At 42.5% G+C, this 72,089-nt stretch overlaps 1 protein-coding gene and 1 long non-coding RNA gene across 2 annotated transcripts; one reads left to right on the forward strand and one right to left on the reverse strand.

Annotated features, from left to right (window-relative positions):
* Window positions 1-35,071: 35,071 nt before the first annotated feature.
* On the reverse strand, window positions 35,072-40,068 carry TOPORS (TOP1 binding arginine/serine rich protein, E3 ubiquitin ligase). Its single transcript, XM_061357743.1, has 2 exons — window positions 39,908-40,068; window positions 35,072-38,265 (listed from the first exon to the last, which is right to left on the reverse strand). Exons 1-2 carry the CDS (start codon window positions 40,061-40,063, stop codon window positions 35,299-35,301), a joined length of 3,123 nt encoding a protein of 1,040 aa, XP_061213727.1. The 5' UTR covers window positions 40,064-40,068; the 3' UTR covers window positions 35,072-35,298.
* Window positions 40,069-40,239: 171 nt separating this feature from the next.
* LOC133214652 (uncharacterized) lies at window positions 40,240-40,770 on the forward strand. The gene is made up of 2 exons (XR_009726184.1): window positions 40,240-40,299; window positions 40,493-40,770. It is a non-coding gene; the product is annotated as an uncharacterized LOC133214652 (long non-coding RNA).
* The last annotated feature ends 31,319 nt before the right edge of the window (window positions 40,771-72,089 follow it).

Raw genomic sequence — 72,089 nt, forward strand, 5'->3', positions numbered from 1 at the left:
GAAAGAAACAGTTTTAAATCTTCCATTGTTGAATAGATAGGAAAACGATCTGCAAGCCACTCCAATTCCTACTCTAGAATAAAACAAAAAAGTCTCTCTCACAATTTCATGACCTAGAGATTAATAATTTTTTATGTAGCTGCTTCCATTTCAGATGCCTCTGATTTTTTTCCCTGAAATGAACCCCATAAGTTTTGTTCTATTTTACATTAACCTTTAGATATGACTCTTCCCACTGTGTCTACCTCATCCATTTACTTCTTGTTCTCTTTGTAAACAAATCTTATCTCTTTTGATAGCTGTACTGGTGTTCTTTGAGACAAAGCTTTGGTTTATTATTTATGAAGGGGAGTTGTTCAATAAAGGGGTTCTCAGACCACTGTCCTTAGAGAAAAACCGCTGTTGGATAAGCAGAGCTGGAGCTGCCACCTGCAGAATGGAAGGCAGGTTGCATAAAGAACTAGTCCATTTCAAAAACGTTAGTTTCTTCCCCGCTGGATGACTGGGCATGACAGTTTTTCTGTTGTGTGTTTTATCTAGAGTACAGACTGCACAGCACAGCTATTGCCATTTTTGCTATAAAACCAAACACTTCCACCCACTCCAGATCAGGTTCAGTGTGAAATTTTATGTGTCCTCCTTTTCTGAATATTTTCCAAGGGTTTCATTTTTGAACAAACACGTTTTTACCCTGGTGAGCTCAGAATTTGTTCTTGAGTAAAAGTGCTTTTTATGATTTATATATCCCCTGCTGATTTAAAACCCTAGAGAAAATAGAAAGTTAATAAATCAGAGCAAATCCAGGAGAACTTAAGTAACTCAGATAACACATGCCTGTTCAGGTAAATATGGCAAGACTAGATTGAAATGAAGTGACATTATAATGTATAGTTTCAAATCTATAAAAGACAGAAACAAAGATAAGTCTATCTATAGCCTTTTCCTTCTTGATTCGCTATCCTTACAACCATATTTAGTAGCAGAGTGCAAACAAAACAGTACAGAAATATCTGTTGAGGAAAAACTGGTTGAACCCAAAGGTCCTGAAATTCTCTGCTGTCAATTACAAAATCCACCATGTTTAAACCCCGAGGTCAGTTATATTCTTGAACTGATGCATAGATTGTTTCATTAGCAATTAGCAATGGTGCAGATGCTGCCAATTAGTGATTTTTTAATACAGAGATTTAACCTGCAGTTAATTTTAAATATTTGAACTGTCACTGAGAGCTACATGCAATGTATACTTTCAACACACTATATTTGCTCTAAAATGCAGCCAGAATTTTGGTTCTTCAGTGTCACAAGGTACAGGGTGGAAACTCTTCTATCGCCTCTTCATCTCCCATATGGATTTATAAATGTTTCAGGCACAGCGCCATTAACACTGAAAGCACAAATGATTTTTAAATGCATCTATTGTGTGAGCCAAAAGAGCAACTGCCCAGACTGTTGCCAGTCACAGGAGTTCAACCCCAAGGGCAAAACGTAGCCTGCAGGTCATAACCTCTCTCCCATGCTTCTCTTTTCCATAGCAATATAATAAATCACATGCTATAGAAGCACTATTAATAATTTCTTGACACATTTCTTCCTTAAGCTGGTAAAACCAGGAATAAACAGTTGCCTGCTGCTGTCTTTATTTTATATTCCAGTGTAATTTACTACCTATTCTGCTAACTCTTTTTGTATACGTGGGGAAACTACTGAACTCAGATCAAAGAGTATTTTTGCACACAGACTTAAAAGTCAAGTCTTATAAAAAATCATTTCTTTGAACATGATGTTCTTTGCTTATTTTGAATTAGTATAAAGGCTTGGAACTGAGTTCTGTTGATTTGAGATAGCTACTTTTGATCACTATTGCTTAAACTGAAATGACATTTTCTCTAGTTCCAGCTCCAAGGGCACAAACCTGCTTCTTGCTTGGAATGACAAGTTCTGTGTAAAAAATCAGTAACATAAGGTGTCAATACAAGGTTTGCTTAATGCAGTGCGTTAATGAGCTAGCTTTGTGCCTTGGTGGAGGATGAACTTGTAGCTAGTTTTGATCACAAATGGAATAAGAACTGGTAATTCCAAAGTGATCCCCCATGTTCATCTGTGCAGTGCAACACCCACACTGTATTTCAGTAGGGACAGCTTCAAATTATGATTGTGATTTTTTCATTATTCATCAGTACCAGATCTCAGTCAGCACATCAGCAAAGCTCTTGCTGTATGAACCAGAGTTATAAAACAAAACCTTGCAGCCTGAAAGGGAGCAAAAGGCTCTCACCCAGGATGGAACAGGTGCAGAAATTAGCCAGGACATTATGCAGCATAGCAGACTGCTTTACAGAGGCGCAGACTGGCTTTTAGCCCTTTACTTTTGTAATCACCCAGCTAAACACACACAGTATGTAGCTTGTAGGTCCCCTGGGCCCTGCTCCATCCCTGGGCAGAGTGTGGTCCAGGAGAAGGGTCCTGCTGGCATGAGGGTCCTGGCAAAGGCAGATCCTTTCTCCTGGCAGGCAGGAATTGCAGACATGCTCTGTACATTCAGCTCAGCAGCATCTATTCCCTCCTCTCCTGTGCCATAAGATGTTTCGTGTGGTGTCAGGAAGGTGAGCCAACCTTCAGGCAGGGCACTGAATGCACCAGGAGCAGGCAGAAGGTGGCCAGCTGGTGAGATGCTGACAGTCCAAGAGCAGCTATGTGTTTAAAGCATCTCCTTTTTTATCTTCCTGGTGAAGTTACATACCACAGCTGGACCTAGCAGAACTGCCCTATTTGGACCTGCTGAGAAAACTTCACTTCTTAGCTTAACTCCTAACAAAGCTTACCTAAGCTGGAAATGAGCTTAAAATATATCTTTCCTTGAAAAAAATGTTAGTTAAGCACTATACAACAATTAAAAGAAACCAGGATTACTGGAGATCCTGGAAATATATAGATACCTCTTTGATACCAACACACTAGAGTTATTTGAAACATCACTGACTGCTAAATGCCTGAGAACTACTTTCATAGATCATGTCCCGATTTTGATAGCTGTAGTACAAGCATAAACCTAAAAAGGATATTGACTCATCACAAATTTTATAATATTTGGCAGCATAAGAGCCAAAATGCTGCCTTTCTGGGTGAGATTATATGAGGCAAGTGTAAGAAATGGTGTATATACATAGAGTGATCTTTGTCCTAAACACTTTTACACATTATAGTAACACAGGCAGAAAGAGGGAAATAACCTGGACAGCAAGACAGGCAGTGATTTCAGATACCAAGTGATTATATGTCTGCTGTAAACCTAAAAAGAAAGCATGTTTTTAAAATAATTGAATATGTCATTCTGGAGACCAGCCCTCTTTCTTATTCTGGGAGTGAAAGAACAACACATAACACAAAATGTCCAGCAGAGTGCCCCCACTAGGACTGGTGTAGGACTTCACTCCTAGAGATGCTGGGTGTATGCAGAATGCACAAGCCTCTAGTTCTTTTGCTTCTCTTGCTTTCACTGTCTACAGATCCTAGATGCTGTAAGGCAGCTCACAACTTAATTCTACTGCAGAAGTCAAGCCATGCTCCTTAAACTTGTAGCAAAGCATAATGGGATGTGCAGAGGTCTTTTGTTTCGGAGAGTTCTCATTCTCCATTTAATATTATCTCTGTCTATCTGGTATATATACAAGCTGTGCCTCAGAAGGTACTGTTGCATATGAGGAATAAAAATGCTCAGTAAAGTCCTCTACAAAAGAGTAATTAAGGTATGGATAGTAAAAACCAGGCCAAAACCACCTTTAATAGAACCATAGCATTGGATTAATACACTGTTCTTTTGGAGGCCAGTATAGATAGCAGTGTTCAGAGAAATTTTCTTGGGTTTATAGAAAGAAAGAAGATTTATCTCAACAAGGTACTTCCATTTCATTTATTTCCCAAAGTGAAAGGAAATATAATTCCTGAGTTTTAGCATAATCAATAAATGCAAGTACAACAAATGTTGCTTTTCATTATACTATAATGACCTAATTTGGCATAAAAGATTTGGCAGGAAAAATCAAGAAAGAAAGGTCCTGTAAGGCACTAGATATTTAATAAGAGTCATCTTCAAGCTTACTGCTGTAAATATGCAAGAAGAAGAAAGTTCCCACTTGTGGTATGTTGCAAAGCACAAGCCAATTGAATAAAATTATCCCAATTTCATGATATTGAAACTAGTACTGGAATATAACTACCTACAGCCTAATAAGGTCTTGGAGGTGTCTGACAAGGAACTGACAAAAGAAACCTTATGCTTTTAATAATACTGAACACTATGTGAAAATTAAAGCAAACACTTGCAACTTCTAATTCAGCACCATAAAGTAAGACATTCCTCTCTTTTTCTGTCTTTCCCCTCACAATTATTTCAAGCAGGTTTTTCACTGCAAGCAACATTTCCCATTCACAGTTACTATCCTTTCTTTTGAAGATGTATTTATGTCAGTGACAAAAGCATGCTAATGTATATTTCATCCTCTTTTTTAGGGGGGATGTTGTGGGGAGGTTTTCCACATGAAAGTTAATTCTCTATGTCATACCATTTTCTAATCATGTTTACCTGAGTGCATATGCAAGACAAGTTCGAAGTTCAGGTTGATTTGGACTCTTTGCTCTAGAAGATTAATTTCCTGGAATGTGTTTGGAGAGCTGCTGGTAAACTGCTTCACTTACTGGAATTGCAGGTATGAAACATTTCTTAAGGTAAGAGCTTTAAATGATAAGGCAACTGTAGTTAATATGCTGTTAGTGTGCAGTTAATACTTTCAATAACATTGAAAAATGCCCTTCACAGATTTTATACAAGCGTAGTAAGGTTAATTGCACCTTTTTTCTTTTCTTTTTTTTTTTTTTTTGTTCTCCTTCCCTCATCAATACAGCAATATGGATTTGGGTACTGATGCCTCTTTAAAACCTCTGCTTCCTTCTTTTTGTCAAGACTTCTCTGTGCTAGGATAACTGTGGTCATGAAAAAAAATATAAAAATAGTTTAACCTCAACAATGTTGGAGTTTTGTACCCAGCTGGTGCTTCCAGACAAGACCCAGATCTGGCTCTTGGAAGCTTTTTGGAAGAGTGATGTTTGAATCAGTTTTCAAGTGATTCAAGTATTTTAGCTTTTCCTTTCAGAAACACTATGGCAAGACTGAAACTAGATTCACCCAGTATGGTGTTTCTGAAGATGTTACAGCATTGCAGATAAGCCTGGATACTGATTTCTTAGGCTGCAGGGAAAGTACAAGTGGAGGATTCATGCTTAATTTTAGTAGAGTATGTACTTAAAGACTTTGTTATATTCATTGTTTTGGGATCAGAGACAGTAGTGTATTTGTACTATATATTGCATATAAAATGCAGCAGGACATTGAATGTGATCAGTGGACATTTGAAACCCTCTATGCATAGTAAGTAACGGGGAAATTGAGGCAAGCGACCACACATGAACAAAGCAAATTCCAGAAAGCCTAGGTGACTACACTGAAAATTAACTCCAAAGCATGGAAGCAATAGCTAAAATCCATTTCAAATTTGTCAGTAAGCTGGATGAGAACCTGGCCATAGTTATGGGTCACAGTATAAAGGAAACATATTTCTTTAGCAATAATAAAATAGCAGTATATGAGTACTACATAATGTAAACTAAAATACGAGTAAAACAATAATTAACTAGCAAACAGAAAATATTTTCACCAATAAAATCAAGTACATTGTGTCTCCCTTGCTGCTTGACTGCCCTTCAGGTAGTAATCAGCCACTTCAGGGAGTTTTCTGGTTGTTACCAATGCATTCCTCTTAAATTCCTTCAAGACACTTGCAAGGATCTGCAAAACACAAAGTCTGTAAAGTTCCCTTGAAATCTGCTTTGAGTGCGTACCACAGTCACTTGAAGGTTTGCATGGGCTCCCCCCCTCTGTCTGTACACAGAGGCAGGGCAGTGCTGGCCACCCACAGCCAGACAGCAACTGTGCCTTGGGACTGGGACCCTGCAGGGTACCTGTGTCCATCTAGCAGGACAGGAGAGAAGGGCAGGCAACAAGGAGTATCCTAATTTAGGTATAGCAACCCCCATGAGGAGGACTATTGAAAACAGGGGTAACATACGATTTAAACATGCGTTTTCATGCATTTTTTGAGTGCCAGTGAGCTGCCGTGATGCAACCCGTCAGTCATCTGCAGATAGTTCCTTTAGGGTGCAGAATAACCATCCCATGCATGCTTTGAACACCAGGTGGTTTGTTCTACCAATTACCCAGGTTATTTTGATTGTAGCCATGGCTACACCACATGTAAAGTGGTTGTAGTGTTTCAGTATCCACTCCTTTACATGCTTACATTAAAGAAATCCAATGTCATTTTACAGTGCAGGTAAAATTCACAAAATTCAGTATTGATATCAGAAAGTCTCTGAAAACAAAGAGTTCTCTCTCTCTATCCACCCAGTTATCCTGAGAACACCAGAGAATTCATCAGCTACTGCCAAATAGAATGGAGTATTTCAATATAAAAGGAAAAGCATAGTAAAAAAAAAAAACCAAAACCCACACAGCTTATCAAGCTGGTAAATTCAGCATTCAAACCAGGAAACAAAGCCACTGATCAAAAACCTCTAGGTCCATCTGCAGATCAGAGTTCTCTCAGGGGTCTCTCAACACTCCATGAAAGCAATTCTCTCACAAATCAGCTGAATTTCAAAGACAGAAGAGAAAAAGTGAATCTAAAATCAGCCAGTAGGAAACAGACTTTGTTTCACAGTAAGAGCTCCACCAGTAGTGTTGTGCAGTCAGAGAGAAGTCCAAGTTTTTTGTGTGGACTGTTATATGCTACCAAATCTAGTGCAAAATGGGGAGTTGGCGGACCTTCTGTACATAGGGCAATGCCTGACACTGTGATCAATGGCACATGAAAATGTCAGTATATATTTATACTGTAAAGCATGGGAAATATTGAAAACTACATCAAACTACACAATTTTTCCTTGTGTTCTTCAGAAGAATGTATGAAACATCTGTCGCTGAATCTATGCACTGAAGGAAAGAAGGAAATACAATATAATTCAGGGTTGTATATTGCTACTACAGTAAAATGAAATTAGATGTCCTAGGGTTGGTTTGTTTGTTTGTATGTCAAATATTTTCTTCCCTAATGTTTTTCATTCAGTCTCCAGATTTGTATAGAAATTGTGTGGAGACTGCCAGTCACTGTCAAAATCTATCTAGGTATTAGTCTTCAGATGTCATTTATATTATCAGGGCAAATCTATACGTATTGAATTGAAGTGCTTCTATTTAGATGCATATGTCATTACTAGTCTAAGGTTGGTAGCTACCCTGGGGACAGAGTTTGGTCTTTTAGGTCTCCTAGATGATACTGCTGGTGTGAAAACAATTGTGTGTCAAGGACCATTAGATTAATGTAATTTCCTGTGTGATGACGGGGAGTCTCATTCTGCAGTGTATCGTGTACCTGGCTAAGTCTTCTTGCCTGTAAAGTTTTGCTGCTGCTGATAGACACTAATGACAATTACCTCTGAAAGACAGTGAATGTGTCCAGAGATTTTTAAGTACATTGATAAGTGTGAATTTCTTTGTTATACAGTTACAGAAACTGAGGCCCAGGTAAAGTAAATAATTTATCCAGCAATAAGACCACTGAAACAAAGGGAATTAAGTAAGGAAACCAGCCTGCAATAAAAAATTCCTGGTACGTTCACATAAGTCATGCTGCTCACTGAACCACATATCTAACTCTATTTCAGGTATTTTATTACAGGTATTATATATTACATGTACTTCAGGAGACTTAACACATCCCCATAAAATTTCCCTGAAAATTTATCACTTATTCTATTCACTACTACATATATAACAAGACCATGATTAGTGACACAGCCTTTTGATGTTAAGTGTCTTGAGCACAAGACACTGTAAAAGTTTATTTTTGGCTTTTATCATGTAACCCAGTGACATTCAAAGACTATGTAAAGAAGTTACCACCCTCTGATGGCTGCAGGAGCTGATCCCCACTTGGCTGAAGGAGGAGCAGTACTTTCATGCAGCTGCTGGAGCGCTATCTCTGGCAAATGAAAACTCAAGAGTAGGAATATCAGTGTCTCAGGGCACAGTGGAACAATGGCCAGGATGGTCAGTCAGTTTGGTGGCCTGAATGCAGTTGTAAGGGTCTACTGACCATGGTGCACCAGGAAAGGATGTGATGGGACCTAGACCAAGGTTCACCTCTAGCTTTAGTTTATACAAATCCTTGTGGCAGTCATTTTTGGTCTAAAGCCAATGTGAAATCGCCATCTATACAAACATTTCAGGCAGCAGGGAAAGCTGGATGTAGGCAACCTCAAGCAAAATCAGGCTTCAAACCTCTCCACTCCTTCACCTGCTCCCATGGAGAGACTGCTGTTTCTCTGGCAGCCCCGTATCAGTGTTTCAACATTTAACAAACATCATTCAGTGCTTGCAGAGCACTTTGAAGATGAAAAGTGCTTTCTGGAGTGCTTAAGTGTCATGATTAGTAAGTAAAGTACTGAGTTGCTCTGTCAAGCAGACAAAAAAAGGACAGTTTTCAAAAAAATTAATTGTATGTTGATAATACCGTGGTAAAGTGCCTTGTCTAAAGTGAAGGAAAGCCCATAATACTGCACTGGTACTGTGATTAAATTTTGAGGGATTCCATGGCCAGGTGGTCAGTTAGAAATTTAAGGCTTTTGGCTAAAATATTTTATTCTATAAAAGACCAAAGAGATGAAAAAAATTCTAGAAAACATGTTAAAAGAAAACTTTATGGAGAGAGTCTTGGTAGAGTATACACACATAAGCTTTTGCTTATTTTTTCTAAAATATTCATCTGTTCCTGAAGACCAGTACAGTAAGAAATATGTGGTTTCACCTCATTTTGATGTTAAACTAGGCAAAAATTTGCAGATACAAAAACACAGGTTTGTAACACTTATATGCAAGTGATGTGGTGTGTTTCAATGGCTCCTTAAGACTGGCCTATTCTGATAGCAAAACTCTTCAAAAAAAAGGAAACACTTCTTACAAAATAACCAGGGGAAAAGGTGAAATTGCCCTTGAATTTTAGCTACATATTTTATTTAAATTAAAATGAAGTAATTTGTAAAAATAACTACTCTCTGCAGCATTTCTCAGAGCAATAATCTCTTTGGGAGGCAGCATTGTCTTTTTGCTCTGTGCTTCTACAGAACCTTGTGAAGTTTTTACATATTCTGGCAAATCTCTTCAACTTGCAAGCAGTAATTAAAAATGCAAAGCCTTTCAATCAGAGGAAGGTAGAGCCTGGAAAAATCTTAGTCAAATGTAGGCTGAAATTGTGAAAATGCGTGAGAGACAGATAAACCATTTTACTTCAGCTGTATGCTGAAAGTCACACAGGACTGTCAAATCCACCAAATTATACCAAATTCATTCTTTTCCCCTCCTTCTTTAGTCTGCGCTACTTAGAAATCTTCTAATCTAGAAAGTGATAAAAGTCCTGGTAGCTCGACTCCTTGATTGTGTTCAGACAATGTGGTTATAAGAGCTTAAGTTATCACAAGGGAAGTAAAACTTCTGAACTCTTCCAGACACTGTAGTGTAGACATGGAAAAGGTGAGAAAATTACTCATTTATCGTATGGCACTAGTGGATTCTATCTGGAAGCCTGCAACTGGATGAAATGAATCCTGTACCAAAGAGATGATACCAAGGCAGAAGCAAAGTGAAAATACATTTTAGGCAACTTGCTTTTAACTTTAGCTTCTGTGTTTTTTCTTACAGGCACTTCATTTCAGCAGCAGGATTAATTTTTCCTCCCATAAGCTGATGTGTACAAACTATGATCTGCTTGGTTTGCTTTTAACTCCATTGCACAGCTAAATTGCATTATATCTTCTAGCTTTGTCTGCCTTTAACAACATCTGAAGGTCCAAAATCAGCCTAAAAAGCTCAGAAAGGGAGATAATACATACACATACTCATGATTCATGTTGATTTACTTTAAAAAAAACCCAAATTATCTTAATGAAAAAAGATCAAACCAGCTTACTCCAATGCAATAAAACGGTATTTATGGAAGTCAGACTCTTCCCGTTTTTGTGAGTCATCCAAATGCCAGTGTCAACTTGACACTGCAATGAGTCAAAAAGCACATCTAACATCTATAAAATAGCTTTCACATTGGCAAACAAAATCCTTTTAATCTTTCTATGTTGCAATAAAGTATTTTTGAAAACACAAAGGTATCTTGACAGTCAGCTTTGTTCAGTAGGAGATTAAAACTAAAGCATCCCAAGAAAATGCCAGGATACTGCCTGTACTTTATTTGCATTTACCAGTGTATACTTAAATGATGCATCAATTAACCTTTAGGCATTCAGAACTTAGTTTAACGTTCACTGACAAATAGTACAACTCTTGATTTCAGCAGAGGTAGCATCTAAGTCTTAGCAAATGGTGATAACAAAAATTTGCATAAAGCAGGGAAGCCATAAAAGAGAATGAATCAAAAATAGGTTATTGTAGTCAAGATCAAGAAATAAATCTACAGGAAATCAGCCTTCAAAGCCTTCAGTGGTTGTAGTTACACAGCAAGTGAGAATGAGATCATTAGCAAATAGTTGGGGAGGTAAATATAAAAAAAATAAAAAATAAATTAAAAAAAAAATCCTAAATTCAAAGAAATGCTATTTAAGCAAACCCAATACTGGGACCTCCTTCTTCTGTGAAGTCAGAAACACTAAGTCCAGGAGTATTGCATCTGGTTTCAGGCACTATATTTGAAAAAAAAAAAAAAAAGAAAAAATATAGTGATAAGCTGGAAAGAGTTTGAATAGGCTTACAAAAAGAAAAGGTGGCAAAGGGTTGAAAGACCATGAGATTTCATTTTATGTAAATAAAAAAAGGTTTGTATGGTAGAAAAATAAGGCCATTTTCCTCATGCGGTTTTTAATAAAAGGAATCATGACCATTTGTTCTTCCTATGTGTCATTGGCAGCACAACAAATTTCAAATACAGATCATAGATTATAAGGAAAGCTATACCAAACATTAGCAAACGTGCTCAAACTCTCAGGGCAGGAACATTTTGGGTGACTTGTGGAACATCCTTCGCACTGAAATTTCTTTCTGAACAGATTAGGCAAGCACTTCAAGCCATGGGCTACATCCATATTAGCTCAGCAATAGGGAGATGACTTCCACAGTGTTTTTGACCTCTAAGCATACATTTCTGTAAATCATAGAACTCTCAAAGCCCAAAGTAATAGTGATGGAGAGACAGTCGTGGCAATCTAGGGTTATACAAATACTCAGCTTAAGCATTTCTGGTCCCACACTTCTCATTGTCCACTCTACTGCAGCTGAGAAAGCCAGTGATTCCCTTCCAAGTTTGCTGCACTGACAGCTTTGAACCTCTCTGTTTGAATATCTCCCTTGCTTCTGAAGGGCAAGATGAAGTCACTTTGTTTGAATCCCATTCTGAAGCTGCAAAGTGGAAACTTCAGTTTACAATGTCAGAAGGAAGTACCAAGAATCTGTTTGCTGTCTCAGGTACACTTTCTTGCTATGCTGGAAAGTGGACATCCTCACCCACACCACTCGTGTTTTGGAAAGATGCAGGTATGTGAATGTGAACATGGCCCTTTATCAACAAGGGTACATGCTGGATGGGGCCAAACCATAATTTCTAAGTGGCCATTCTTAACTTTAGTTGGGATCTATTGGGATGAACCATTTCCTTTTACAAATCTCACAGAAAGGCTTTGTATTACCTCTAGTAATATTCTTCACAGATATGTGTGATTTAGGTAGGACTTAAATCATGTAGACAGCTCCTGAGCCATTGTAGACTGGCATTGTTCCCAGTGTCTGCAGACTGCTGCTTTTCACCATATGGAGTCTTACTCGCTACCGACATCTTCAGAAAATGTTTATTCTTTGCTTTGTCACAGTAAAATAGCATTCATACGTAAGAATACAGGTGCACATTCTGCTGGGAAATAGGGCTGGAAAACCAGTAAATATTCAGAGTGTATGTATGTGTGTCTGTACACGTGTATATGTATCGAGACAGACACATAGCCCAAGCTGCCCAACTTCATATGAAAAAGGGGGAAAAACCAGCTTTTGTTATTTTGGCTTCCCTATTCCCATCTGGTTTCTTGCCAAGCTTAGATTAATCAGAAATTAAAAGAACTGCAGGATTTTTATGATGATGGTGGGAAAATGTGTTTGTATTTCTCAGTTAGGGATAAAGATAATTGTGTTCATTCTGATGATGGTTTCCATCCTGGTTGAACAGGCTCTTTATTGTATGTTTATGGCAACTCACTACTAAGCAGTATTTCATGTCTTATGAGTTGATTTAAATGAGATTCAAGGGCAGGGTTTGGTATAATAAAAATTAATACTATGAATAAAATTGCAACTAGGTTATCTTTAAGGTATTTTCTAATCCAAACCATTCTATACCATTCCCCTAGTATGAATCTGTCACTACATTTGTAGTGACCTTCTCCTTTTTTGTCCTTGAGATATCTTTTCTATACAATTCTTCTTCAGGCAAAATCATTTGTGGGTTCTTACTATTTAGTTAACAGCAGACTTCATATTTGAACACTTTGCAGCATATAAATATAAAAATATGTATGTGAGAGAGAATTCTGCACAGCAGACAGACACACACACTTCAGTAAAATGTATCTTACGTGATTTTAAATAGCTCTTACAACAAATTGTGACTTATCACCATCATATATGGTCTTATGATAAAATACATGCTGCTTTGTCTGGACACAAAAGCGTGGACTAAACCTGGAGCTTTCCCTGTGACTCTGTAATATCCTCATTCTCGTCAGTTTGTCTAACCATTTTCTTCTATTTTCACAGAGATTTTGTGTCTACATACAGCCTTTCCCAACTCGGGGTGAATTTCCAACTCATCAGTGCCATCTTGTGGGAAAAATGGTGCGTAATTAGTTCTCCACAAAAGTGAAGAAAAATTAGTCAATACAATTCGTGTTCTGAAGACATTGCTGAAAAATATTACTTCATATAGAAACCAAGTATCACATGATTCATATGTTTACTATGAACCTCAAAACCAAAAATAACAATTTCATAAACTTCTAAGCATTTGCCAACACCATTAAAACATTTTGTTCTCAAGGACAATCCTCTATTATAAAACTTTATAGATGGAATATTAAGCAAATATTAATAAAACTTATGTACACATACAGAATATTCATATGCTCTACAAATCTAAGAAAAATCTGTTTTGACATTTATGAAATACTTTGGCATAAGAAAACTGAAAATATAATATGATAAAATGCTTCCAGTTCTTGTCTCTTTTTTTTTTGTTTTGTTTTTGTTTTTGCTAAAATGGAGAAAATTCTCACAAAGCATTTAATTTTTTCAAAAACTGCATTTTATCATGACTTTCCTTTTCCCCAGAAAGCTACAGCATGTACTAAAAATTGATGTCTATTAACACTAAGAGAACAAACTTTATCAGGTCGTGGTTTCAGAATATACAATGTTTCACATCACTGTATGACATTTTTAAAAACTGGTAAAATTAAAAAAATACATAATGATCTAATACAAATCTTCCTTGTTGTCACCTCCTCCAAAACATGCGTGATCACAAGTATATTCTAGACCATGCAGATAGGGGAAATAGAATATCCTTGTGTTTGTTTCAAGGTCAAAAGTTGTAGTATAAAAGGTGGTTGTCACCTCATGCAATGAAAGAGTTGTATCCAGGCTATGGGGATAGTATCATTCTGGTTGTGTTGCGTGATGTACTGCAGTGTTTCATGAATATTCCAGATGTACCGATACATTCCATAACCTTGGAGAGTCTGTGTTACAAAGGGTGCTTAGAGTGATTGTCTTTCACAATAAAAATTTGAGGTTTTGGCATTTTACCAGGGATGTCCTCAGGCTGACTGTCAATGAGCAATGTTAAGGGAATTTAAAAAAATCTAAAAAATTCTCTTTGGAATTTGCTGGATTATGGTGTTTAGACACATCAGCCTTTTCATGCATAACATTTTTTTCCTTTTTATAGTATTACTTTTCTTATCAGGATGTCTCTAAATGCAAAAACGCTGCTCCTTCTGAGGCCTGAAATGGGACATGCAAGTCCCTTAAGGGGACTTCAATGCCCCACCCTCAGGCAACAAAGGTTGCGCACAAGCTATGTGTAACTTCAAATTGGTTTGGAAACTATTCATAGAATCATAGAATCGTAGAATGGTCTTGGTTGGACAGGACCTTAAAGATCCAGTTCCATAATCCATTTCCAATCCTCTGCCATGGGTAGTAACAGCTTCAACTAGACCAGGTTGCTCCGAGTCCCATTCAACCTGGCCTTGAACCCTGCCACAGATGGGGCATCCACAGCTTCTCTGGGCAACCTGTGCCAGTGCCTCACCATCCTCAAATAAAAGAACTTCTTCCTAACATCTAATCTAAATCTCCCTCTTGCAGTTTAAGTTTCCCCTTGTCCTATTACTATATGGCCTGTAGTGAAATCAAGAAATTTTCAGATTCCTTGTACCCCCCCCTTTAGGTCTCCCCTGAGCCTTCTCTTCTTCAGGCTGAACAAGCCGAGCTCTCACAGCCTGTCTTCACAGAGAAGGTGCTCCAGACCTCTGACCATCTTTGCGGCCCTCCTCCGAACTGCCTCGAGCAGGTCCACATCCAGAGAGAGTGAATGTCAGCCTGGGCTGGATCCACAGTAAAATGTTACCTGCTGGCTGTAGGGCCTTTTTTCATGTGCCTGTGCTGATGGCTAAGAGAAGCCAACCAAGAAGCTCAGGATGGCTTTACCACTAAGCAAGATACCATGGCAACATACTATAGCGAGCAAGCAGAGAGGTATGTATCCTGAGATAAAAGCTGCTGTCTCACCTATTGGGACTGTTTCCAGGGAAAAATCTACGCAGGCTCTGAGCTGAACATTTTCTGCTGCATGGACTTTAATGTAAATACAGAAGGGTCACAGACTTTCTGCCTCACGATCTGCATCCTGGTGTCTATTCCATGATGTAGATCATGGGACTGTTGGGCTTTGGAAAAATTCCTTTGTGAATCCAGAGTACTGAAGAGCACTTTTGGTCATTGTTGCGTGACTAGTAGACAGAGAAGAATGTAAGGAGAGTAGCAGTGAAACAGCATGCCACATACACTGTCCTATTGAGAAAATGAGAGAAAGCCACGCTGTGAGGGTACTGAAGGGCACAAATGCTCCAAAGAAGTGAGCAGATGTCCCCACTGGACACAAAGCTTACTGAAAGGTCTCAAAGGAGCTGAAAAAGAAGATGCAGATCGTACAGCAGGGGATAGGCCAGCAGAAGTGTCATTTGGACCTTCTCTCTGTTAACAGAGGTTTGATCAGCTCAGCCATCTTACATGATTTTACTCTTTCTATCCAGCTGCCAGTTGGTCTGGAGTTTGGGAGAACAGGGAGATAATTGCAAGGTTGCATGCTGTGCCCTGAAAGGAGGAGATTTTTTGAGTTCCATTCATCTTCTTAATTGCATTCTCCCATTTAGGCATGCATCAAAAACCAAACTTAACAAGCAAAGCCTGGAAAACTGCCCAACTTTTCTGACTGTGTCAGGAATACAGACAATGAAAGGCAGAATAGGAACAGATAATGCCTTTGCTTTGTTCCCTTCAAACTTCTGTCAGCTTGAATGAAAATGTAATATTCACCACCAGAATAGGAGAGATCATTAACTTCTACTTATGCACAAGACAGATGTAGAAGTTAATTTTTGCAAGTCTCCACAGCTTTGTCTTTCGCTCACCGCGAAGCATTGTGGTAATGGCACATATCGAGCGTAGCTGCCTAAAACCCAATCGTGTCAAAGAATTAGAAAATAAAAGAACCAGCTTACAAAGAGCTACCCAAGGACAAAGAACAATTCAGAAATACTGTTGACAGGCATTATGTTGCTCTGCTGAATGCATGTCCACCAGCTACTCACAACTAGAGGTAGGTCGGGCTATATGGTGTCAGACACTTGGAGTATTGATTCACCAGTAAACCACCATCACCAGTCTGGCAACATGGATGCAACTGCCTGGTGTACTCCTGCATGCATGTGTTCTTTGACATGTCCCACAACTAAGTCCGCATGTCAAGAGTTACACATTTGGAAAAAAAGGTGGAGAACAGTGTTAAAGATTAGATTTGCAGATCTCAGAGTACAAGGTGTCAGTCTAGTCATGTTAAAACATCCGCTTAGAATAACTCATACAGTAACTGTAGCAAATTATAGAGAGGAATCATGAATATGCAATCAGAAATCAGTTTCGCAGTCTGATCACCACCTCTGTCAATTACAGTAGTCACTTTCTTTGATGTTGCCTTGTCATTTTGACAGTGATCATACCTTTACAGGATGTATTGAAGATATTATGCTTCAGTTGTTTACAAACAGAACGGTATCTCACATTCTCACTGTAAGAGTAGGATGCTTTAAGTAAGGAAAACACTCATAAAAATTTTCCCACCTAAGTTAGTCATGCACAACTGCAAGAATTGCAGCTGAGAATACTGTCCTCTGCGTGACATGATCTGCCCTAAAAAACCCAAGCCATTCTGGAGGCTTGCAATCAGCATTTAGAATTACTGTGGGGAATCAGTTGATAATGTTCATAGCAGAACATTTTTCTCCAAGTAAGCTAGTAGTTTTTAAATAAATCATTAATATTGTAAGCTTGTAAAAGCAATGTTTTTTAAATAAAGCAATCTATAAAAATCAATTGTCTGACTGAACATTTTACAGAGGTCCTGTGTTTAATGTTTTTATTTAGAAACAGGTTTGTTCATGATGCTATACATTAGCTGTTCAGTATTTAACAATGATCTAAGACAATGCAAGACTTCTCCTTTACAGAGAGCTTAAGAAAATTAGAGAATCGTCATAACAAATGAGGTTTTAGAAATCTTTGTTCAACAACTACTTACAGGAGTATTACAAATTTCAATAGTAAATGTATATCCTCATATGTATATACATATATATCATTCAGTTTGGGGTAGAGATTAGAGAATACGAAGGATACATATCTCAGTCTGCAATAATTACACAGTGAAAATATCCTCCCAAATTCTAGTTATAATTGGCTTTTAGAGATCAGATTGTAGCCCATACCATCTAATTTAAATAAGATTGAGATAGATTTCCATGCTTTTGTTAGAAACTTCCTTATTATTCTTTCTGCAGTTGTTGTCTTTCTGATATCAGATCAGGAATCTCATATTGGTGTCGACTTTAGACAGAGCTACACATAGATATAGTATCATATCTATTCCAGGTACTACATTTCAAGTTAGGGCCTTTAGAAGTTGCTCTAGTAATGATGTATTGAAGATGTATGAATGACTATATGATAAACATTGTTGTGAGAAATTTACATAACTCTGGATCTATTATCTTTTCAATGATAAATATTAGTCTCCAAATTTGACACCAGAACTGCTGAGCAAGCAATTAGAGCTTCCATATAAACATTCTGAATGAAATATTTATTAACTAGCTGGTAAAAGACATTTCTGACCATATTGCCTTGAATGTTTACACACTTTTCATTGTTTTCCACCAGCACAGCTGAAAAGCAACAGTGGAACCAGGCAGGGAGGAAAATAAACCCTGAGAGAAATATGAATTTATTAAACCTACTGTGAATCTACATGGACGGTGAAAGAAATCTGTCCATACAGGATCAACACAGAACAAATCCTTTCCGTATCTGTCATCTCTGCTGGGTCTTCCCATGTGGTATTATTTTCGTGACACCATTTAACAGCAGTCAGAATAAAGCATAAAATGATACGTTTTTTTTCTGAACCACAGAACACTAATAGTTCACTCAGTTTCTCTATACTCATTATGAGTAAAATATTTGCCCCTAAAGAAAGCTTCTGGTTTAATGCTGATGGTCTTGCCAGTATTCAGGCTTAGTTGTCATGGCACTTTTCTGCACATGGCAAAGACAATGACTGTAAAACCTGGCATCAGCACTGTTACTATTGCTAGCCAAATAGCTGTGACAAACAGATGGAGTGAAAGGGCTTAATAACATATTACTGTCCTTCTTCCTGGTCAACTTAATCATTCAGAGATACTTTTCAAGCAGATTATTGTAAACCAACTTCAAGGGACAAACAGTTATTTGTTGGCTATTGTACACCAAAGGCACACAGAAGGAAATGCATGCTGTTCCTTCTAGCCCCACTAACCCTAAAAATAAAATGAAGTGCAGAATTGTGGAATGACATTGAAGAGATTCAGAGTAAGTACAGCAACAGTAGTATGGTTGTCATGGATGCACAGGTTTACCAGGAGATATCACCGAGAGCTTGCTTACCATGGCACTTCTCTATCTGCTTGAATACTCTTTGCACAATGAGTATTGCATGTTCTTTCCACAGAGAACAACTCTTAAGATTATTTCAGGTTTTTAAGTGTTTGTTTGCCAAATGTCATTTCAGGTACCTTTTCATTTTATTTCAATAGATATAGAAGCCACAAATTGTGTCAGATAAATCTTTTCCTCCAGTATTTGGGATTATTACCATCTTCTTTTGAGCCAGTTTGTCTAGCTGCTTTTAGCTCTGCACACTGGGACTCTGCATGTAAAATACAAAGAACTTTAAAGTATAAAGCAATTATATTATGACTCAACATACATAAAAAGACAGCTAGGATTCAACAAGCTAATAGATCCCATTTCCTCACCAGCTTTGTAAGACCCCTAAAGGGTATTTGGTGGGCTGGGCAGGCATCAGTCAGGTTGAACCACCACCATTTCCCCCAGCAACAGCAAAAAGCAAAAAGGAAAGGAAATAGCCTGTGCAACTGGTAAACAACACATTTCAGACTAATGGAAGGAAATGCATTTTGTTAATATATAATTAGCTTGTGAAACTCATTGCCAAGAAACATTACTGAGGTCAGAAGCTTTGTAGCACTCAAAGGCATTAATCTCTTTGGGCTGTAAGAGCACTCATGGTGATTGTGCACACGACAAAGGGAGCAAGCTGTTATTCTTTTGTCCATAATCAAACCAGATTTGATGAAACAGAGTATTTTTTATGCCATCTCACATTTGCCCAGTGAGATGGGGTTTTGCACTCTTCTGGTGCAGCTGATAGTAGCCAGGTTTGGAAATATGTTACTTGAGGTGGATGGACCACTGCCATTATGTTCTGTGCCTCAGGTTCTGTCACAGATAAAATGTTTGGCTCAGAAAACCAGGATCTATTTTAAGATGTATTCTAGAGCAAGTTTGAACTGATTTTCAAGGCATATGCAAGCACTTTTTCTTCCACAGCCTTAAATTTTTAATCTTAGAATATACTAACCTGTTAGATAGTACAAGCAAGTAAAGTAGGAGTTCTAGTGATGCATACTTTTTTTGAAGAGGGACTATAGGGATGCTGGGGATAGACTCTTCATTAGGGACTGTAGTGATAGGACAAGGGGTAACGGGTTCAAACTTAAAAAAGGGAAGTTTAGATTGGATATAAGGAAGAAATTCTCTGCTGTAAGGGTGGTGAGGCACTGGAATGGGTTGCCCAGGGAGGCTGTGAATGCTCCATCCCTGGCAGTGTTCAAGGCCAGGTTGAACAGAGCCTTGGTTGACATGGTTTAGTGCGAGGTGTCCTTGCCCATGGCAGGGGGGTTGGAACTAAATAATCTTAAGGTCCTTTCCAACCCTAACTATTCTATGATTCTATGACAACCTGCCTCTCTTTTTTTCACTGCAATTGAAATCTGATATATAGATCAGGTGAAGAAGTGGTTATGGTTCTGACATATTGGTATTTGACAGGTGAAATAGTTTTCCTGCTATTTTATTTATCCTGTTAAAATTTTACATTTAAATTCATAAAATCACAGAATCAACTAGGTTGGAAAAGACCTTCAAGATCATCAAGTCCAACCGTTACCTCAGGATTCCAAATCCACTGCTAAACCATGTCACTGGAGGGCCTCATCTACATGGTTTTTAACACTTCCAGAGACAGTGATTCCACCACTTCACTGGGCAGCCTGTTCCAATGCCTGAGCACCCTCTCTGTGAATAAATTTTTCCTAATATCTAATCTAAACTTCCCGTAGTGCAGCTTGAGGCCATTTCCTCTTGTCCTGTCACTTGTTTCCTGAGAGAAGAGACCACCCACTTCCTCATTCCATCCTCCTTTCAGGTAGTTGTAGAAAGCAATAAGGTCTCCCCTGAGTCTTGTCTACTCCAGACTAAACAACCCCACTTCCCTCAGCTGTTCCTCACAGGACTTGTGCTCCAGGCCCTCCACCAGCTGCACTGACCTTCTCCAGACCCACTCCAGCAATTCAGTCTCTCTCTTGTATTAAGGGGCCCAGAACCACGTTCTCCTTTTGCAGTTCTGTGACACTGAGCACATTATTGCCAGTGGAGATAATTTTACTAAGTATAATAGTTTAGCTAAGCTGAATCCCAGTGTTTCTGCTGGCCCACATTTCCAAGGTGGCTGAAGTTTCTCTTTGAGACAAACCAGAAGGAAACTTTCTGGTTCAGATCCTAGCCAAGGAACAGGAAGGACGTGGCTCAGTGCTATGTGACTTTGGCTAACCAGCACTTTTTTCACCCTTCAGTTTCATAACAGCAAAGGAGTGGTGATAATATGTCTTTTCTGGCTACCTTGATTCTTCCCTATCAAGAGGATAAGACCTCTGTGATAGGGACCACACCTCTTTTGGGGTGGTTTGTGCCACAATATGACCCATAATGTCTTAAACAAAGTGACTGAGAAGTCATCCTGCAGCTGTTTGACTTAGGATGGAGACGGCCTGTGTCTAACCAAGACAAAGAAGGACCCTAAAAGCATTTGTCCAAATTTCTGAAGCTGAAACTGTGAAGATTGACTTGATTAATTGAGAAGAGATTTTCACAAACTTTACCTAATGCTCTACTTCTGCAAGACTTATTTGTAGCTGCAACCTCTCTGGCATAAGTAGGTTCATTAACAGTGCTGCGTGTATTCAGGTTGCCTGACCAAGTCCTCATTTTGGGGTTTTTTGCTAAAACACAAACTATCCAAGGGACTCTGTATATTTCTTTGTGATGCAGTTATGTTTCTAGAAAATTAATCTCTGTGTATGTACACATAAACAATGATAATATTCATTCACTATAAGTCAAACCAAATTGCATTAATTTTTAAAGTTAACTCCATTATAGAGTGCAATTACCACTTCCTGTCCTTACACAAAAATAATATTTTTTTTTTAATTTTGAAAAACACTATTTTAATTTTTAATTTTGAAAACAACTGAATTTTGAAAAACAATTATTTTTGCTTGCTTCTGTAATATACTGCAATGCAATCATATATGAAAGCCAAGGATAAATGATAACATTTTCCATACAAAATGTTATGTCATCACTTCTGGTAACTTCCTCAATATGCCAGGTTCTAGAAGGCAAAAACTTTCCACGCTCAAATTGCATGCAGTCTGGCTGGCATGTGTGAAACATAAATGCTTCAGCAGAAGAGTTAGGATGACCAAATTCTCCAGTTCTATCAGGTGCAGACAGCTCTTTTCCCTGTCTGGCCTGTAGACTTGATACTAGTTACAGTGGCATGGACATTGTGGTTCACAGGAATGGCTCTTCTAAGCACATGCTTAGAAGCTGACATTTAGGAATGGACTTAAAGACTGGGGTGGGCATTTCGTGACTCTTTTTACCCTGACAGAGCCTAATGATATTCTGATATTCTGTATTTTAGCCACTCTCTGATATGGAAATCTTGCCCACATCTTTGAAAATTCAAAATTTCAGATAAATTTAATCAAAGCACTTGTACTCCCGGGGCTTGTGTACTGGCATGGAATACTGAGTAAGGACAACAGCAGAGAGAGAGAGGTGTACTGAGATTGGCACCATACCATGTTAGTGGAGCATCAGACAGGTAGAGGATGACAAGCAGGTCAGTGGGAAGTACCAATGACATTAGTCATGAATAAATCAAAGGAAAAAATCAGATGGGAGATAATGAAATTATTCAAACTGCTGATGATGGCACAGTCATTGGATGCTTTTGGATGGGAAAACAGCATCCATCTTGTGTGAAAAAACAAATATTTACATGTGAAGGAAGCCAAAACAAAAAAATACAAGGACATGGGTGTGGACCTCTCTGTGTATGGTGAGGGGAAGGATAGTCCCTCTGAAATCATTTGACTGGAACAAGGTAATTTAGCTATGATTCAAGATGAGGAGAATTCAAGGATGTCTGAGGTCATAGGTCTGAATGGTAAGTGGCACATGCTGCTTGATGGTGGTGGTTTGGGAGATGTAAGCAGGCTTGAGAAATATGGTTTCAGAAGGGTTTGGTTTTGACCATGCTGAATGATGTCAAAATGCACAAGGGATGGCTGTAGAAGTGGTTGACAGATAGGATTGGATAGATGGTGACAGAACTTACAAAGGGCTGTAGGCCCATTGGTGTTTGTAAGTGGAATGAGAATTGAAAACAAATTTACATCTCTGCAGAGACAATTCCAGGCTGTAAAAAAAAAAGAAGGAAGAAAAAAATACAGACCTCTATGAAAAATCAGGCAGAAGAGTTATATAAGAGAATATTCTAATGGTTAGGCATTGACATTTCCTGGAACAAACACCAGGTTTTCTTCCTTTAATGGGGTAAATGTTTGGCAGGCTGCATTAGCTTAACTTGCATGAGAGTAGTAATTATCAATTAAGTAATTTGAATAAGCAAATGAATCTTCATATACCCAGTTTGCTGGTGTTCAGGCAATAATTTCCTAATCTATAGCTATTTGCTCAGTATTCCCAACTGGATCCAACTCTGGCAATTTACAGTCACTTCAAGTAACCAAAAAAAACCAAATAGAAAATCCTATTCTAGTAATTTTAAACTACTGTGTAACTTATTCCGCTCTTTGGGAATTCATTTGCTGTACTTTAATTATACTCCATTGATAAAATGTGCTTAAAAATATTTCCTATGAAGGCTAAACAAAACAACATCCCAAACTTGGGCCTTTTATTGTGACAGTCTGTCAACTTGTTGTGACAAGCATAACAGATTGGGTAGCAAAAGCTGAGCAGCAAAGGCTGTCTGACTGACTTTTGTTTCAGCAGACTATAGTGCTGCTTGCTTACATTTTCAAGAGTGATCAAAATTAGTGAGACCAATTTCAAAGTAATTAAAATGTTATAAAAGCTGAAATGCAAGTAGTGCTGCATTCTTGGGGGAGAAGGAAAAGCCATAAGACCCATAATATCACTAGAATCCAAGGAAAGCCATGGAGAAGACATGAATTTCATTCCTCGCATACAAGAGATTTGGTATGGGGATTTTTTCCTGACTCAGTCCAGGTAGACAGGTAGCTTGAGCAGGGGCCAGGCTGGAGATGGTGACACTGGATCTCTGCGAAAATCACAGTTACCAAGACAGGTTGTCAGGACTTAGCTAAGAAATCATCTTGCCTTTCTCCTTCCCTGTGCTGTGAGGCATGGGTGTAGAAGTCATTATCTGTCTTTGCCACTCCTTCACATACTTATAAATGGAATAGCCTTCTTGTTTCCTGATTTCTTGCCCTAGGTCAGGAACCATTCAGAAGGCAGCACAGCAACATCCTTTTCTTGTATGCCAGGCCAAGCCCTTACTACTACCAGTGGAGGCTTAGACTGAGGGAAAACAGTTTTAGCACTAGATGCATAGTCCTTTGTTAAAAGAAGAGGCGCTGTCTGCACTGCTGCACAGCTGAGGTGCTTGGATAGCTGAAGGCCCTGCAAAAAAAATAAAATAAAAAATCACTGTTTTGCTCAAATGTACAGAAAATCCAAGTTTGAAAGCTACTCACTAGGAAACAGTATTCCTGGACTCTGGTCAGCTCTGACTTCATGACTTCAACACCATCAAAAGCCAAATCATCCAGCAGTCATTAGTCCATGATCATGAAGATCAGAGTCAAAACACAAAATATTCCTAAAAAGGCTTGCAAGTCTGTACACCAAATACAGTCAGAGACGCACAGAAAACCATCTACAGTTTCCCAGATGGCCAGTTTGACAAAATTCAGTAACTACATACCCAGACTGCACACATAATATCAAGATGGACTCAGACTGCAAACCTGTGGAACAAGTAGCTCAAAACTATCCTGGAGAGAAAACCCTCAGGTCTGTTTCTAGTTTACCTGAAAGAAAAAACACAGTCAAACAGGGTAAAGATTAATACAGACAGTTATATAAGGAAGGTATTTAAATCAAAAGTGTGCAATACCTCTTAAAATGCTAATGTTCCATAAGCACTATATTTGTACATCATAACAATCATTTAGTCAGATGGAAACCTGTTGAAGATGGATGTTAGTCATCCAGAGGGTGTACTGGGACCAGGAAATGTGAGCAGTCTTAAGAGAAGGAGGTGGAAATGAAAACTAGATATAAAGGTAGGTGTGCAGCAGAAGGAGGTGTGAAGATAGAGGTGTCTTACCTTAATCTTCCATTGTGCAAACATCACACAAGATACTGAAGTAGAAGAAAAAGTCCTACTAAAAATACTGTGAAATTCCACACAATTAAAAAAAAAAAAAAAAAGGCCTTTCAATTTTCCTATTCAAGGCATATGTAAATTTTAAATAAATATGACAGCAAGAAGTCATGAAATGCTAAGAAAAGATGCAGTAGAAAGATTTAGGGCTCTCTGTACATTCTTTCTGTCTGCATCCAGAAGCCAGGCAGAAGCCCAGCCCAGGGAGGCAAAGATAAAGGGAAAATTATGTCTCTTAATGTACTTTCAAGACTCAATAAGCACTATCAAAAGTTCTTGGATGACCTTCCATTGCTGATAACAAGGGTTGGTGCTGCTAATGGTGCACAGGGCATCACAGGCTCTTAATCCATGCCCCAGGAAGGCTGAGGGCACTCTCAGTACTTCCACCTTGATCAAGCCCCTCTTAAGCCCCTTCACAACAGTAGCTGTGATAAATTTATGAAGCTTTCTCACTAACATGTCAGGGGAAGAGGGTGTCTGGAGTCAAGAGGCTGGAAGAACTTTGATGAAGGAAAATGCATAAGAGGGAATTTATGAGGTCTTCAGAAGCTGCTAAAATGAAACAAATATTCCTAACATTCCCATAAGAAGCTGTAATTCAGAAGGAGAGTCTTATCTAGAATCACCTCCAGGTCTTAGGAGAGCTCTAGTCTTAATTGGACTTTAAAAGAAATACCCTAAAGACTTTTGGAATTTTTACATTTTTATTCCCTTGTATTGAGCTATTGAAAACTTCTGTACTGACAAAAACAGGTTTGTTCACAAAATCTGTAGAAATAAAATAATTCACTAATAAAACCTACAGACTTTCTCTAAAAAGAAAGCTTTATAAGTCTAATATTGTACACGTAAATTTTCTCATATGGGACACTCAGTGAAAATTCACAGAAGCAGTATCTTCACAAAAAAAGTGATAAGGCTTAAAAATCACACTGCTGCCCAAGCACTCTGTTGTCATAGAATTATGAAGTTTTCTTATTCTTTTCTGTATCCCATATTTTCCATGGAATTATTCTGAAGCCAGGAAAGCTGCAAAGCCATGACAAACCCCCAAAAGACAGCCATCCTTGTAGCTTTCTCACAGTCTCTGCCATAAGCAAACACAGCTGTACCTTCTGCTTTTGAAAAATGACGGCTACCACAGATAGCATTAATCAGCAGCAGATACGAAATGTCATCCATGTAATGAGGGACACTATAAGGCAGTGATGTAGTGTGAGAGACTGATCTGAAATCAGATGCCACTGTCCATTGTCTCAAAGATTGGTATAAGAAGCTGAGATAGAATTCCACCAGTCCATTGTCTCAGAGATGGGTTGGAGGAGTTAAGACTCCAATATCCATTGCCTGGGAGAAGGGTGTGAGGAGCTGAACTGGGACTGTCCTATCATGGCTGTCTTATTTCTTCAGGCTGGAAATTACAGGTTCAGAACCATCAATCAGAACCATCAACTTCCGTGGTTAGGAAGTGACCTGCATGTTTGTGATGATAGTTGAGGATATGAACATTGTTGTCTCTGTCAAGTACTGTCATCCACTGTATGAATTGCACAAATAGTCTGAAAGGTTAGCAATCAGTTTCTTAGGAAAAGTAGAAGCAAAAGGTTTTTACCAGCATTTCAGCTAGTTTGGGTCCGGTGTTCTGTCTCTGCTCCCTCCCAGCTTCCTGTGCCCCTCCTCACTGGAAGAGCATGAGAGACTGAAAAGTCCTTGATCAGGGTAATTGCTACTGAGCAACAACTAAAACACTCGTGTGCTATCAGCATTGCTCTCAGATTAAATCCAAGACACAGCACTGAACCAGCTACTAGGAAGAAAAATAACTCTTGCAGCTGAACGCAGGACACAAACATAAACTGCATCTGGCAGTTACTCAATGTTTTATAGTTAATTGCCAAAGCTGGTACGAAACTTTTGCTGACACACCCCCACTCTTCCAGGGCTCTCAAGGACACTGGAATTTCACTGCAACCACATGTGTAATGTGTCCTTTAAACTGGAGTGATGGAGTTGCCCTCATGGTGATGTCTCATGGAGGGTGTCCCTCAGGGTCTGTAGTAGTCATCCGTGGAGAGTGTCCTCATGGAGGTGGGCTTCTGGAGTCATCCTCATGGCAATGGCTATTTTTTATGATTACCTTTTTTCCCTTTTACAGTGTTTTGGGGGCAGTTTTCTAGTCTTCATGTACTGTATTACATCTTCTTGGTGGACCAGTTTCCCTGGTCTTGCAGCTAGCTCTTCAACTGCAGGTATCTGCAGCAATACTTGAGATAATGGATAGCAATTGCTCACACCAAAGGAGGCAATGGACTGAAGAGTCTTATCTCAGCTCTTTCCCACTCATCCCTCAGGCAATGGATGGTGGAGTCCCAGTTCAGCTCCTCACACCCTTCTCCCAAGGAAAGGATATTGGAGTCTTATCACCACCAATCTCTGAGAAAATGGATTGGTGGAATTACATCTCAACGTCTCATACCAGTCTTTAAGACAATGGACAGTGGAATCTGATATCGGATCACTCTCTCACAGTTGTCTTCTGGAAAAAGACTGAAAATTAGATTCTTTAAATCTGTAAAAAAACAGTTTGTGCAAAGCATATGCTTACAGATATTAGTAAGGTTTAATCTTGACAGATGTCACTGAATTCTATTACAACAGAGAAAATATAATCAGGTTACTTTTATTATGCATATTCTCAATTTCACTCTGCATCTTTAGTTTTACTGCTATAAAATATACACAGAAAGGAACTGAATTTAACAGTAGTAGAGCAATTAAGATCTATTTCTGAAATATCTTAACTCAATATAGAAAAGAAAAGGTAAATAAATTGCCTGAGAAAATTGATGGAGAGAAAGTACCTTCATAAGTGAATGAGAAATGCATGGAGAAACTTGAGTTGAAGTGGGAAAGGAAGTGGGAAAGCAGGGAACAGAAACTTGCAGCAGCTGTGCAGAACAGTTCACCATTACAGAGGCATTTGTTTCTCTGGCCATTTTAGCCAAAGGCTGGACAGGCAATGAGCAATTTGAAAGCAATTTGAGAGTATGCCAAAGCAATTTGAAAGCATGGGTCTCCCCATTGCTCACAAGCAATGGGTAGGCCCCCAGCACAGCCCCTGGCACTTCTGCTTGTGGCAGTCTGAGGACAAACTACATCTATATCGTGCCAGAGCCAGGCACCAGCACAAACAGCCAATCCCTGGGTAGAGGGCTGGAATGGGGTGTCTTCAGGGCCCCAACATTAACTTCACGTTTCATGCTGTAGAAACAGGACAAAAGGTAATGGGTTTAAACTTAAATAGGCGAGGTCCAGATCAAATATAAGGAAGAAGCTCTTTACTGTGAGGGTGGTGAGGCACTGGAACAGGTTGCCCAAAGAAGTGGTGAATGTTTCCTCCCTGGCAGTGTTCAAGGCCAGGTTGGACAGAGCCTTGGGTGACGTGGGCTAGAGTGAGACATCCTTGCCCATGGCAGCAGGTTGGTAAGGGTGTTGGAACTAGATGATTTTTAAGGTCCCTTCCAACCCAAACCATTCTGTGATTGTATGATAATGTCCTTTGAGTTTAGAAATCCAGAAGCCTGAGGACACAGGGTGAGGAGGAAGCATGACCAAAAAGTATGATAAAGATGGCAGGGATCTGGTTAAGCATGATTACTCAGAACAACTGAGTTGCTGTCACAGAGCATTTATGTATGGGCAAAGGCTGACCACTTTCTAAATTACATTAATATCAATAGAAGACTATTTATCGAAGTGGTACCAATAATGATAATCTCCAGCTGGTGAAAATGAGGCATTGTTATAAGAAACTATCTCACTGGTAGTAATGGTTACAACACAGATAATCTGCTGCATACTATTTCAGCATGTCTGTTCAGTGAGAGATGGTATCATTACTTCACTTTCACTGTTTCACTCATATGACATGGTATGGGTATTTTGTAACATCAATTTGTTCTTCGTCAGTCTTCATTGTGGTGCCAGATGTTAGCATCTGAATAAGGCTGTTTTCTCATGTATTGTACACCAGTATTGTTCTCCACTACTGTTCTGTAGCAATCAGTAATCCTGTGCAAAAAGAGACCAACAGTGTAATTCTGATAATACTATAGGTTTTGGCTTTTTAAAAATAGGGGTGTTAATATTCCCAGGGATAATCATCCTAGCAAAGTTTAGCCAACCATAAAATATAGTAAGATACAGCCAATTAAATCTGATAGCAAGTATTAAAGCTCACATAAAGAAATATAAATTTTGAATGCAAATATAATAAACTGATCATCTTTGATCATACTTCAGAGTGCTGGAATTCTTGCATTTGTTTTAAAGACAGCAACAGTACCCAGTGTGTAATGATGACAGTAATCTCTCATGCTGAAACTGAGATACCAGCACAAAAGACATTGTCATGAAACAAGTTGTTCTTTTTTTGTGGCTGAGCTCTGTATGTTCACAGCTTTATTTTCCCCTTGTTTTTAGGCTGGAAAGGACCATTTAACCTAATTTTTTTTATGATGACTCACTTCATAGCAAAATCCAAAGAGCCTTACCAAGTTATTTCTGCATCAAGCCTACAACTTACCATGAAAAAAGAACCGCAAGGATTTCTTTTTTTCTTATAAAAATAAACAATACAAAGAGATTGATAAAGTCTATTTCCACTCATTAAAGCCTCAGTCCTAAATTATTGGTTTCTTCTTTAATGATGCTGGTGGTGTGGTTTGAAGCAAGCTGACCCCCATGAAAAAACACCTGTGACTACAGGTAAAGCAGTAGATTCTGCCTGTATAGTATCAGAACACAGCCTGATCCCTAGCTGTGACGATCCATTGTAATTTAATTATCTGTGCAATTCCTACAGAGTTTTAACTTGTGTCAAATCAAGCAGTAGTGCTGGAAATTACCACTCATAAAGGAACATTCCTAAGAAAAAGAAAGAGGAAAAAGACAAACAATTCAGTACAAGTTTCATAATGACCACATATTTTGAAATCCAGCAGGGTGCTGCCTAGTCCATGCAGGAAAATGAGAAATAAATGCTGTTTAACATTTTGCTTGAAGAGTTTTTCCTTGCAGAAAACTATTTGCAATACAATAATGAGAAAATCAGAGCTGTGAAGAGAAGCATTTTATAAGACTGATTACCTTTCTAGGCATATCAACTGGTATACACTTTGCTTATCCGGAGTGAATTTAGTGGTTAAAAAGATTAACTGGGTCTATTTTATGTTACTTGTACATGCTCCCACAGGGGAAGTAACTTGTGGTTTTTCTTGTTGACTCAAGCACAACAGCCTGGAATACACCAGCAAGAGCAAAATTACTTTTCTAAATTTAGAAGTTCATAAATCTTATCAGATGCGGCCCATCCAGTGATTTGTTTGGTTTTCTTTTTCTTCCCCTCAGTTCTTTCACATATGTCTAAAAATCCCTAAACGTGCATACAGGAGGTGCACAATATCTGCCTCTGCTTTTCTTCTCTGCTCTTCCAGGGTAGGGATCTGACAGCTCACTTGTGCTCATGCCTCCCACCCTTTCCCGCTCTCTCTCCTCATAAACACATATCGTGTCCGGGTGTGTAAGCACATACATATGTGCATATGTACATACATTTTTTCTACCTCACCTAATGAAGAAGAAGAAATTATGATGATTCCAAGGCACAAAGTTGTGTGGTTTGAAGAAGTTGGGTGATCTGGTTCATGTAGCTGTTCCTACCCCCACAGCCACCATGGGGGAACGTTTCTCTGCACAGCACAGCTCCGCTGCTGCAAGGGCACACAGTGCCATGCTGCCTGAACCAGGCAGGGTCGGGAAGACACTTGATGGCTCATGGATGGGCCCTGAGAGCTGCCAAGGGCAGCCTGCAAAGCACCACCCAGTACCGGGAGAAGCCTTGCTCAATGTTCCCAATCTCACAGGCACACGGTAACTCTCTGAGCCCAACCTATCAGCTAATTGCTCATCCAAAGTGTTATGGACTTGTTCGGCTATGTGCTGGGTGTTTTGTCCAGAAGGATACTGTGAGAGCCAGTGTCAAAAGCTTTGCTAAGATCTTCGAAAAACACATCTATTGGCTTCTGTTGATCAACTAGGTGGGCAACCTTGTCATGAAAAGAAATTAAGTTAGTCAAGCAGGACTTGCATAGTATCATAGAATCGTAGAATGGTTTGGCTCAGAAGGGACCTTAAAAATCATCCAGTTCCAGCACGCTTACCATGGGCAGGGACACCTTCCATTAAACCAGGCTACTCAAGTCCCTGTCCAGCCTGGCCTTGAACACTTCCAGGAATGAGGCATCCACAGCTTCTCTGGGCAGCCTGTTCCAGTGCCTCACAACCCTCACAGTGAAGAATTTTTTCCTAATATCGAATCTAAATCTACCTTCTTTCAGTTTAAAGCCCTTCCCCTTGTCTCATTACTATGTGTCCACGTAAGAAGTCCCTCTCCAGTTTTCCTGTAGGCCCTTTCAGGTACTGGAAGTTGCTTTCAGGTCTCCTCTGAGGCTTCTCTTCTCCAGGTGGAACAAGCCCAGATCTCTCAGCCTGTCTCCATGGGAGAGGTTAACCGTTGTGAACCTGTGCTGCCTCTGGCCAGTGACTGCGTTGTCTCTCAAGTGTTTTTTCAATACCTTCCAGAATAACCTTTTCCATAATTTTTACCAGGCACTGGAGTGAGAGTGACAGGCCTGTAATTACCACGGTCTTCCTTCTTGCCCTTTTTGAAAACTGGGACAACTTTTGGCAGCTTCCCAAACTCCCAAGACCATTGAAAAATAATGGAGAGAGGTCCAGCAATGATATCAACCAGCTCTTTCAGTACCCTGGGATGAATCCTACCAGGCACTATAGATTTATTATCCTGGTTTCCACCAGGACAGAGTTAATTTTCCTCCTAGTAGCTGGTGCAGTGCTGTGTTTCAGCCTCAGTCTGAGAACAATGCTGATAGCACACGGATGTTTTAGTTGTTACTCAGTAGCACTTACGCCAATCAAGGACTCTTCAGTCTCATGCTCTGCCAGTGAGGAGGAGCACAGGAAGCTGGGAGGGAGCAGAGGCAGGACACCTGACCCAAACTAGACAAAAGGGTATTCCACACCACAGTACATCATGCCCAGGATATAAACTGGGGGAAGTTAAACAGGAGGCAGTTGATCATTGCTCAGGGATGGGATGGGTGTTGGTTGGTGGGTGGTGAGCAATTGCATTGTGTATCACTGCTGTTTATTGTTTGTTTTCCCTTTCCCCTTTTAGTTTTAGATTTTCTCCCCCTGATATTTCCCTGATCATTAGTAGTTTTTCCAAATTATTAGTAGTATTATATTGTACTTTAGTTATTAAACTGTTCTTATCTCAACCTGTGGGGTTTACATTCTTTCAGTTCTCTTCCCCATTCTGTCCCGGAAGGGGAGGAAGGGGGGTGAGCAAGTGACTGCATGGTACTGTGCTACTGGCTGAGTTTAAACCATGACGCTTACGTGCACCCAGGTGGAGAAGAAAGTCTTGAACATGTTCAGAGTTGGCTGGGAGTTTACCAACCCCACAGTCATGGTCTTCTGAGTTCGAATGCTAATGTGCCAATGACTTTACTGGGGCACACCCTAGCCCTTCAGTGATGGCGTCTCATCCCATTTATACATTTTGCATCTCACTGCAATTCAGAGTGGAGCACAGACCCCCTAGGATCAGCAGGAGGCCATGCATACATTCAAGATCCAGAGGGGAAGGCAGTACAGACAGGTAACATCAAAATATCCAGCTCTTTCCCAAGCCCCGGGGGACCTAACTTCCACAGTCACCTTGGCCATGTCCCAGTGCTGGGTCTGCTGTCCAAAGACATCTTTCGCTGCTCTCTCATATGCTTGCTCTCAAAACCAGGCATAGTCTCCCGGACAAAAACTTCCATTTTTTTCAGTCTTTCACAGGGCAAAAAAGTTAGTCTTGAGGCATGGATCTGAAACATCTTACTGCAGCTGTCACCCAGCAGGATAACTAGTGACAAAAACCACGGAACTTCTGTCTTACTAACAGCAACTGATGGAGGCAGAGGCACATCCTGGCTAGAGCACAGGGGAAACCAGAGGGAACACCTGTATTTGCATTCCCTTGCGTGCAATCCCACTCACACTCGTCCTGGTGTGTGGGTCCCCAGCCAGCAGGACAGAGGCCCTGGAGGGATGGGTTTCCTGAAGCAGGAGCTTCAGGTCCCAGGAGCCCTGGAGCTCCTGGAGCCAGGAGCCAAGGAAACATTCCTTGCCCTCTGACAGCTCATGGGCCACCCAGACTGCCTTCCTTCTGGATGCTGTTGGGCCACCAGGACAGTAGTCCTATCTACCTAAACAGATGAGGTGAAAATGAAATGTCTGGAGGTAAAAAGGTGAGAAGTGGTGAAAGAAGTTTTTTAAAGATCATTCATCTGGCAAGCACAGTTGCAAGAATAAGTTTTATCCATGTCCATGTACACAAACATGCTGCACTTCCTGATGGTGGATACTTGGGCCTGGGTATCAGGAACAGTCTCCTCTCCCTTGGGTATGGTGCTTGCAGTTCTGTGATCAGTGGTCGGTAACACTGGACAGACAGACCTTGGCAATATAGAGCTCTGTGCACATCAGTTGCAGCCTCCTCCTGTACCAGTCCCAAAGGCTAATCTGCACCAGCCTGAACTTCATGAGAACACTTTCTCATGTGAATCCTTCCATCTCTCTGCCATTGCACGGAATGGCTCAACAGCTTCTTCAAAATCCCACATGTTGCAAGGAGAATAGCACCCTTGGAAGTGAGGAAAACCTTAGGAAGTGTGGTGTCACTTCATCAATCTGAAATGGTTATGAAATTGCCATCCCTCGCAGGTAATGAAGGAAACTGCAACACATGTTCAGGTGCTTGTTACAATGACTCGCTTTGGGATTTAGCACTGAGTGGTCAGTGTTGTCAGATGTGCTCATCACTATTCTTCTACACACAATCAACTAACAGCTGAGATCCTAACTATTCTATAATTCTATGTGGTACCCACATCTGTCAAGCCAGGGTGTGTTGACTTTATGTAGCAAGGTTTTGGTAGCAGGGGATGCTGCATGGTGGCCTCTAAGAATTGTTCAGGGGCTGCCCAGTGCAGACACAATCTCTTACAGCCGCCTCTAAAAAGAGACCCACTGCAGGACATAGCTGAGCCCATCACCCATGCTGGTGGTGCCTCTGTGAAAACACATTTAAGAAAGGGTCAAAAAGCAGGGCAGCTGTGAGAGGAATGAGAAAGACATGACAAAAACAGCCATGCAGGTCAGAGTGGAAGGGGAGAAGGAGGTGCTTAGACTCCAGAGCATTATTTCCAGCAGCCCATGGAGGACCACAGTGAAAGAGATACCCACCATGCAGTCTGCGGAAGCCCCATTCTGGAGCAGGTGAAAATTCCCCAAAGGAACCCACAACATAGGGAGACTCGTAGTAGGACATACAACCTGTGTTTAGGAGTCCATAAAGGAGCAGCTTTTCTGGCAGGACCTGTGACCCTGCAAGGACCCCACGCTAGAGCAGTCTGTTCCTGAAGACTATACACTGTAAAAAGGACCTATACTAAAGCAAACAGTGGAACGAGGATGGAGCAGCACACACAAGTGTTACAGCCTGGCCACCACCCCCATTCCTCATCTTCCTGCCCTGCTGGGGAGCAGGGGGTGGAAGAGAAAGGAATGGAGTGCAGGTGATCCCAAGAAGGCAGAGGAAGGTGGCATTAGTTTTTGTCTTTGTTTCTCATAATCCTACTAAATTTTTAATTGGCAATAAAATGATCATCCCTGTGTCTATTTGGTTTATGACAGAAAATGTTCAGTAATCTGTTTTTATGTCGCCCATAAGCATTCTCCAACCTGTGGAGAAGCGGCAGAACAGTTTGGTGGGTATCTGGTAGGCAACTAGCCAAAGTCAAACCCATCAAACGCATGGAGGCAGCAATACAGGAGAGACAAATGGAACATCCTTGGTCAGCCCTGAGAGCTACTGCTGTGTACTCAGAGAAGGCCCAAACCTGGACAGCAACACCTCGCATGAGCCCTGTGCCTTGCACATACATTTAGCAGGACACCTAGGGTGGGCCAAGATGGGCGAACACTGCCTAAAGCAAGGTCAGGAGGAGCTGCTTTATTGCCAAGGTTACAGAGAAGACACGTCTCCAGGTACGTAGTGGTAAGGCATACAGAAGAGTAGAACAGGGTCCTTGTGAGCAGCAAAGCAATAGGACACAAGGTAAGGACACAGACTACAACAAGGGAAATGCAAAGATTTAAAAAAAAAAAGAAAAAAGTTTCCCATGGGTATATTCCAACATTATAAGAGTAGCACAGAGAGGCTGGGCTCCTTCTCTTGCTGTGCGTTTTAAACAAAACTTTGAAATACTCCATACATATATTTTAATGCTACAAGAATACAGGATGGCTTTATGAAATCATAACTTCCAGTATTTTGAGAAACCATAAAAATTACATACTAACAATATTCTATCTTTATTGACTCAACAGTACATAGACATTTAAAAGTTTTATTCATTTCCCAGACATCTTTTAACAAACAGAAATCACATAAGGGTGGGGGTTTTTGTTCTCAAGAGGAAAAATGCAGTTTTAACAAATGCAGAACTTTAAGAACTGTTCTGTGGAAAGTGCGCTACAGTTTTTCTTCTGGGAAATTAAACCAAGATGATCTGTTGACAAATCCTTTTAGCACTCTTAGCATCAATGGCTGTCTCTCAGGACTCTCTAGGAAGGAAATCCTGGGTGAAGGCAGTTGACTCGAAGGCGCTGCTGGTGCTTCTTGAATGTAGCTGGTTAGAGTCTCTGTGTGAGGGGTGCTACTGCTGGTGTCTGGCATGGTAAGATTCTGATCAGCTGTTGTCTCTTGAAGTTCAACTTCAGCATTTCTAATGTCACCATCCAAGTTTCCCCTTCTGGTAGGAATACTCAACTTTTTGGCTACTTCTTCAGTTTCCTCAGCAACTCTGTAAACATCTTCAGATTCTCTCCTTCCCAGAACAGAAGATGGAAACTCATTTCCCTTCTCACTTATCTGAGTGGTGCCTGTCCAAGTAATACTGCTGCAACTTCCATCAATCTGTAGCTCCCTGCTATCACTATCAATTGTAATCACTGGTGGAGAAGAGTGTGTCAAGTTACTTGTATGACATTTCCGGTGTTTCTTTTTATCCTTTTTCTTTTTCTTTTTAAGTTGCCTTGTGGCTTCTGTTGCTTTTCCTTCATAGACAATCTCCACGCTTGGACTTCTCCTCTTTTTTTTCTTTTTCTTATGTTTTATGTCGCTGCCTGCTTGACTGTCCGAAAGGCTGTCTTCATTTTTGTAGTAGTCACTGAATTTTGAGAAAGTCTTCTTGGGGTCACTTTCTCTTTCCAGATTTGTGCTCTCAGTGAATGTATTCTCCAGGTGGCGAGTTTTGTACTTCCTTTTTCCACCAGGTTTTTCACTTTTCATTCTCTCAGTTCCCCTCGGAGGAGTCCTTGACCTGTTGCTTGATCGACTCCTTGACCTGCACCTTTCATAACAGTAATAGTGTCTCTCACGAAATCCCCTCTGGCTGTGTTGATCTGCTTTTTCAATAAATGATCGTATCCTACATTCTGGACTAGGAGACTGCCTTGAGTAGGTATCACTAGACTGAGTCCTCCTCCTGCTGGAGGATTCATAGCCATCTCCAAACACCTTTCGACTACAGAAAGCATATCCCCACTGGTGTCTACTTTGATAACTGTCTTTTACATAATATCGATCACTGTCTCTACTTCTTGATCTCCTTTTGCCATGGCCTTTGCTACGTGATCGTGATCTGCTTACTTCTCTGGATGGAGTGCTCTCATGACTGAAAGAGCCTCTCTGGCTTTCTAGAGAGACTTTGCTTTCATGAGCCCTTGACCTCCTGCTGCTTCTTTTGCTTCTGCGTTTGTTACTATCTCTGCTTCTTGATCGTCTCCTTTTAGTTTGGCTTTTGCTATGATGCTCCCTCCTAGACCGATGCCCACGACTGTCACGACTGTTCCATGAACAGGACCGTGGGCTCCTGGACTTTCCCTTTCTAGACAATCTGTGATTCCAAGGGGAGCACACTGTGTCACTCCCTGGAGGGGGGCTCCAGCTTAAGACCTGTGAAGTCAGATCTTTTACCTTACGTTTGTACTTCTCATCATCTTTTGTCTCTGTCTTCTCAACTTCAGGAGACAAGCAGCTTCTACAGCTACCAAGGTTCTCCTTGTATGTGGTGGAATGTGGTGATAAACTCCTGCTTGGTTCACTATCACTCCAGCTGCGACAGCTGACTGGCTGCTGTTTCTTTACATCTTCGTTTTTCTCTTCCCTGATGGGCTCCTCAGAATCTGAGGACAGCTCAACAACTTCTGGTGTCCTCTCAGCTAGTGGCTTAACATACCGAACAAAAACACAATTGTCTGAGGAAGAATCGCTGTCATTGGAGTCAGCATTAGCCTGTAACTGAGTCTGCAGATTGGTTCTTTGACTCTTTGTAGCAGAGCCTTCATCAGAACTTTCTGACATCTCCAGAGTCACAGGAACCTCTTCTGAAATGGAATAGGAAGGCCCTGGAGTTTCATCATCCCAAGGAGCCTGGCTGAGACCAGTCACAGACAAACTGTTATCTGGGCCTTGAGAATATGTTGTATCTGGAGATATTGTAATAACTGACAAGTCTGAGCGGCTTCCTTCATCATACGATGGTGCAGGACAATCATAATTGGCGTGTTGATCATATGCTTCTAAGTTAAAAGGACAACGGGCAAAACTGATGAATTCGTGTAAGAAATGTTCAGTCCGATCCAACAAAAATGGCTTTAGTTCATCAGCAAAGGCCTGACTTTCCAGATCATACTTAGTCAAATTGTTCATGATAAGGCGCTGTACAGTATTAATAAAAGATGCATAGGTACCAAACAGGACTGTAAGTTCTCTCTTCAACCAAGGGACCAACCTGTGAAGGCAGGCAGGGTTACAGCGGAAAAACTCTGCTGAAATGTCTCTGTAGCGGCCACCATCCTGAATGCTACGAATGCGCACACCAGTACTGTACAGAGCTCTGCGGAAGCTGATCAAGTCCTCCACCTGAATCCGCCGCAGAGCTCTGCCATCTGCGCCAGCCTGCCTCCTTGGGGCTGGCCTCCTTATCACCTGCTGCGTCTCTCCATCCCTGTGCCGCGTTGGTTCAGAATACACTGGAAGAGACAGTGTCCTTCGGGAAAGGGAACGGTCAGTGCGATGATCCCCCGTTACGGTGGTACGGTAATGAATTATCCGGCCATCAGGGTCGGTAAAAGGGCCGTTTCCTAGAGGGCTAAGTATGTACTCCTTGAAGTCATCTTCTGCACGAATTGTATGGAAAATAGAAAAGAAGGGTTGCTTGCAGAGGGGGCACTCTGCTTTGTTTTTTGACCACTCCTGGACACAGCGGAAACAGAACCTATGCAAACAGCGATCCAGATATGCAACATTGTCAAATCTGTCCAAGCAGATAGGGCATTTAGAGTCAGGAGAAGCATCTGTTGGCAGCTTGCTTGTGCTGGCTTTTGGTGACAAGTTGCTATCTCCTGAAAACTCCTTATTTGCTGAAGTCATGTTCTGCAAAGAGAGAAAATATCATTCTTATATCAGAGATACAAAAAATGAAAAGCCTAGACATAGAAACTCACAATAGCCACCCATAAGGTGGCAAAACCGAGCTCTAGCACTGAGGGAATACCGAACAAAGAGGCAGGACAACCTAACTGTGTTGCCTGGTTTCTCTTCACAGTGAGATCCGGCTCTTCAGTGTTGCAAGTTTTAAACTGAGCTTGAAGTATGACAGAGGTAACAGGCAGGAATATCTTCTTCCCCTCATATAAATACTGCTTTGATATGGTCAGTAAATTTGTAATTAACATTGTATCCTCCAAAACACACTTCCAAAAGATACCAAAACACACTTCCAAAAGATACATGGGGTGTTGGTTGATGAGAAACTTAACATCAGCCAGCAGTGTGCACTCGCAGCCCAGAAAGCCAACCGTATCCTGGGCTGCATCAAAGGGAGTGTGACCAGCAGGTCGAAGGAGGTGATCCTGCCCCTCTACTCTGCTCTCGTGAGACCTCACTTGGAGTATTGTGTGCAGTTCTGGTGTCCTCAACATTAAAAGGACATGGAACTGTTAGAAGTCCAGAGGAGGGCCACAAAGATGATCAGGGGACTGGAGCATCTCCTGTATGAAGAGAAGCTGAGAAAGCTGGGATTGTTCAGCCTGGAGAAGAGATGGCTGCAGGGAGACCTCATAGCAGCCTTCCATTACCTGAAGGGGGCCAACAAGGATGCTGAGGAGGGACCCTTCATTAGGGACTGTAGTGACAGAACAAGGGGTAACGGGCTCAAACTTAAACAAGGGAAGTTCAGGTTAGATATAAAGAAGAAGTTCTTTTCTGTGTGGGTGGTGAGGCACTGCAATGGGTTGCCCAGGAAAGCTGTGAATGCTCCATTGCTGTCGGTGCTCAAGGCCAGGCTGGGCAGAGCCTTGGGTGATATGGTTTAGTGCGAGGTGTCCCTGACCATGGCGGGGGGGTGGAACTTGATGATCTTAAGGTCGTTTCCAACCATAACTATTCTATGATTCTGCATCTGAAAAATACGAGAACAGTTAGTTCTGTCCTTTAAAAAGAAAAATACAAGAATCGCTCTCAAACTAAGCTGCCAATTTACCAGATCGGCTTGACCTGTACTGTTTCTGCACCCTTTGCCCATATGTTGCTGGGTACTCATGCTGGAGCACATACAGCCTATTGCACTAGACAGCTTCCCGGGATGTGTTCCAGCCTAAATCAGCCTTTTTTTTTTTTTTACAGTTGAATTGTCATTGCTACACCCATAACCAGCTACACACTGTCTCTGTAGTGCAGTAGCTTTGTAGGCAGCCAAGCATGGTCAGCTGTGAACTTATTTTTAAGTTATTTCATGTATCAGCATTATCCTACAGTTATAACTTGCCACACTACATCAACACCCACTAGCTCACCTCTTGCAGCAGGCCCTGGAGCAGGTCGCAACCGCTGCAGGAAATGGGGCACGAAGGGAACTATGCAGGCATACGAGACACACAAACATGGCCACTCATGGGGCACCCACGGGAGTGAAGAGGATCGAGCCTTCCGGTGCGCCACCGCCCTCCCGCCCGCCCGCCCGCTGCGCGACGCCAACCGCCGCCCGCCGGCAGAACCCGGCGCCGCCCGTACTCACCGCTGCCGTGCCCTCGCTCCCCGTGCGGGCTGCGGCCGTCTTCAGCCTGTGTCGTATCCGGTATCGTCCGGCGCTGGCAGCCTCCCGCCGCTCCTCTCCCGGCGGGGAGCCACGGTGGCGGCCGCCCTCAGCCAAAGGCCGTAACGGCTCTGCCATGGGCGGCGCCGCGAGCGCTGTGTTGCCGGAAAACGTTCGTCCCTCACAACCACCGCAAAGCCGAGCCTCCGGCACGCCGCCGGCATAGACGCGGGCGCTGCTTTGAGACGTCACTTCCGTACCACGTGACGACGTCCTGCTGGCAGGTGTGCGTCACATCCTCCGCGGGGCGGGGCTGGGCTGGGCTGATGATGACTGTGGTGAGGCCGCGGGATCCGCGCCCGCTCTGTCGCCTGGTGCGTGCCGCGGTCGGGGACAGGCCCGGGGGAGGGGAAGGAAGGAAGGAGGGAAGGCTGGCGGGTTTCCCGCCCTTGGGTGAGCAGGGCTGGGTGTGCCTCGTGGCGGAGGCAGCGGACACCGGGGCTCGGGTGTCCAGGACAGGGGTCCTGGTGCTGCCGCCGCCAACGCGCAGTGCGCTCTGTCCCGCAGGTGCTGGCCGCTGTGGTGGTGCTTACCTGGGGCTTCGTTCTGTATGGGGCACGAGTGGCCGCCCAGCGGCAGCTGCAGGGTATGCTTATGGCCCAGAGGAAGCCCTAGGCGATGACGGAGCTCGCGGAACGCCACCGGGAGCCATGCGCTGTCTCCGAGGAAACGGAGGAATCCAGGTGGAGGCTGGAGGAGCCCTGTGGTCAGCTGGGCAAATAAAGCGTAAATATTTCTTCAAAAGGAGAACGTAAATAAAGCATAAATAGTTGTTGGGAAAAAAACTTTTTGTACTAGCGCCTATCTGTGAGGGACAGACGTACCCATTCAGACAAAGACAAGACACACAACCAGCTCTAGAGACCACTGCAGAGAAGGTGCTGTCTTCTACAGCACTGCATGTAATACTCCGAGGACTCACATAAAACATGAACAGAGCAAGCCACACCCCTTTTCTACAGCCTTTAGGGATTTGAATTCACTAGTGAAAGCACATGTGGCTACGGAGATGCTGTGGGTACTGGCATAGTCTCTGTTCATCTGGTAACGCTGCCCTTTTGCTCATTCACACCAGCTGGTCCAGCTCCCTGCTCATAAACAAACATGCACTAACACACTAACACACCCGACAGATGCTCCACATCCTCAGATCTCCCCAGGTTCCAGCACAGGCCTATGCCTGATAGCATGCCTGGCCCAGGGCCTCCTCCACACCAGCTAGGCCACCCTGTTAAGGAGCTACATGCCTACCCCAACACTTTTCCCTGTTGTTTCAGGGAGATGCAATCACTTGGCTCCCCAGCAGGCACGACCAGGCACTTGGGCTGTGACCTGCAGTCCTCCTTCATGTGCTGGTGCCAAGACTTGCCCACTTTACACACCCTGGTTGCCCCAGTAGCTGCACTTGGGGCATGCATAATTCCAATTGTGTCCTAGAAGCTGAGCCTCTCTCCCATAGCCTGCACAACCCAGCAGCATCTCATTCTACCCACAGACCTTGTGAAGCCAGAGAAAGCTTTCCCCTAAGGACGTCTGGCCCTGCTTCCTGGGGTCCCTTGGTCAGTGGCAGTGGTTTTCCCACTGGCAGCTTTGTGGGAGAGTGTGGAGGGGCCTTGGTCTCGTGTCCTGCACAGCAGCCACAGCACCAGCAGTGCCCAGGCTTTGACAGTGAGAACCACAGTCCTTTTGCAGAGCACAACCCATAGCCCTGTTTCTGGCTCCCTCTGGCTCCAGGGATGATGCCCTTCTTGGCACATGAAGGAGGTCAGCAGGACGCTCACGCTATTTGATTACTGCCTTTTAGCATCTCCCATGGTAGCTACATCACCCTGTAAATACATGAAAATCATCACAGAACCCAGCAGTGCCCCTACAAAGGTTTCTGTGCTGACAGACTCTCAGCCTCTCCACTAACTTCTATTCTGAGCCAAAGCTGAACAGCTGGATCATCCTTTGCTGTCCATGCAATAAGAGCTCAGGATTGGTGCGTTGTTGTCCCCACTGTGGTGTTCAAGTGGTCACCAGGCACAGTTATCTTTTTCTCCCCCTGGCTAGATGGACACATCGAGCAGCATGGCACCACCAGTAGGAATGACCGGCACAGGCCTGGACAGCCTGTAAGAAAGGGTCTCTGACCACCAGCCTGCCTCTCTGGTTTTCCACCTTTGTTTCAGGCATACCACTGGCATGCTCCTGGAGCTGCAGGGGGGCAGGTATCAGTCACTACAGGGTGTAGGGTTGCTCCACTCTGCTGCAAACCTACCAAGGGTCATTTTGCAGACACTAAGATGGAAATCACAAAACGTTCTTGCTTTGCTCCTCATGGGTAGCCAGTGCTCATGAGCAAGCAGTGCTAATTTACCTGCAAGCTGCCACCAGCTGGCAAAATACTCCCCAGCATTGCTCCCAAGCCTGCTTGCCAGTGCTGCAGGCTGAAGTGGAGCAGGCTTCTGGGAAGCAGCAGCACCAGCTGAATTTCTGTCCCCTGAGGTTAGCTGCTGCTGGGTGTGTTCAGGGGTGCCTCTCCAGCAGCCTCTGGGGTATCAAGAGCTGCCTGCCTGTTGTCTCTGGTCCCTGGAAGTCCAAGACACAGCCTACAACTGCACACAACAGAGATGAAAATCCTGAAAATGTCCCTAGTGTTGACTAGGACCTTGCACAGTGACATCAAGGAGGCACAAAGAGAACTTGCTATTTTTATGGCATGGTCTGTAGCTAACCAAGCAAACCATGTGGTGTTTCAGTGGATATTAAGAAAACTGAGAGTCTCAAGAGCTTTTTCTTTGCCATGCCCTGCCTATTCTCCTTCTTCTCTCTCCTGTGCTGCTAATCCAGCACCATGCCAAGAGTTATTGTCAAGGGTCTAAGAAATATCCCCAGCTCCACATCCTGATGTTTGCCCAAAGCAACATCAGGATGGTGTTAGCAGCAAGAAGTAACTTTTTTTCTCCTGGGTGACATGGGCCTGGGGTCAAAGCCCCCACAGAGGTTGGGAAATACCTCCTTCAAGGATAGTGGGGTGGACATTTTGAAGCTTCTGTCTCTGCCTCTCACCCTTCTGCTTGCCTCTGCTACCTACCCAATAACAGTAGCTCCTTCTGGAAAGCAAGAATTAAAATCATGTGGATTCTAATGATTTGAAACTGCCATCTCAACAAGAAAAGTTTCTGCATAGTGCCACTAAAATCATCATAAAACATGCACTGAAGAGCTCCAGGTAACCAGAGAAATCCCAGAAACTTGAGGTTTAGATTCATCTCAGTTTTCCACATTGGAGTAAGTCTTCACGCTGATTCTTCTTCACAGAATATATACTTTACCTTGAAGACAAGGCCGTAAGGATCATTGTCCAGAATCAAGATCCTGAGACATGGTTTGAAAATAATTAAAGATCTCTAGTAAATACCTAGTCATTAGAAGCAAAAGAATATAACTCAGTGTATTGTCAATAGCAGTATTAAAAAAATTTACTTCCTATGCAGTTTTTATGCTATTTGTCTCATTTCTCAATATGCTAAGCTACCACTCTCTGAAGCTGTCTCTGAAGTCGGGTCCCCTTCCCTTTCAAACTCTCTGCTCACCTTGTGCTCATGTGCTTGCTTATGGAAGTCAAGAAGCACAATCAAATCCTCTTAGCTTGGTTCTGAGATGCTGCAAGAAGGGCTTGGACCCAGTGCTCAGCATCCGTTATCCTCTTCTCACCCACAAGGATGCAGTGCAGAGCAGAAAGTATGTGTTTCACATCTGAAGTAGTACAGCAAATAATTATGTTTAGGCAGCATTAACCATTCAGATGTGATCATCAGAGATGGCTAAAGGAATATATTCATAGTGCTGATTAAATCCCCCTCAGATCCTTTTACCCTTTTTAATCCTTTTTAACAAAGCATAGCTTGTTTATCAGAGCAAGAGTGGTTTATTAGCCTTGAAGTGGTTTGTTTGTTTGTGTAGGTTTCAGGGGGTTGTTTGGAAAAATTGTGATCAGCATGCTTTTGATTAGCACAGCTAAGAGGGTTTTTGTTTAATGAAATGATTACTTGATTCAGCCAGGTACGCAGCCACAGTAATAGCTGCTTCAACAGATACAAAAGATTCTCCTTCAAATACATCTTTGCCTCACTAACATGAGGCAGTACCCATGGTTACATGTTAATTATAAGGTTGATAAGAATATGTATGGACAGTGAATGTTGTAGGTGAGTTATCTGGTGAAGGCGATTGAAAAGAGTCAAAAAAGGACACAAAATTGTTAACAAGCATGTTAGTGTGGGCTAAATTTGGGTTTAAATCTCTTTAATGTACTGACAATAATCAATATTATTTATAGCCTATGATAATAAGTTTCTCCTAGATAACACCAGCAAGGAAGCTGTAACATAATTGCTTCATTCCTGTAGGAATTATGCAAGCTCAAGCTAGAGTTTAATAGAGCCCGCTACTTGCTTAATAATAATGATATGCTTTCATTATCATCTCTATCATTCACGCAATACCACCATTAGACTAATAGCTTTATAAATACAGATTCTGGTAAATACACACAAGATCATGGTGAACGGAAAACTAAGAATCTTTTAAAATCCAGTAGTGACCAGGCATAAAATGCATATAAACCTAAAGACAGTACTTAAGACAAGTAGCTTCCAGGTTGTTACACACTGTCCTGGGTTTAGCAGCAGCAGTCATTTTTCGCTTTCTTGGTAGCTGGTGCAGTGCTGTGTTTTGACTTTCAGGCTGGGAACAGAGCTGATAACAGTGATGTTGTGGTCTGGCCAAGGACTTTGTGAGCCTCATGCTCTGGCAGGGAGGAGGGGAAGCTGGGAGGAAGCACAGACAGGACACCCGACCCAAACTAGCCAAAGGGGTATTCCATACCACAGCATGTCATGCCCAGGATGTAACTGAGAGTTACCCAGAAGGGCTAGGTGGACTCCAGGGTTGGACGAGGTATCGGTGGGTGCTTGGTCAGGTGAGGTGGGGCGAGTTAGACGTCAGCTGGTGGTGAGGTGTTGTATTCTCTTCCCTTGTTATTTCCTCTATTATTATTATTATTGGTGGTATCAGCAGTGGCTTGTGTTATACCTTAGTTACTGGAGTGTTCTTATCTCAACCCATGGGAGTTACATTCTTTCGATTCTCCTACCCATCCCTCCGGGAGACAGGGGAGAAAGGGGGGGAGTGAGTGACTGGCTGCATGGTTCTGGGTTGCCAGCTGGGCTTAAAACATGACACCTTCCATGATTCAGTACTATATGCATACTGAGATGGGACGACCCATTCCTTGCGTCATGCACATTCCTTACATCTGTTTTCTTCTAGGTATGTCAGGAACAGGAGTCACTATGCAGGTTAATGTTTTCTGAAAAGCAGAGGGTGAAAGCAGACTTAGGACCATTTTGTCTGAGTTGTGGTGCTGCCAAAAATACCGTAAGAATTTCAACAGGCATGTTTCAGTTTCTTATCTGCAAACACAGGCTGTCAGTTTTCTTGCTGAGTTGCCAGTTCAGGTCTCCTCTCCTGTTTACTGCAGTCATCTGCCATTACTTGTCACATGACGCAACCACTTCAACTTTTCTGTGGAAAGGAATGCATGTATCAGAACAGAGTTCCATGCTACAGCTCCTTGACTTTTCATGGGAAGCTTGGCAAAGCTTCCCATGTACCCATGAACGTAACTCATTTACCTATGACAGTAACCCATGAACGCAAGCGACTAAACTGAAGCAAAAGCGTACAAAACGTTTGCAGAAGCCAGATGGCAGTGTTGGCACATGCTTTACAGCACAGGCAAGCTGTTCGTATTTTGCACAGCGGGCTCTAATGTTTACAGAAATATTTTTTGGGCCTCCTTTTTTTGTCATCTGAAGAAAAAAATGGTTCAGCATCTCTAAAACTTCAGCCTCAATACCAACAACCACAAAAGAGGTACTCAGAGTTAATGAGGGAAAGCAATAGACAAAAAAACTCAAGCAGCGTTCTTAAAGCAGAAAGAACATATCCTTTTCTTTAATAGCAAAAAGGCATTCCCTCCCAGCCTTCATGTTTCTGCATGTCGGTAGGTCATCCAATTTAACGGTGACACACCACCAAATAAGCTTGTCACTAAAAGGAAGATGCAGTTTTTGAAATGGCTATTTACATTCAGATGAGATTAAAAAAGAGGCGGAATGCTCTGCCACAGATACTGAACGAGACGAATGGTTAAAAAGATAAAGACCTTCAAAGACTGTATGCTGCCCCAGGCAGCCTTTAGTGAATTTTATTGCTGTTCAGTGAGTCTGGTTTGTTTTTAATAGTTCATTTGGTAATTGTGGCTGTAGCAATTTCTAATAATAATAATATGTTAACTGGGTATAGCTTTGTGACTATGCAGCATTGCTTTGCAAGTGATTTCTGGACTTGGTAAGATGGAAAAACATATGCAGCAAGTTTCTTTAGCTCCTTCCTCCATGGTAGGCATCCCTATGAAGAACAGGAGGACTACAGTCACCCTGAGGAAAAGCAAAAAGGAATTCTCTTCCACTCAGATGAGGCTTATTTTGAAATTATAACAGCAGCTGAGAGCACAACGCTGCTGGCAGATAGGGACAGCATTTATTTCCTTTACACTTCGTGTGTTACTAATTATAGTGAATAGGACCATATATTTTTATCAGACATGCTAATTTTCTTTCCTAGTCTGCTCTTCTAAGTAATATTTTGACTCTATCTTTGTGCTGATTCAAGTAGCAGTTTTAGCAAACATTAGTAAAATAATGAAGTGATGAACTGTAATTAAGACCATATATATATATATAGTTTTTCATGATGAACTAAAAGCTCAATGCCAGCAATATAGCCCAAAAGAAAAAAAAGATTTAAACACAAACTATTGCAATAATTTTCTATTTGTGCTGCTTAATGGCCATACTTTATCTTCTTTCATCAGCTGCAATCTTCCTGCTGTTACTCCACATTTCTACAGAGGCTTTCAGACACAGGATAATGCACTTCATCTTCTCCATTGTAATTTTTCAGCCTTAATTGTAAATGGACAATACATTTCACAACAGGTAGCAATGCCAAAAGTAGGAAGGAAAATATTTCTAGTGCAAGAAAGGGGTAAGGAATTGAGGAGACTTCTCCTAGGCAAATAATTATATCAATGTCAAAGAAAGCATGCAATTAAAAAAAAATAATTCTCTATGTAAATATCTGCATTAGACTTCAGATCAGTGGCAGACATGAAGCTTGCTATGACCTCCATAGTTATTCCTATTGATTTCAATGGGACTATTTACATACAAAGCACATGCTGAACTTCCAGAATTGGGACTTGAGGCCAGTTAGTTCAATCCAGCTACAAACCAGCTCCAGACTAAAATCCTTGCACGGCTGCTATTTATTCAGTACTTATGTATCACTTTGTGGTACCTTCTAATTGGGTATCTTAAATTCATATAACATACCCTGTTTGCAGGATTGGACCCCAAGGATGCATTTTACCCAAGTACGGTACACTTCAAGAAGAGCTCATACTCTAACTACTGTACTACACATAGCACTGGGCCCCACGATCCTTACAACATGTGGAATTTAGTTGGTCTCTGCTTGCAGCCAACCTGCTTCAGACTGGATTTTTACAGTATTCTAAAGGTTTGTGGATCACATATTCTGTGAAATTTGCAGCTGAATGCATTTGTTCATTATCATCTCCATCACTGATTAAAGGAAGAAAATCCATTACTTCAGATCAACAACCCCTGCCCTGGTAATGATGAGTTCTCTTCTCCTCAGAAAGGAGCTGTTTGAGTATTCACCTCAGTAGAACTAAACTAAACAATGTTAACTTTTCAGTCGTGTTTCTATTTTCTGTGCCATTAAATGGCACCAACTCAGAGTTCTGTATCAATTCAAAAGATAATCAGTTATGCTGTCATGTTTTGCTTCAGACATGCAGCACCCAGCCACAGCCTACCAGGACGTTTTTGCCTCATTAAAGAATTGAGGGATTTGGTCTGACGATATAAAAACTTAAATAATAAACAGCTTAATCATAAACCCATCTCAAATAATTACTGTTTATTAGGCCTTGAGGCAAAGAATGGCACAGGTAATGACTTCAAAGAGGTCTGTCAGCACTGTTGTGTTGGGAGCATGTGTAATTGTAATGCTGAGATAGCCAAACTTTTGTGGGCATGTAAAAGATAGCATACATCCCCTGGAATTTACAGTCTTATGTAGAACTGCTGCAAAAGGAACAAGTGAAAGTAATTACAGTTGTACCTGTTTCCCTGGGTAGGATTTGGGGAGGCAAGAGCTGCTAAGAAAATCAGCTGTGCTCACAAGCAAGCTGAGAGCCAGCAACTGATCGCATCTTGCCAGGCCAGACATGGTATTAAAGAGTCTTAAAAAAAAACAGATAACATATAATTTTTACTAAAGCCTTCTGAAACTCTACTAGTACAGCCACAGCTGTGATGGGAATGGTGGGCTACAGATCAATGAGAGTGGGGCAATGTAGAGGTTAACAGAAAAAGCCCTGTAGTGTCACAGTGAACAGCCCCAGGTTGAAAGGTGATGAGTCGGACATTTAAAAAACTGAGGCAATGGCTATTTGATGGCCATGACTGCAATGAACTGGAAGAGGAAAGAAATAAATTTTTTTCCATTGAAATCTGCAGTCATCTGCCTCTTTCTGCAAACGAGCTCTTTGTATTACGTGTCCAGGTGACAAATATTCATGACCATGTCATCCAGCTCTCAGAGGAGTGAGCCCAGCCAAAGTGGAGCAAGAACAGTTTATCATGGCTTATATAGCTTTAGCTGTCAAACCAGCAGTCTGTAACAGGAGAGGTGTCCTGCTGTCCCAAACCAGTCTGACCGTATTTTCAAACCCACTGACAATTTTTCTCATTTTCTTCAAGGACTTCTGTAGGTTTATTTTGTTTTAACAAGTGCCAGCTCACCTCTCTTCACAGCAAAAGCAAATTTAATCTCTTGAAAATACTCATTCCACATTCCTTTTAAGCAGGCTGTGAATCTTCGGTGATTATTGCACCACTGACATTTCTGTCAGCCCTTGGTCTCTTCAGGTGCTCTCTCTGCCCTGGGTAAGTCTTTTCCTTTAACATTTTCTTTGCCTTTCTTTTTGAGCCTGGAGTATGCTGGAGAGCAATGCAGACAGAGGGATAACTGTGGTCTGAAGGGTAGGGTAGGAGAGGAGAAAGTCCATCCAGCAGGCAACGGCAAACTGCCTTCCCCAGGATGAAGAGGATTGATAGAGAGGGGTATTCTTCAATCCCCTGTAGGCTGCCCAGCACAAGTGACTGCATGGGGACATCAGCCACTCACACATGATTGATTTGCATCTTTTCTCCCAGAGATTGTTTCTTTCTGAATGGTGCATTAATTCTTCCTTCCAGCAAAAAAAAAAAAAAAAAAGTACTGCACAGGGAATTTTATTTCTGGATAAAAGGAGGGTTTTACCACAAATATTATCACACAGGACATTCAGAAACAACTATTTCATTATTTTTCCAGGTACAATGGGGTATATTAATATGTATTAGAACAGAGGTTATGTATATATATGTAATTTAATATGTTTTATAAAGTGGTTGTATCTCAGATCACTAGGTCTTCATTTGAATGAATAATAAATATATTTTAAAATTTTCTCAAATTTTAAATTTTAAATTTTCTCAAAAGCTCAGAAACACAGTTTCTTAATAGAGGTCTCAGTGGACTTTGGTACAAACTTCTGGTTATGTTTTCTGTGCAAGGCTCACCCACAGTTACTCTGTAAATAAATATATTTAATGCTCTGTTAAGATACACAGCTACACCTCAAAACTACTTTGCTTATACTGCAATCTGTCATCGGCCAACATATCTCTCTCAGCCACATTAATTATCAATTAATATTAATTAACTGGCTTCTTCTGGGAAAAGACTGCCAAATACTCATTTGAAGAATGCATACTTCTAGATTGGGAAACAATGTTAGAAATAGCTTAGTAGGATTCCTCCATTATTGCTTAATGAGCATATGTTCCTTTATTGCTTCCTTTGAGTTAAATAAAGCCCACCTGTGTTGTTTCACTGTTGAAGTCAGATAATGAAACTGTGTAAGTGATGCATTAGAAACCTGTATAAAACTCCAGGGCCAAATTAAATGAACAATGCCAAGTGCTAAGTAAAAGTGAGTTACAATTAGCTTTAGAAGACTGCAAGCTATGCCTGCAGCCTGCTGATAGTTTACATTTTCAAAATCACATTTTTCACTAAAAGAAGTTCTTCTTTCCGTGCTAGTGTTGTGTGAAGGGCCCAAATGAAGAAAGAGTAAGACCGATGGTATGCATATGAATGTAGAAAACTGTCAGCATTAAATCAGGCATGTGTCCCCATTGCTGCCAGGGGACAAAATGCACTAGTAGAGATTTCTGAAGCCACTTGCTCCTGAGAAAATGAGGCCACCTCCACCAACTAAAGTTTGACTCTCTTTCCTGACATGATCAGCTCAGCACACATACAGTCACGCCTTTGAAAAGAATTAGGAAAAAAAATGTTCCTTACTTTGCTGCATTTATAATAAGCTTAAGCACATCTTGACACAAATTTGAATTTAAAAACTCAAACTGAAGTCAGGTTTTTGCTAAGTTCACACACTGTTCTTTTGAAAATAGTAAAGGAAAAGCTTTAAAGTGCAAGTAAGAAGGACAGAGGCCACAAACTCTTTACATTGCAGTAGTCATCATATTTAACCTCACTCTTAACAGAGCTGATGATGCCTTTTACTGCTATTAAAACCCAAGCAGCACGCAGAACAAACACAGAAATTGAAAGCCACAACATCACACCTACTTTATACTTTGTGTTTGCAAATCTTTACCTGTCTAAAGGCTTGATTCTCCTCTCATACCTGCATGGATAAGCTGAATTAATGTGGTATGAAACTAATTAGGCTAACATATGAAAACAAAGACAGGCATAACATCTCAAAAATTAGCCATCCAAGAGTTAGGTATCTCTCTTCAATTAGCCATCTAGGTTTCCCACCACATCCCAGACTGCCTAATTTTTACTGGATGACCTGGTGTCATGGTTTTCACCCACAGTTCAACCTCAGCAGGCTTATGGGAGGCAGCTTAATGAATTATTGCTTTCTTCTCTAATTTTTTTTAGTAGCTTAAACATATGAAGAATAAATCATCAGCATAAATTGATGCCTGCATCAGATTACAGACTTCCAAGAGCAAGAGCTATAAGGAAATCTTGCTACACCAGAGCAATGCTAGTTCCAAAGTCTGTCAGTGATTTCAGTTTAAGCAGTGGTAAGAAAATATGTGTCTGAGTTTGGGCCGCAATCTGTACTTTTTCTCCCTAAAACTACCTAGCATTTCAGTTACAGAAACTGCAAGTACAGAAACTGTCAAATATTGTGACAGGCAAAGATCATGTAATACTTGCACAGGCTAGTCTGGAGATTTTGTCTTCTGAGACAAAAGCTTTTACCAAAAAAGTGATCTGAATTAATGAATGTTTCAAAGGGAACATAAGGCAGAGAGATGGCAATGGGATGGGGCAACTTTAAAGCCAGAAATAGAAAGCAAAGTTCTCGTGAGCATCTCATGTCTTTGCTGCTTTTCATCTTTCAGTGGCTTCCAAGATGTGTGAAACTTATCTAATTAACCTTAAACAATGGCCTTTATTAAACTGAGTATGTGAAGAGAAAGAGACCAACACAGAATTTAACCTATGCATGGTGTGAGAGTACAGACATTTTCCTAATGCCTTTTGGTTTTGAGAGGAATATTTGACATATAAATTATAATCAGCAACTTAGCTCTCTAGTTGCCTTCTTGATGGTTCTGGTACTTCACCCTAAGAGTTAAGCATCAGTCAATGAACTTCATATCCTCCTATTGACCTTGAAAAAAAGCAACATGCAGCAAAACTGTCCAAACACTGCAAAATCATCAGGTGAGTTTCACTGTTCAAAAAGAAACTCATCAGTTACTTTATAATGAGAACCAAGGTAAGAAAGAATCAAGAAGGCATCTTTTAGCACTAGCCAAGACCAACGTATTCCTACATGCTTAAGTACCCACACAGGCACATTTTATAGAACATGTTCAGTTTCCTGAACAGAGTCTGAACCGACAGTGCAAAAATCAGCCTCCTTGTGTTATTTTACCCTTTCATCAGGCTCTGCTGATGCTACAGAAGGACTGTGAGTTGAACAAAAAGTCATGTTCTTAGCTTCTTGGTCTCATCCCACCCTTCTCCTTCCCAACACTATGGGTCCCTCTTTTCCCAAATACTTCTGTGCCCACAAGAGGTGCCATGTTTGGCTTTTCCTGTGTGAGTACAGAGCTGGCATACAAAGGAAATACCAGGAGTGCTTATCTGGGGTGAGTTGCGTTTGCCACTAACCATTCGCAAGGGACAGCTGGCGTGCGAACTGTGTATCTCTAAATAAAACTTGTGAGGACACGGGAGTGAGGAGATGGGCAAACTCTATGTGAGATGGGTTTTTTCACCCAGAGGAGACCAGCATTGTAACAAACTCTGATTTTGTTTGTCACTGAAGACTGGGCAGCATCCGTTAACACTCTTATAAATTAGAGAAAAAATGAACACGTTAATATTGAAGCAGAACCACGTCTCTGCCTAAGAAAAAGGGCTTTCCAATGGCTCAGCCTTTCTTGTTGAGCTGATCTTCCAGGCTGTACCTTCTGCCAGATGAGGCAACCTGACAACAATGAGATTCAGTCATGCACTGAAGTGATTAATTCGTATCAGTTATAATAGCTATTGAAGCAACCTATTAGATCAGCCAGATTGTGCCATTCAGCACACTTGATAGGCTTAATCTAATGTCTTGTCCTGGCCCTGGGGTTATCAGTGGGCAGCTGTAACTGTGATTGAAAAGATATTTTTCCAGGGAAGCTTCTGTTCCCTGGAACTCGGGCATTATTGGTTATTTTCCCTTGTTGCCCATTCTAATCCTTCCTTTCCAATCTTCTCATCTCCTACAGGGCCTATGCAGATTTTTAGTAACTTGAAATCAAGTTTTGAAATCAGCAATCAGGCAAGATCTGAAGGTAACACATTGGGCTTATAATGGCACCACATTAGCACTGTATCATTTTACAAATCTCATAGTGCCTCTGCCAACATAGAAGCTGAATCAACTGAGGTCAAAGTTTTGTTTCCTTATTCCTGCAAAGCCCTGAAGTGTGTTATACGTGGAAAATGTAAGCACTTTCAGAAATGCCAAAATAATAGCACGCATTTTTGCAGAAACTGCCAGCTGCTGTAAACAAGCATCTTTTCAGCGAAAATTGGGCTACCAGGTACACATCTCGCAGCTAACAGAAAGCACTGAACACCCACCACACTTAAGATTACCATTTGGCTAGGCAGGTCATCCTTGCTGAGAACCACTTTAGAGCATGAGTCACATCCTGACCTGCGAAGGACAAAAGACAGGATGAGTTTATTCACTGAGATAATGAGCCTTCCCAGGCAGTGAGTACCACATGTGCATCTCCCATCTCTGTTCTAAGTCCTCAGCCAAGAGTGCCCACATGGTCCCAACCTACAGGAGAAATTAGAAGGGCTTATTTTTTTTTTGTTGCTTTCCCTCAGTTTCTCTTCAGCCTCAAGGACTGGACTTAAACCACCACCTCATTTTGATGGGAGCTGCAGGTAACTGTTAGACAGCAACACTGCTCACTAACATGCAAATGGGAATTGAATTAGCAACTTGGAAGGTAAAGGTTTATCTTCCAAAACTGCTCCTTTTAGCTGCTGAGTCCCTATAATCTAGTGAGCTATTTTACTTTTAAAATAACCATGTTCTGGGTGGACAGGATAAAATAAAATAGACTTTGAAATAGAATTATTCTTTAACTTTAAAATTTATTATTCTCTAAGTAAAATACAGATTTGGTCTCCTAGATGTGAAACGACATATATAATCTAGACCAGCATCATAATCAAAAAGACAAGGTATGTACAGAATGTAGTCACTTACAGAAGGGATTGAATGTTTACAAAATTACATGCTGGCCTTGAGTAGTTCTCTGGGTAACAATCGGAAGGGAAGATACTGACAGACACCTTTCAGCATGATACTATCCACAGAGGTTTATTTCTGGACATGGAGTAATATTTAATATTCCCTGGCACAGGTTCTCCTGTGCAAAGCCATCAGGTTCTGAGATCAGCTTCCTTTTACCAGCAAGCTGTATGTCCTCCCATCATTTCTCACAGCTGATGTAGGGATGCACCTGCGCTGGCTGAAGAGTGGCAACATTAGCAACCTGCTGCCTTAAACACATTCAACACGGGCCCTTTGGTTGTCTGATCGCAAAGGAGCAAGATAAACAGGAAAGGTCAAGCGGAAATCACTGAATAGACACCAAGTAAAGCAAGCAATGTGTTCTCAAACCCTGGATAAACTGGGTCAAAAGAGTCTGAAACAGAAGTTGTTAAGCAAAGTGAGAAACCAAGGCTCTTATATCAAAGCTGCTCCATGAGACATATTGTTCTGCTACTGCAGGATGCTTTGCTTTCAGTTCTGCTCTGCTCAAGACCAAAGACAGTTTTGAACTGCAAGACAGCATGGGTTGCATTAAAGTAGACACAAGCCACACCAGAAGCAGCAGCCGCATAAAAAAGGAGGAAGGTGCGGAGGAAAGAGCAAGAACAACTATCCTGATAAGGAAATAAAAAAGAAATCATATGTTTGCAAAGACAGGCAAGGACTGCAATGAAAACCTTCCACACTCACTAAACCACATTAAACCATGCATATGGAACTTTTCACCTTCCAAGAATTTCCTTTTAGGTCACAATATCTCAGCTTCCAGCCTACATGCACAAGGACTGTGCCTAGTGCTCCAAAATGAAGGGAATAAAACCGGTGATTACTCCATTCTCCTCAGGGAGGGATGCTAACAAGATGGTACTTGCAAGGCTCCTTGCAGTACCATTTGAGAGGCCATTTTAAAACTTACAAGGCACCACTTTATGTGATCCTGGGCAATGTCAGGTGCTTGAATACAATGTGTTCAGAGCACACAGCCCTGAGTCCAGAAACACAGGCCTTTGGAATAGAAGCTGCCTGGTAGGCATGAACAATATTGAGACACCATGCTTTCCCTCATGGGGTAAAGTCAGTAAAAGAACCCCATCCTTGGGACTGCAGGAACTGGAGTGAGATCCTTAGGCAAGAGAAGAACTCTGCACTGAAGAATTCACTGCAAATTTGCACAGAAATAGAAAAGGCACAAAAATTTTACCAGAAGCCTTAGCCAGATCCACCCTAAAATTATCTGTCTTTATATCTTTATTATCTCATAGTAAAAAAAAACCCAAAGCTGTGAAATAACATCTGCAAGCAGGATTTGAAGTGATACATAACTGTAATAGCAGCTCCTTATAAAAAGGATGCACCAGGGAGAGAATAACAAAGGTGTGTGGTTACATCCTGCCTTGCTTCCATGACAGCTGAGCCCTGTGCACAGCAAAGGGGACTTCCCCCCTTCTCCTTGTATGCAGTGGAAATGCAGATTTTGGTGCATGTTACCTTATGTTGCAGCTGGAGAAAGAAAAAGAGAACCTTTTTTCTTACTTATCTGTGAATGATTAGGCCATGACAGAAATAAATTGCAACAAAATATGAGGTTCCGCTGCAGCTTTCTAGCAGCACAGAGTATTTCCAGAAAATCAGCAGAGATATGCCACCCATCCAGTTAATTTTGTAGACATCTAAGCAACCAATTTGGAGCAGCCTGGTTTTGGGAGACAGCATGGCCTGTAACTGTGGCGAGTTCTAAGAGGGAAGCTGATGCTGCAAGGCTTGAACAGCGTTGATTATATACATTTCAGATATGTAAGCAGTTTTCACTGGAAACATTTTAAGCACTCCAATGAGGTTTTATGCCTTATGTTCCTCTGCTTCAGCATCTGAACACCCAAGTGAAAGAGCCACACAATTACGCAGAATCATAGAATAGTTGAAAGGGATTAAAAGGGTTGGAAAGGCCCTTAAAATCATCTAGTTCCAACCCTGTGCCATGGACAGGGATGCCTCATACAAGGCTCTGGCCTTGAACATGCCAGGTATGGAGCGTTCACCCCTTCTTTGGGCAACCTTGATGCAGAGGGTTGACCAGCTTACAAGGGGGTTGTACAAAGGGGTCATACAAGGAGGTCATACAAGGGGGTCCTACAAGAGGGGATAAAGGAATTTTGCCTTTTTAACAGAAAGCATTGTTTGAAAATACCTGTCAAGCTTGCAGTACCAGGACAACAGGCTATTGATAAGGGGAAGAAACAGACTGATAAGGGGAAGAAACAGACTGATAAGGTGGAGGAACAGTTACTTAGTTCCAGTGGAGACCAGCTTTGTGGGTTGGACTTTGAGCAGACTCCTAAAGAGCATGCGTGATGGCTAGAGGTGAAAAGTTCAGGCTCGAGGAAGACTCATTTACTTCATCTTGAGACCCTTGCCCATGACCGGGGGGGCACTGCGCAGAGTATCTTCTATCTCATTACAATACGACGTGGGGATAGGACATGAATATGTATAGGCGTATGATGCAACCTGATGAATATATATAACTTTAGAGAATAAATGTAGAGGGAAACAACACTGAGATAAGCATGCCTTTGGAGGAGCTATCCCCCATGCATCTCAGCGCTGAATAAAAGCATACCTGCTTTACAACCTTAACAAGTTGTGGAGTCTATCTCTGTATCAACCTGTGCCTGTGCCTCAGCACCCTCACTGTAAAGAACTTCCTCCTTATATCTAACCTGAACTTCCCCTGTTTTAGTACAATCCAGAAGCTAAGAAGGCCCTTAAAGGTGAAACTAGGGGACAAAGGTTTCAAAGTCTGATTTTTATTTAAACTTTTAATTTTCAGAATTCCTGGAGTTTGGAAAATTAAGTGTCCAGCTAGATCTTACAGTGTCAGACTTTTTTTTTTTTAATTTTCAGGCAAAATAACTTGTTTTGATATTCACAACAATGTAGCTTACAAATAGCTTTGAAGCTCCATGTGCTTCCCATTGAAGTGTTTGACCTTCAGTGCCTACAATGGACAAGTGATAAAACTGGCTGCAAGCACAATGGCTGAGATGGATTGCAATTAGCCTACAAGGTAAAAGAAACTACACCTCTCCCCCTACCCTAGTTTATATGACCAAGTACTACGTAAGAGATGTGATTATCATGGAGCAAAGCAACATGAAACAAATGCAGCGAATATGTGCTTATCCAGACATTAAATGAGGAAAATGCAACCTAGATTGAGAGAGACAAAAACTGAGAGTCCTTTTTTCTTTTTTATTTTTCCCTTATGATACAAACTGTTATCAGATTCCCACTTAAAAAAACCCCAAACATGTGAACAAGACAGACTTACAATGCACTGGGATGGGAGCACAAGCACGCTCGTGTTGTACCACATCACATTCATAATGTTGTAAGGCAAGTGATGTCACTTCTTGCAGCATTTGTGAATGCAAAAGGAGAAAAAAGTAGATGGAAAGGAGAAGAGGGAATTTGAAATACAGAAACAGAAAACCCCATAATATACGTTAGATTTCCCATCATCTTTAGTTGAATATGCATATCTGAAAACATGAGTTTCCTCCTACCCATTAACAAACTTGTAACAGAGCTCCAGACACAATCTGGAGTCCAAGCCACCCCAGAAGGGTAAGACTTGTGCAGGATACAACAGCTGAGATGAGTACACAGCAGCAGGACAGACCTCCTCAGCTTGGTCTGAAGTGCCTATAGTTCAGAGAGGGTAAAAATAGAAAGTGACATGGTTTTAAGAAAGCATCAGCCTTCTGTAGAGCTGCAAGTTAATGGTATTCTGTTGAAGACATATGGGCCTGTGTCATAAGGAGAAAGAAGAGGACAGGGAGATAAAGGAAACCAAGACAACAGAGTGGGAAAGGTGAGGAAGAGGCCAAGGGGAGCTGCATCTCCACTGGACTCCTGTGACTACAGCACAGAGGCAAGAGATCATCCTGAAAATGGCAGTTTAATATTCCCACACCCTTGGCCCAGGGGAAAGACTGGTTCCAGTGTCTGCTCCCCACAGGGATTCCCTAGCTGGCACAAGGTAAAAAGCAAATTAAACTCTGGCTGAGCAGCCTGTAACCTAAAACTAAGCCCTTAGCAGCTCCTCTGGGCACCAGCCACCTGGTACCCATGCTGTGTGGAGGAGGCCAGCAGGAATAGCCTCACAGCCCACTGTTAACACCCATACAGAGGCACTAAATAAGACCTCAGCCCAGGTGAGGCACACGTCTAAAAAGGTTTGAGGTTATGTGCAATACTTTGTCATCATTTATGCAAGCATCTAACAGCAAGGTGGAGAGGACAGGCTGTGTGATGGTTTTGGCTGGGGTGGAGTTCATTTTCGCCATAATAGCTAGTATGGGGCTATGGTTTGGATTTGTGATAGAAACAGTGCTGATAACACAGGGATGTTTTAATTGCTGCTGAGCAGTGTTAACACAGAGCCAAGGCCTTTTCTGCTCCACATTCACCCCACCAGTGAGCAGGCTGGGGATGCACAGAGAGTTGGGATTGGACACAGAAGCAGTTACAGCAGATCCCAGCTGACCCAAGGAATATGCAACAACATATGGTGTCATGCTTAGCATATAATGCTGGGGGAAGAAGAGGGAAGGGATGGATGTTTGGAGTGATGAAGTTTGTCTTCCCAAATAACTGCTACACATGGTGGAGCCCTGCTTTCCTGGAGATGGCTGAACACCTGCGTGACTGTGGGAAGTGGTGAATGAATTCCTTGTTCTGCTTTGTTGGTGTGTGGGGGTGCTGCTTTACCTATTAAACTGTCTGCATCTCAACACACAGGTTTTCTTACTTTTACCCTTCCAATTCTCTTTTGCATCCTACAGTCAGGAGTGAGTGAGCAGCTGCCTGGAGCTTAGTTGCTAGCTGGGGTTAAACCACAACACCATGTCATAGAGATTGGGGATGCTGAGAGATCACTGGGTTACTTCCACAGTGAGAGACTTTCAAGAGGTTCTTGGAGTATGCATGGAGTTATCAAACCTATTATGAAACAGGTGGGAAAGAAAATGGTGTCCTGGGTTTAGCAGCAGCAGTCATTTTTTCTCCTTCTTGGTAGCTGGTGCAGTGCTGTGTTTTGACTTTCGGGCTGGGAACAAAGCTGATAAAAATGATGTTTTGGTTTGGCCAAGGACTTCGTGAGTCTCATGCTCTGCCAGGGAGGAGGGGAGGCCGGGAGGAAGCAGAGCCAGGACACCTGACCCAAACTGACCAAAGAGGTATTCCATACCACAGCACGTCATGCCGAGGGGGGAACTGGGAGGGACCCGGGAGGAGAGGGGTTCGGCCGGGTCGGACTGGTGGTTCGGTGCGTGGTATTGCACTCCTTTCCTTTGCTGTTTTCTCTTATCATTGTTGTCGTTGGTGGTAGCAGTGGTGATTCGTATTGTACCTTAGTTACTAAACTGTTCTTATCTCAACCCGTGGGAGTTGCATTTCTTTTTGATTCTCCTCTCCATTCCCCCAGGAGTAGGGGGAGGGCAAGAAGGGGGGGGGAGTGGGTAACAAGCTGTCTGGCTGTGGGTTAAACCACGACAGTTCTTTTTGGCGCCCAACGTGGGGCACGAAGGGGCTGAGATAACAACAGATCTGACCGGATTAATAGTCACTCATCACAATGCTGATTTATTGGCTCTCAAAGTTGTTCCTCTTGATCTCACAGCTTCAGAATGTTGTAATTTACTTAGATCTGGTATTTGCTGTATTAGTGTTTTTCAAGTGTGGGGCTTGGGCTAAAGTTCTTGTCTCAGTGTACTTTATGATGATGACTTGTAACACAATAGAATTATTGATCATGAAACTTATCTGGTTTATGTTCCCAGTATGGTCACCACCTTTATACTTTGGGAGGTATATAATAGAAATGCTTAGCAATTACACATATTCTTTCTCCTTCTCGGGTGGTCAACCTGTGAAGGAGGCATTCTTTTACCCTCCCATTCCTCCCCCCAGAGCATTTACAGCATCATTTGAGAGTTTTGAATGGCCTTTTAATGCTATTGAGACTTGTTTGCTGATTGTGATGGGGATCACCATGTTGGCACGTATACAGAGTGTATTTTGGCCACAACTATTTCATCTGTTTTCAAAAGTTAAGCAGAGTCAGGTTTGGGTCTTGTCTGGGGTTAAACAACGAAGTAGGAGGACCAAGAGATTTTCTCTGAGGCTGGACAGCCATGAGTGGCAGGGTGTGTGGGACAGTATGGGCAAGTATCTAGGTCAGTGGGCCCCTCCAGTACTTTGGAATTTCACCACCGAACAACTGCAAAATCCAGAAGAATTAGTAAAACACTTAAATGAGGTGTGTGGTCAGTCTGGCCATACCAGAGACGGACAAATCATGGCAACGTGCTGGGGCTTGGCCTACGCTTACAGGGCCATGTTCAATGCTTTCCAGCACCTTCAAAAGGAAAAAAATGTCGCTGGATCTGAGGGCAAAGCAACAGCCAGTACAAATACTCCAGCTCCAAGTACAGCAGCTACACCACCCCCAGCAACAAGTACAGTCGCTACTCAAACCACAGTGATAACAACTGCAACTAAACCAGAGGACCAATTCGTACCAATATCGGTTGCCCCTGTACGCAAGAGAAAAAGCAAAAAGGAGGCAGGAAGGTTAAAGCAAGATGAAGAAACAATGTGTTCACTACTCGATCCAGAACATGATCAGGAGTCATCATCACATGATGAAGAAGAAGAAGGAGAGGTGACTTCTCGACTTCGGACCTCAACCGAGCTACGGAATATGCGAAAAGATTTTACCCGTCAACCAGGGGAGCACATCATCACCTGGTTGCTCCGATGCTGGGACAATGGGGCCGATGGTCATGAACTAGAAGGTACAGAAGCCAAGCAGTTGGGATCACTTGCTAGAGAAGGGGGAATTGACAAAGCAATTGCAAGAGAGAAAAAGTCCCTCAGTCTTTGGAGGCGGCTCTTGGCAGCTGTCAAAGAAAGGTTTCCATACAAGGACGATGTTATGAGTCGTTCGGCCAAGTGGACTACTATAGACAAAGGTATCCAGTCTCTGAGAGAATCAGCCATCGTAGAGATGATCTATCACATCAAGCCGAATAACGGGAATATACCCATAGATCCAGATGAAGTCGAATGTACACGACCCATGTGGCAAAAACTTACACGGAATGCACCATCATCATACGCCCATTCATTGGCAACAGTAACCTGGAATGACATAGTACCACTAACAGTGGATGAAATGGTTCATAAACTCCGCGAGTTCGAAGACAATCTCACCCCTTCCATCATCTCAGCTGTGGAAAAACTGTCCCAGGATCTCAAACAATTGAGGGATGATATATCTGACTTATCCAACTCCTCGCGTGTACCAACACACATTTCAGCTATTAGCAAAAGGCGTCCCACTGTTCGAGAAAGGAGATACAAGAGGTATACACCACGGTCTACCCTATGGTTTTACCTGCGGGATCACGGAGAAGACATGACAAAGTGGGATGGAAAACCTACTTCAGTTTTGGAGGAACGGGTGAGTGAATTGAAAAGAGGAGCAAAGGCCAAGACTGAGCGTCCCATGAGAGCTACGGCTTCAGTCTCTGGTGAGCAGTCTCCCAGGTGGAGTGGAAGAGCTGATCTTACTCCAGCTCCTGTGATAAAGAAGAATAATCCTTTTCAACATGACTTAAGCGTCCAATCCTGTGATGACTATTAGAGGGGCCCTGCCTCCAGCCAGGTGGAGGTAGGGGACAATCGGATTTACTGGACTGTGTGGATCAGATGGCCTGGCACATCAGTCCCGCAGAAGTATAAGGCTCTAGTAGATACCGGTGCACAGTGTACCCTGATGCCATCGAGCTGTCAAGGGGTGGAACCCATCTATATTTCTGGAGTGACAGGAGGATCCCAAGAGTTGACTGTACTGGAGGCTGAAATCAGCCTGACTGGGAGAGAATGGCAAAAGCACCCTATTGTGACTGGCCCAGAGGCTCCATGCATCCTTGGCATAGACTACCTCAAGAGAGGGTACTTCAAAGACCCAAAAGGGTACCGATGGGCTTTTGGTATTGCTGCTTTGGAGACTGAAGAAGTTGAGCAGCTGTCCACCTTGCCTGGTCTCTCAGAGGATCCTTCTGTTGTGGGGCTGCTGAAAGTCGAAGAACAACAAGTGCCAATTGCAACCACAACAGTGCACCGGCGGCAATATCGCACCAACCGAGACTCCCTGATTCCTATCCATCAGCTGATCCGTAGACTGGAGAGTCAGGGAGTGATCAGCAGGACCCGCTCGCCCTTTAATAGCCCCATATGGCCAGTGCGAAAGTCTAATGGAGAGTGGAGACTAACAATAGACTATCGTGGCCTGAATGAAGTCACACCACCCTTGAGTGCTGCCGTACCAGACATGCTAGAACTTCAGTATGAACTGGAGTCAAAGGCAGCCAAGTGGTATGCCATGATTGATATTGCCAATGCGTTTTTCTCAATTCCTTTGGCAACAGAGTGCAGGCCACAGTTTGCTTTTACTTGGAGGGGTGTCCAGTTCACTTGGAACCGACTGCCCCAGGGCTGGAAACATAGCCCTACCATTTGCCATGGACTGATTCAGACTGCACTGGAACAGGGGCAAGCGCCAGAACACCTGCAATACATTGATGACATTATAGTGTGGGGCGATACAGCAGAAGAAGTCTTTGAGAAAGGGAGGAAAATAATCCAAATCCTGCTGAAAGCCGGTTTTGCCATAAAACGAAGTAAGGTCAAGGGACCTGCACAGGAGATTCAATTTCTGGGAATAAAATGGCAAGATGGACGTAGACAGATCCCCACAGATGTAATCAACAAGATAACAGCAATGTCTCCACCAACTAATAAGAAAGAAACACAAGCTTTCTTGGGTGCAGTGGGGTTCTGGAGACTGCACATCCCAAATTACAGTTTGATTGTAAGCCCTCTCTATTACGTGACCCGTAAGAAGAATGATTTTAAATGGGGACCTGAGCAACAACAAGCCTTTGAGCAAATTAAACGCGAGATAGTTCATGCAGTGGCCCTTGGACCAGTTCAGACTGGGCCAGATGTAAAAAATGTATTGTACACCGCAGCTGGGGAGAATGGCCCTACCTGGAGCCTCTGGCAGAAAGCTCCAGGAGAGACTCGAGGTCGACCCCTTGGTTTTTGGAGTCGGGGATACAGAGGATCTGAGGCAAGCTATACCCCAACTGAGAAAGAGATACTGGCAGCCTGTGAAGGGGTTCGAGCTGCTTCGGAAGTGATTGGCACCGAAGCACAGCTCCTCCTGGCACCCCGGTTGCCCGTGCTAGGCTGGATGTTCAAAGGCAGGGTCTCCTCTACGCATCATGCAACTGATGCTACATGGAGTAAATGGGCTGCACTAATTGCACAACGAGCTCGAATAGGAAATCCCAGTCGTCCAGGCATTCTAGAAGTCATCATGGACTGGCCAGAGGGCAAAGATTTTGGGATGTCACCAGAGGAGGAGGTGATGCGTGCTGAAGAGGCCCCACCATATAATCAGCTGTCAGAAAGTGAAAAGCAGTATGCCTTGTTTATTGATGGGTCCTGCCGTATTGTGGGAAAACATCGGAGATGGAAGGCAGCTGTATGGAATCCTCGACGACAAGTTGCAGAAACTGCTGAAGGAGAGGGTGAATCGAGTCAGTTTGCTGAGGTGAAAGCCATCCAGCTGGCCCTGGACATTGCTGAACGAGAAAAGTGGCCAGTACTTTATCTCTATACTGACTCATGGATGGTGGCAAATGCCCTGTGGGGGTGGTTGCAGCAATGGAAGCAGAGCAACTGGCAACGCAGAGGTAAACCTATCTGGGCTGCTGCACTGTGGAAAGATATTGCTGCCCGGGTGCAAAACCTGGTGGTGAAGGTACGTCATGTAGATGCCCATGTACCCAAGAGTCGGGCCACTGAGGAACACCAGAACAACCAACAAGTGGATAAAGCTGCTAAGATTGAAGTGGCTCAGATGGACTTAGATTGGCAACATAAAAGTGAATTATTTTTGGCCCGGTGGGCCCATGACACTTCAGGCCATCAGGGCAGAGATGCAACATATAGATGGGCCCGTGATCGAGGGGTGGACTTAACAATGGACACTATTGCCCAGGTAATTCATGAGTGTGAAACATGTGCTGCCATTAAACAAGCCAAACGGTTAAAACCTCTTTGGTATGGAGGACGATGGCTGAAGTATAAATATGGGGAGGCCTGGCAGATTGATTATATCACACTGCCACCAACCCGCCAAGGTAAGCGCCATGTGCTTACCATGGTGGAAGCAACCACCGGATGGCTGGAAACGTACGCTGTGCCCCATGCCACTGCCCGGAACACTATCCTGGGCCTTGAGAAACACATTTTGTGGCGACACGGCACCCCAGAGAGAATTGAGTCAGACAACGGGACTCATTTCCGGAATAACCTTGTAGACACTTGGGCCAAAGAGCATGGCATTGAGTGGGTATATCACATCCCCTACCATGCACCAGCCTCTGGGAAAATCGAAAGGTACAATGGGCTGTTAAAAACTACACTGAGAGCAATGGGTGGGGGAACTTTCAAGCATTGGGATACACACTTACCAAAGGCCACCTGGTTGGTCAACACTAGAGGATCTGCCAACAGAGCTGGCCCAGCCCAATCGGAACTTTTACATATTGTAGAGGGGGACAAAGTTCCTGTGGTGCATATGAAGAATTTGCTGGGGAAGACAGTCTGGGTTATTCCTGCTTCAAGTAAAGGCAAACCCACTCGTGGGATTGCTTTTGCTCAGGGACCTGGATACACTTGGTGGGTAATGCAGGATGATGGGGAAGTCCGATGTGTACCTCAAGGGGATTTAATTTTAGGGGAAAACAGCCAATGAACTTAATTGTATGTTGTTGCCTGCTGTGTAATACTTTAATAGCCCATCAACCAGATGTCTTCAGGCCACCAGCAACTAGCCCTGACTTCCCTCCAACCATCATCCCAAGAGAGAGCGAACTTTGACAGAACCAGACAAGTTCTACAGTAAGGGAATGATCAGCATCAGCAGGCAACGACCCAATACTGCACACGGCCTCTCCTGTTCTGAAAGACTGTTACAAGAGATGGCGCCTGACATCATGGACCAGATGGAATCAGCAGCTTTATAGGGACTAGTCTTTGCACTAAGATAGAAGTGCACTGAGATCGGAGTGATGGTATATTGAAAATGTAGGATCTGAGCATGACGTGAATGGTATGGAATAAGGGGTGGATAATGTCCTGGGTTTAGCAGCAGCAGTCATTTTTTCTCCTTCTTGGTAGCTGGTGCAGGGCTGTGTTTTGACTTTCGGGCTGGGAACAAAGCTGATAGAGGTGATGTTTTGGTTTGGCCAAGGACTTTGTGAGTCTCATGCTCTGCCAGGGAGGAGGGGAGGCCGGGAGGAAGCAGAGACAGGACACCTGACCCAAATTGACCAAAGAGGTATTCCATACCACAGCACGTCATGCCGAGGGGGGAACTGGGGGGGAACCCGGAAGGAGAGGGGGTCGGCCGGGTCGGACTGGTGGTTCGGCGCGTGGTATTGTACTCCTTTCCTTTGCTGTTTTCTCCTATCATTGTTGTCGTTGGTGGTAGCAGTGGTGATTCGTATTGTACCTTAGTTACTAAACTGTTCTTATCTCAACCCGTGGGAGTTGCATTTCTTTTTGATTCTCCTCTCCGTTCCCCCAGGAGTAGGGGGAGGGCAAGAAGGGGGGGGAGTGGGTAACAAGCTGTCTGGCTGTGGGTTAAACCACGACAAATGGAGTCAGGGAGCAGTGAGGGCCAACAAAGCAGGGTGAGCAGGGAGCAGGGTGCAATAGCAGGGCAGGCAATAGCAGAGCAGGGACCTCACTAGCAGGTACCAGGATAGCAAGCATCATGTGTGGGTCAGGACTGGGGTCAGAGGCAGGTGCCAAGGTCAGAATCAGGATCAAGGAGGTACAAGACTGGACCGAGATATCTCTCTGTGCAGCTGCAATGCAGTGCAATGGCAGGCCAGCAGTAGAGTTCAGCTACAAAGCATCTCTCCAGGGAAAGAAGGGGCAGGTCTTTGGCTCCAGCTTCCTTCACAACCACTGCTATCAGCAAAGGACCTGACCAGGACCTGACCGTGTGTGCAGTCAGCCAAACTTCAGCATGGCCAGCTGGCTTTCTGGCAGGGAAATGTGCTTCTAGCCCTGAGAAGTGCACCTCTTGGGATGCTGAGGCAGAGTTCTGCAAGAGCAAACAGACCACATCCCTAGTGCCAAGAAATCAGAAACATTGTGACTTTCCAACATCGTGGTACCCAAGCACCATGCAGATGTGTTTATGAAGACAGGCAGATGAAGCAAAATAGAGTTTGATTCCACTTTTTTTTTCTTGAGGAATTCTGGAGAAAGCCGATCTGCCCAGTTACACCTGTGAAATGAAACCTGCTTTCCTAACGGTGTTTTTTCCCCTAATGGCTCTCTAGCCTTGAGTCAGTTGTTCCACGTCACACCTTGGAAGTCAATAGGCTTGGAGGAAGCAATGTTTCAGGGCTGACAGCCTTTCCCCAGGAAGGGCATGTGCTGAATGTGTGTGAGCTCAAATGAAACGTGAGCTGCCTGATACTGGCAGCACACACAGCTCTCCAGTGTCCGGGTACACACCACTCCGTGGCTGCAGACCGTGCTCAGCACTTCACACCGTGGCCAGAGGATGCCGGAGTCACTGTTGAGACAGCTATCTCTCTCAGCCGTGCAGGAAGGAAGCTGCAAACTGGCACTGAGTGAGACCCTGACAGACATCAGAGACAGATCGATGTGGGACACCCTGCCCTGAATCATCTCCTCACAGAGCTGCTCCACCTGCCGAAGCCAGCCTGACCAGAAGCTGACAACGGAAATCTTTCAGGAAGGTGAACTGAGTCCCTCATGGGCTGAAAGATTAAGTGCATCCACAGGTGCAGAAGAGACGCAAGTGTGGATTATCTTGGCCTACTGCAGCTCCATGAAACGAATTGGCCCTGGTGCAGATGCTGGAGGGTGACACACACAACTGGAAATCCCGCAGCTTGCACAAGAGGATTCCTGAAGGTCAGACAGCAAAGCATATGGTAAAGAAACAGACCCTCTCTTGTTGCAGTTCTCATGCTGTTTGCTGCTGCACCAGTGGTGCTTAGGACTCATGAGGCAGCTGGTGCATTACATTGGGCAGCACACTGCTTTTCAGTTGTTCAAACTATAAAAGCAAGGCTGAAGCAACCTTGCGTGGTGATGACAGAGGCAAGCTTTCCAAAGCTGGTTAAGGCCAGGAAACCTCTCCACTCACAAGAAGTGAGCTCTTGATGGGACAGCTATCTCTGGTCTCCTTCAAGGGTCAGGCATGAGCACTGCAGCTGATTTTACAAACCATGGGAATCACACCAGACCATGAGTTTGGGACCAGTGAGCATCAAAGCAGCACATTCCTGCTGCAATGAACACACCAAGACCTCACCACAAAAGCAGAAATAAAAATATTTTCAGAATACAGAACAGGCACTACAGCAGTTGTAGGCTTCTCTTCTACACTAACTCTGTATTTTTAAACCCCTTTTTCACTACAGATGAACAACAGCTAACACGTAGGTGTCACAGGTCTGTTAAGCAACCCAGATGTAACTACTTAAATCAGCCCTGTCAGGTATTCAGAACAACATGTGCCATGTGAATGAAGCCCTCCAGTGCACCCAGCACCTCTCGCAACATGCCACCCTTTGCTCTGAGATCTTCTCCACCTATGGTGCTTCAAGATCCAGAAGCAAATTTAAGCAGAATTTATTTTTGCCTCTTCCCATCTTCTCTTCTGAATAAGAAACCACTAAAGTATAAGCAAGACTAGTAGGACAAGAAAGACCAAGATAAAAGCATGCGTAACGAACATGCTTTTCCTTGGAGGACTGCAAGCATTGAATCATTTGGGTACGCCACAGTAGAGTGATGTAAGGGAATCAGTTCATGAACCACTGATATGTATTCAACACTGAGGGGAAGTACAACAGCTGTTCAGCCATGTACAGTAGCAGCATGTTAACAATTTCATGCTAAGAATGCCTGAATTAATTGGACCTTTGGGGAAGGCAGAGTGTATGAGCTGGAATTAGTCCAGCCTGGAAAAAACATCTTAATCCTGGAAAAAAAATATTATGGGAACTTCCATAATGAAGCCTATTGTCCAAAAGCACCCAGAATGCTGGGTTGACATTTCCTATTGAAAGGAAATGCACAGCTACCCAGTGCTGCAAATAAATAAGCCAAATTTACTTTCTGAAGACAAGATAATTTCAAGGGGTTAATCTCATGCAGGCAAGTCTGGCCAGTGGAAGATGCAGATCGACATACAATGATTTACTTTATCAGAGGAGGAGAGCTGCTTATACTGACTTATATATGCTGCACATCTGGCTAAGCATATTTATTAGTTTGTTTACAACATGATGGTTAGTTAAAATAAAATAAATAAGCACTATCATTATTTTACTCCTTTGGCTACCCTAAAGGCAGCTGTCATGTTGTGGATGCTCAGAAGCCTATTGAGAAGTGACATAGCGCTACTGTCAGATCATAAGCTACTGATCAGACCCACATCTCTATCACTTAGCAAATTTTGCACCAGGTCTGGTTGGTTTCTTATTTAAATTGAGTCACTTAATGAAAAAATAAGGTAATGGATGAAGTTAACCCATCATTAGGCTAGTGGCTAATTTAACTAGCACAGACCAGTATAGTGAAGCAAGCTGAATGGATCATGATTTTATGTTTAGACAAACAGAAATATGCCCAAAGTCCACCTTGATAACTTTCTTTTCCGTAGCAGGTTTTCTGCAGATGATTCATGTGAAGCATGATGTCTCAGTTATCTAGCTGTTTATGCAAACTTATGTAAATCATGAGCTGTCTGAGCTCCACATACTGTTCTACAGCCCATCAGCAGCTTGGCACGTGCAGACAAAGACAGGCTGATGCTGCTGATCCTCCACGCAGAAGCCACCTGGGATCTGATGTAGCTTGTGCGGTACTGACCTATCAGCTCTGGGGCCTTGTCGCCTTGTTCGGAAATGAATTCAATTGCAAAGAGCAATTTAGGGCATGTCCTCACTGGAGGAGGCTCTGCTGTTAGGTAACAAGAGGCCATCTTCCAGGACACAGTGTCCCACATCTAAAATGAGTGAGACATTTATATTATTAGAAAGCTACAATAAATCTTTTCAAGCTTCCACCAGCCCTTTTTTACACTTGCTCTGTTGAACTGAAACCCTGATATTATTTGTACTGGTATTTTTGTGTTATGCTTTTCACAAGTACAAACCTGACAATTACAATCTTCATTAAAGAACAAAGCAAAATCCGCAAAGAGAATACTGAAATTTTTCTTGCTTATTCCCACACTTTCACATACATACTGGATTGAGCACAAGACAATCCTTCAGGGATCAGGTACCTAAGGAATTCATGGAGATTTTCAGCTTACATCAATGAATTACAGATTTGTTTGGTTAATGAAAGTTAGGTGTCCCATTTGTCACTTCGCTTCTTAAACATACATATAAGTATTTGGTCCAGTTAACGTGCGCTTAAGCTTTAATCCAGTAAAAGTCTCCCTGAGACATATGGATTGACAAAGCTGATGACACTGTACCAAAATTGGCTCTGTAGTGACAGTGGGCAGCTGTTACACAACTCAGTGCTGAAAGCTGATCTCGTTTCATCTGCAGGCAGCCACGGAATTGCCTGCCCTCCAAACATTTCAACAGAAAGAGGGATCCCAGCCAAAGGAAATGAGAAGGTGATAGGCATAAAAAGAGGAATCAGCTCAAACGCCACAGAGGGTGATGGAAAGAGCCTAAACACAGGCATGGCTTTGCTCTTGTAAGAGGCTTAGTGCTTTCTTCCCCAAAACAAACTTTCACACAAGGGACCATCTTGGCTCACTCTAAAGAAGAAATGAAGTGTTTAAAGGCATTTCAGAAATGCCAGAACAAATTCAGTACTAACATGAAGGGGGAGAGAGCTACTACCAGCAAAACATTTGCTCTGCTAGCACAGACATACTGCTGAATTTCATTCCTTTTCCTAAGTACACTTGAGATGTATTCTGGAAATATAAATCTCTGGGGAAGACAGAAAAATCATCTATATACCCCTTCCTTTACAGGTCTGCTAGGAAAGAATAAAAAGAAGTGACATTATAAAGCTGGGCTCTTCAACGCTGAAGTAGCACAGACTAGAAATGCATGGCTACAATTACAAAGGTAACCTTAGCTTAGCTTTGTCTAGTACAAGCCATTTTCCAGACTCAGGGCTAAATATGATGTTGACAGAAATTGCCACAGCACACTCCTCTGACAAATGCTACATGAGCTCCTGTCTCACGTAACTGCCAGTTGTAAGAACAGGCATCGTCCAAAGAGGAAGCATGATACCTGCCTTTTCTCCCCGCCCAAAAAAGTAGGAGAAGGGATTTACTTTCTCCCAAAGCTATATAATGGTCTTGTCCACAAATCAGGGAGAGTCAGATCCTGTTCTCTCGAGGTTATTAGCAAAATGTTCATTAAATTCGAAAAGATCAGGACAGAACCCTTGATCACAGTGGGTGAATCTGCCAAATAAACCTTACTGAGAATTTTTTCACCCAGTCTTTGTCCCTCTACCTCATTACATGTATTGCAGCTAGCACCTAGGTGGGAACTGTTGAAAAGATCTTGTCAGGGACACAGCGCCTAAATGAATGCTAAAATACCCTTAGAAACTTGCTTTGCTGAAGACAGCAACCCTGCAGCAAGCCATGGGATAACACTGCAGCAGCTAGGGGCCTCCCTTGGGCAGAATAAGATGGGATTTAGGACAGGGATTTACAATAGGAACCATTATCCTTACTAGTAACATAGGACCATACTCTTCAACTGAAACCCAAGGGTTTCAATTGCCTTATGTACTCTCTCCAGCATGTTAAGCAAGAGACCACACTCTGCCTGAGATAACCTTGCCCCTGAAGGAATCCAGCAGTGTGGAAAAAAACGTAACTGTCTGGGACCTGGAGACAAGGTAGCACAATTAGTACAATGAACTGTTCAGTTTCTGCCAGGGCTGAGTAAGCCTATGTAGAGAAATATATAGCAAATTGTGTTGTGAACAGTTGGAGTCTAGACCTAGCTTACCCAGCCTACACTCATGGTCCCATGAAGATTTTCTGCTCTGGAAAATCAGTAGTAGGCATCAGGTTTGCTTCAGAGGCCAGGCAGACTCTCAGGCACTGCCACATGCCTAAGAACCCCATCCATTAACACACCAAAGAACAAAGGATGTTGAGTTTACAGGCTGGTGTGGGGGTGTGGTGTCTAACACATACGCCATCCTTAGAAACCACCAGTATTCTTGGAAACAGCTGTTTGAAGTTGAAAGAAGAAAACCAACCACCTGATGATTTTGAAACAAGTGATAATTGCAGTTTCACCAGCTGTTGACATGAGTGCCCCTGGTAGACAAATTTACTTCTCCAGCAGGCTGAACTTAGCTGAGGAAGAAATGCAGCAGGTAGGAGTTAGCACAGTGGCCAGCGACCTCAGGAGGCCACGGTGAAATGCTCACAGGAATGGGCAGAAAAGCACAACAGCACAAACCGCATCAGTGTGGCACAGGCCACTTATATAAATCAGCTCCTCAGATCAAAGGTCTAGCAGCCCCCCAGCTAATAGGGTCCTTGGAGGCTTTCAGCAGAGAGCACGGGGGTAGCTCCTCTGTGGGAAAAACTGGAAGCTGGCAGCGCTGAGCCAGGTTACACCTGCAAGGAGCCTGGCCTCGTGAGTCGAGAACACATTTTGTCACTCAGCTATGGCAGAAGCATCTGCTGGGGAGAAGTGCACAGTGTGCATTTCAGAAGCGATTGTGCTCAACCCTTGCTGCTTCCCGGCTGTCAGCACTCAGCCTCAACAGAGCTGCAGGGCACTGCAACTTCCCTGTGTTCCG

Source organism: Neopsephotus bourkii, unplaced genomic scaffold (genome assembly GCF_033783945.1).
Source record: "Neopsephotus bourkii isolate Nb327-2 ecotype Australia unplaced genomic scaffold, CSIRO-AGI_Nbou_v1 NB_919, whole genome shotgun sequence".
Taxonomy (NCBI): domain Eukaryota; kingdom Metazoa; phylum Chordata; class Aves; order Psittaciformes; family Psittacidae; genus Neopsephotus; species Neopsephotus bourkii.

Coding starts and splice junctions, on each gene's coding strand:
- TOPORS (XM_061357743.1), bottom strand. CDS start 40,063: ATGGCAGAGCCGTTACGGCCTTTGGCTGAGGGCGGCCGCCACCGTGGC. Junction 38,266..39,907: donor GGAGCGAGGGCACGGCAGCG/GTGAGTACGGGC, acceptor CTCTCTTTGCAG/AACATGACTTCAGCAAATAA.